Source organism: Aegilops tauschii, chromosome 2, assembly GCF_002575655.3.
Source record: "Aegilops tauschii subsp. strangulata cultivar AL8/78 chromosome 2, Aet v6.0, whole genome shotgun sequence".
NCBI classification, from domain to species: Eukaryota; Viridiplantae; Streptophyta; class Magnoliopsida; order Poales; family Poaceae; genus Aegilops; species Aegilops tauschii.
The window spans coordinates 598,874,835-598,935,782 of NC_053036.3; the positions used below are offsets into that span (position 1 = coordinate 598,874,835).

At 43.7% G+C, this 60,948-nt stretch overlaps 1 protein-coding gene and 1 long non-coding RNA gene across 4 annotated transcripts; one reads left to right on the plus strand and one right to left on the minus strand.

Annotated features, from left to right (window-relative positions):
- Window positions 1-36,326: 36,326 nt before the first annotated feature.
- Window positions 36,327-39,093, minus strand: LOC109753104 (uncharacterized). 3 transcript variants are annotated; one of them, XR_005769226.3, is made up of 4 exons: window positions 38,936-39,093; window positions 38,128-38,382; window positions 37,614-37,679; window positions 36,327-36,669 (listed from the first exon to the last, which is right to left on the minus strand). XR_005769226.3 is itself a non-coding variant. In XM_073509123.1 (3 exons), the coding sequence occupies exons 1-2, from the start codon at window positions 39,032-39,034 to the stop codon at window positions 38,155-38,157; spliced, it is 327 nt and encodes a 108-aa protein (XP_073365224.1). In that variant the 5' UTR covers window positions 39,035-39,092; the 3' UTR covers window positions 36,327-36,669; window positions 38,128-38,154. The 3 variants fall into 3 exon arrangements, 2 of the variants coding, with proteins under 2 accessions (XP_073365224.1, XP_040255889.1); XM_073509123.1 differs by lacking the exon at window positions 37,614-37,679 and having other exon boundaries at window positions 38,936-39,092; XM_040399955.3 differs by lacking the exons at window positions 36,327-36,669; window positions 37,614-37,679 and having other exon boundaries at window positions 38,017-38,382; window positions 38,936-39,092.
- Window positions 39,094-39,226: 133 nt separating this feature from the next.
- On the plus strand, window positions 39,227-41,466 carry LOC109753105 (uncharacterized). The gene is made up of 4 exons (XR_002230401.4): window positions 39,227-39,689; window positions 39,791-39,920; window positions 40,827-40,922; window positions 41,054-41,466. It is a non-coding gene; the product is annotated as an uncharacterized lncRNA (long non-coding RNA).
- The last annotated feature ends 19,482 nt before the right edge of the window (window positions 41,467-60,948 follow it).

Genomic DNA, 60,948 nt, shown 5'->3' on the forward strand with positions numbered 1-60,948 from the left:
CTCTCGGGGCCCACGGGACCGAACTTCAGTGGCTTAGTGCCCGGCCTATGAGTCAATTACATGCGGACCTTAAATGCGGCTGGCCCACATGTCATTCTCATGGTGGTGGTGTGGTTCATGACTCACTCGTTCGAGATGAACCGGCCGGTGGTGGCGTGGCTATGGCGAGGGTGCCACAGCTGGGCGTCGGGGCGTTACGAGGCGTAGAAGGCCACACCGGCGGGTACTACCTGTAGTACAGAAGTACTCCAGCTGAGGATTGATGCCCGGGACAAAATGTGTCACAGCCGCTGGATGAAAATTCGATGGTGCGGGACGTGTGGTGTCATGGGTTCATGCAGCGTCGTGGGAATCGCGTGTGGCTGTGGTAGAAACTTGATGCTCGACGCATTTAAGGTGGCCCACATGTCATGCACACAAAGGCAGAGGGGCGATGCGGCCGAGAGGGGTGAGGCGCACGTCGGGGGACGTGGTGCCATGGGTTGGAGCGGCATCGTGGGAATCGCGAGTGGCAGTGGATGAAATGTGATGGTCGCCGTAGTTGAACTTCCATGGACAAGTTGTCATGTCTACGGACACATGCATTGCATACCGATCACTGGAAGGAGTAGTAGAGAAAGCTAGGCGGATAAATAGTTCCTTATAGTCAAGCGGACCCATGCTACTACTTGTTCCAAAGACATGCACACCATTGAAATAGTCCATCTATATCAATATACATAGAGAGGGAATATTTTTTTACAAGAGTGGAAATAGTTCATCCATCCACAATGCCCTGCTGCTGGTGCAGCATCTTCTTCTTCTTCTTCTTCTTCTTCTTCTTCTTGTTCTCATTTTCTGTCGGAGACAGCTTCGCAACAAGCTCTCTGGACCTTGCAGCTATCTCAAAACTCACACGGGCATCGAGGGCAGCATATTTTATCCGCTCGTACGTCAAGGGATAATTCTCCCATCCAGACGACCTTAATGCCAGCGTCTCGTCACCCTTCTGAAGATTTGTTCCTAGCACAAAATTTGCTACGTCGAATAGGGATGGTGTCGGTTTATCACAATCTTCTACAGGAATTTTTATTCTGGTTTGTAGGTCAGCGATGCTTTTCCAATCAAGGTTGTACGGCTCCAACTTCTCTTTGTCCCCTGCGATGGCTGCCCCACAGAAGTATATGTCCTCCCGAGACAAGAAATTGTGAAGCTCACCTGGTATGGAGGGCGCGTGTATGATGTGGTACACCAAAACATCATCTTCGAGGCACAGCTGAAGGACGGTGGCGCGTTGGATCTTCCCAGTGGCACGCTCCGTGTACTCTGCGTCGAGACCGATGACATTCATCTCCACCTTTTGGAGGGAGTTGGATACATTGTTGATCCACTTCCGAACAACCCTTGGGTGGTCGGTGACTGTGGCAACTATGCTCAACGAGCCTTCGACAAGGACATGTTGGACGCCAAAAACTTGCATCTCGGTCTCTTTCGCCATTTGGAACCGCTGGACCGGAGGGCTATGGTTTGGAGAATTAGGATTAGATGGCTAGTCTAACTGAAGAAGATGATTATTTATAGGGGCTTCGGAATTACTCCAGGAGGATGTGAAGAGGTTAAAACAATGTGAATGCAGTGTGGTTTGGATGCAAATGAAGATCAAGGAGTAGTGAAGAAGCCGAGGAAAATTGGTTCCCGATGGAGAAGTAAATGGTAGAAGTGGCCTGCAGGCAGATAATTAGACGGCTAGGTAGACTAAACGAAAAGGCTACGTGGGTAGGCTGAGGAGTGGGGCCTGTCCCTGTACGTGCCCATCCTTCCAGCGCTACATGTGCCACTGGCTAGTTGAGGTCACTCTTTTGAATCACCGTGGCGAGACATTTTATGATTCCTTTTTATTTCTGCACCCCTCCTGACAGGTGGGACCTATGCAAACGGATAAAAAATGTGTCTTAGCTAGTTCGGATGGATATTGGCGCGTGCGTGGGAGACACAACATTCTCTAGTTAAGGAATATGCGGTTATCCTCAAAAAAGAAAAGTCCTTCTTCGCGCTTCCGCATGCACGAGAATTTGGTTCTGCTCGCAATATGGATGATACCTGGAGGATGGAGTGAACCCAGAGGCATGCTAGCACGGGAGTACTACTCATGTTCCTACTACTCCTACTAGTAGTAGTAGTACAACTGTGGTACACTTGATGGTCAAAATACTATTATTCATCCGGTCCTCACAGTGAAGTGACAAGACCCTGCACCCAAGGTGACACCAGTCCAGGCGGCGTGTCCGGGTTACCAAAGTCAGCCTCACCTTGTGCACTATGCAGTCAATGTCACCGCCACTGTATAGCATGCCTCGCCTCGTCTCCCTCTCCCCTAGCACCACTCCATCTCCATCTCCGTCTCGCCGGAGATCCTGAGGTCACTCTTCATTATCTCACTGTGCCACCGCATACCCTCGCCTCGCTCGCCTCCCCCAGTACCACAATTCCCTCGCTAGCCGCTCCAGCACCGACAGCCTTCTCCCCCGTAAATCAAGCCCCCCAAAACCCCACCTTCCAAACTCCACCATGGCCGAACGCGAACCGCGCAGGATCCACATGAGCCGCGATTGGAGAAATCCCCCCAGTGACGTCCTCGACCTCTGTTGTTCATGTATGGATATGTTGAGCGCCCTGCGGCTGGCTGCATGCTCGAGGGGCATGCACACGGCCATCATCGAAGCGAGGCCAAAGCTTTTCAAGACACCCTGCTTGCTGCTATCTGGTCTTGCGAGATTGGCTCACCATGATACGGAGGCGTACATGATGCCCCTCGACTTCAATCCGATCTCCATTAGCCGAAACTTCTTTGCAGGTATGTAGTGGGTCACCGTACATCATTTCCCTCGACTTCGATCCGATCACCATCGCCCGAAACTTCTTGGCAGGTATGTATTGGGTCGGCATGAACTCCCACTGGATGGCTGCCTTCAGAGAAGACGGTAAAAAGTTGGTGCTCGTGAACTTCCAGACCTCCCATGAGATTATCCTTCCTCCGTTGGATTATATAGAGTTTTACCATCGCAGTCCTAGTCATCTAGATTACCACGTCAGTTGGACGGACCTTGTTTTGCAGAAGATTGTAATCTGCCAAGTGCCCACACGACATGCGAATTACGCAGACTTCAAGCTAATTGTCTTGTTCAACCATGGACTCGCCTATCTTTACGCCGGTGCCTTCTTTAGCTGGAGACAACTCAGCTCGCAGTGGATCATCGTCAAAGCTGATACACACTTATGTGATGCTATTGAACACAATGGCATCATCTACGCAATCAACAAAGCAAATGGCACAGCGTATTGCTGGGACGGCGCGTGTAAGTTGTTTCCGTCTCATGTTAATGATGACGCCATGACACTGTTTGAACTTTTTGTGATGATTGGCATATCCCTGTTTGAGCAGAATTTGAGTAGAACTATGGCAATGTATTAGAGATGCCGTAAATCAGCTATATTTGGAATGAGTTAATTCATGCGATTGTGATCATGTCATTACAGCCAATTTGTACCCCCTGAATAATCAAACGGTTAGGAATATATGGATATTCTCCTTATTTTACAGTAATCTATATACTGCTACTAAATATGAGTGTGTATCAATGGCCATGTTACTTTCCTCATTTTCATGATGTAGAAACATGCACCACACTGTTGGTTTCATCTAACCATACATTAGGGAAGTAAATGTGCATATGGAGAACTCTATATTTGGAAGTAGTGAAATCCTGTAATGCTTACCATGTGTACATACCTATATTCGCCCTTCAGAAATCAATGGCTAGAATAATATCCTCACAAAAAATTTGCCCACAGAACACGAGTATATAACAATGCATGGTCTGTTAGTTACCTTGAAGAATTTTTTTGTGAGGACATAACATGATTCCATAACATGCATGACATGGTAGTTTCCTGTGAAGAATCGATTGTGAGATAACATGAGTATAACCATGCATGGCACTTCTATATTTTCGAACCCAGTATACATTTCCCTGTATTTTCCTCCCAGTTCCAACAGGGACATATCAATGCTATTTCTTGCATTATCCTACTCATACTCTGAACAATGCTGATCTTACATTAACAATGCCTGTCCTTTTTGATATGATGCAGTGTCCCTACAGTTACTGCCCTTTGTAATCACACCACCTTTGCCAAAAACAGGGAAGCACAACTGGTTCCTCGCTCGATCAGACGACGGCAAAAGACTGATGATCATTCGGACACATGAGCCGGAAAAGTTATATTGCAAAAAAACCCACTGTATACAAGCACCGTGAAATACGTGAGTATCTGGACAGTGGCTGTTATGTCTATGAGCAGGATACCAGCTTGTTGGGGCCTTCAGGATTTTTTTAGTTGGAGGCGGGTAAACAGCCTTGGTTCACACTCTTTGTTTCTCGGAATCAATTATCCGATTAACCAGGAGATCACCGTTGGCAAGGACCCTGATGGCAGAGAGGCTCTGTTTGCTATGGAAAACTGTGTCTACACGGCGAGCCCTAGGAGTTCGGGAGCAAACTCCCCTGATTGTCAACGATACAGCCTGCAGCCAAAAGAAGGTGAGAATGACAAAGGCATCTGGATTAACTTTGATCCTTGGATGTCTCAATTACGACAGGCATTGATGTGGTTCAAGCCTTCAGGTTGATAGGTAATTGGGTTGTTGCGTCGAAACAGTGGAGTACTGGTGTCTCTAGATCATTGGTCGCTGAAGCGGGGCTGCAAATTATGATGGTGTTGGATCATCTCTTCGAATGACTTTGTTGTCTTTGCTGCTTGTTCTGGATGGGTAGTTCTTTCTTTTGTTATGCATATTCCTTGTCATTTGGTCATCCTCGTCTATGTCACTCTTACTATGTAATAGTTGGCTCTGTTTAGAATGTCATTCTCGTCTGGATCACGAGAGTCTGAGCGCTGCAGATGGGTGCGTTTTGGTGGTGTAGCAAGACTTCTTATGAACTATCATGTCTTGCTGTTTATGTCAGTAGTAGTCACTAGTCAGTGTTTGAATGTTGTATATATCGTTGTTTCGAACTGTTTATTGTCTCGAACTACTGGTGGGCTAAATGAGGGCATCACCATTCTCCAGTGTTCAGAGTGTATCTCCTTTTTCAAGTTATATAATTTGAGCTCAGTGTCTTTTCGATGATGTACACTTGTTTGGGCCAGTGAGGTGTCGTTGAATATGGGCCGAGTAGTAACACAATGCCAAACAGGTCAATTATGACTCTCATGCCGGGCTCTCAAAAGATCCTCAAAAAAAGGCCGGGCTCTCCAAAAAAGAAAGAATAAGGACTCTTAGGTCAACATGTGGGGGCCACCGGTGTTTTCGTGCGCTTGCGCGCCGAGAGCATATTGGCGCGTGTTCGAAATTCAAGCTACCTTTTCATCCCCAATCTCCCGCCCCTCCCCCACCTCTGGAATCTCGATTCCTACTCCAGTTCCCCCAAATCCCCCTCCTGTACTCCCTGTACTCAAGCTCACTATCATTTCACCGGTCAACGCAGATCTCCGAGCCGGAGATCCTGAGGTCCGTCCTGCCTTCGGTCGCTGCGTGCTGTCGCTCAACAGTGGCATGGCGGCGCTTGACGACCAGTTTGCCGGCAAAGTGCTGACGGTAACCATCAATGGCGACCGGCCTCCCGTCTCGCCGGACGACCTTGTCAAAGCTCTTGGCATTGCACACGGAATCCAAATAAGTGACTTGCTCGTCAAAGTCTGTCCGCCACCGGCTGATTTCTTCGTCAGGTTCCGGACAACTTTCGACTGTAGTCGTGTGTTCGAATCTTCCCGGCGTTTGTTCTGCGATGGCGCGCTGGTGAGCTTTGATCGGTGGCACCCAGGATGGGGCTCGGTGCCCTCTAAGCTTGAGTTTTTAACAAAGCTTACCTTCCACGGCATGCCTCGACGTGCTTGGAACAGCGAGTCCATGAATGAGCTTATCAACGACCTTGGAGGTGAGCTCGTAAGTATGTTTGTTCCTCCAGACAGCTGGGCTCTGACGGTTATGGCATGGATGAAGAAGCCGTCCACCATACCGAAGGTGATTGGCGTTGAGATACCGGTGCAGGGACCGGGGTTGTACTATTCGTCGCCACCAAGTCCGCCGCGGACCATGTTAGGAATATACCTGTATCGAGTGTTCGTGCATGTCGAAGAAGTGGTCAATCCATCAATCGAAGTCCTGCCGCCGCCGCTGGTGCCAGGGTCCGTCGATGACGTCCATTACAGGAGTCAACGTCAGACTTTCCCCGTGTTGTTCGGAACGATGGATGGCACAGGGCCTACTCCATCGCACGGCGGAGGCCACTGCTTCTTTGGGAGAAGAGGCAGGGCTGGCTGCCTGGATGTGCTCTAATTTGAGGTAACAACTGAATCTTGTCAGATACTAGTTAAATCCGAGCTATGGGTGTGAAGCACTGATGTGCCAGTACATTTGATTGTGACCTGTTCTAATTTTGTACCTGAATTTTTTTTAGAAAGGGTTGTACGTCAACTTAATGTGCTAGCAGAACTTATTGTGTTGTCTGTCTGTTTTCTTTGCACAGCATTCAAGATATTTTCCTGTCATTGATAAAGACGATGAACCGTTATGTACGAGTTCGTTGGTTTCAACATAGCCCTACCCGTAGCGATCCACTGCTTCCATCCTGATTGTGCCGCCTGCGTGAAATTTTTGTATGCAAGTTCAGTGTGCTATGATGTTCTATATGATTGTGTCAACTATATAAGTTTTTACTGAGCATCAGCAATGCATATGGCTGAAAGATGTATTTACGAGCATCAACCGATGGGTCTCTCTCTCTCACACACACACACACGCACACATGCACACACACAAGTGGGACCCGTTGAATTATTTCTTTGCTCGTGACAGCTTTTAATTAGGTTCCACTGTAATCTAATTTTTTCTTAAGTTATTAATTGAGCTTAGTGACTTCAAAAAGTTGTACAGAAGCCTTGTTTGGGCCTTTCCGGCGTCGCTGAATGTGGGCTGAGTAGCCATGTTAGGTTGTACTGTACTACACAGGCCTTTTTTCAACATCAGCAATGCAACTGGGCCGACAGTTGTACACAATATCCGGGTCAACTTGTTATTCTCCGACCCGCTGGGCTGCAAACTTTCCTAGGAGGTATGCATTAGGCTTAACAAGAAAATGGACTTTAAGAAATAATAAATGGGATGTAATTATAATAACTGGGTTGTAACTATAAAAAATGCAACAAACATGTAATTAGTTTAAAAAATATATTATTTTCGGAATTTGAAAATTTTAATTTCATTACTTGTTGCGCGCGCAATATTTCGTTGGATTTTAACGTAATACAACTTTATTTTGAAATTATATTTAATCTCACTAGAAATTTCGGATAAAAATATTTCGGATCCCATAAAAATGTGGGATTTTTTTTTGAATTCTGTTTTGAGCGGTTGGTTGAAATTATTAATCGTTGTCCTAGCTAGAAAATGGGTTGTACTTTTAACAAACTGTAAATAGGTTGTAGTAAATTCCATTAGAATTAAAAAATGGGTTGTACATTCTTACAAATCGCAAATGGGCTATATGTTCTCTGCCACACACTTGTGGGCCTTCTAAGTTGACGCGTCCCCTAAAAAAACTAAGTTGACGCATATGCAAGGCTTTGTCAACAACACACGGTTCTGGCAGCTATGGCCGTTGGATGTCCATCCAACGGATGTCGTGCTTCTTCTTCAATCTCGGATATTCTTGCTTCAGCCGCCCAAAAAATGATTCCTTCCCCTGACATCTGGGGCGCACCGTTTCGGAGGCTGACCTGTGGGCCTACTAAGTTGACGTGTACCAAGGGCTTTGTCAACTTAGTTAATATAAACGATTCTAGCTGCAGTAACCGTACGATGTCCATCCAACGGCCGTCGTGCTTCTTCAACCTCTGGTCTTCTTGCTCCAGCCGCCCAAAGCAACGCCGGTCGTGCCGCTTGCTCCTGCCTCCCGTGGCCGGCTGTGATGCCGCGGAGGCCTCACCGCCCCCTACTACTCCCACCGCTGGCCAGGCCATCCCTCTACTCACCCACACCCCCTATTATTCTGCGGCGATGGCAGCCTCACACCGCAGCCGAACCAGTGAACCCTCGTACTCCTCTTCGCGCGGGCTTCCACTGTCGCGTCTTCCTCGGCTCTGTGTCGTCCCCTTCCTAGGCCTCGCCGTCGTCCACCGCCCTGGTGCTCTCGACACGGCGTGGTCAACATGGTCAAGGAACGACTTCCATCAGACGTGGACTGTACGTGGAGAGGCTAACAGCTGGGTCCATGATGGCGGCAAGGAAGTGCCTCCTTATTACGTGGAAAATAATGATTCCTCCACCTGACAGCAGGGACCCACCGGACGGGCCACCGTATTTCGTGAAAAAAACGTTTCCCCCTGACTGCTGGGACCCACTGGACGGGCCACCGTATTGTGCGAAATAAACATTCCCCCCGCTGTCAGCTCGGACCCACCGGAAGTGCCTCCTTATTACGCACAAAAAAATGAATACTCCCCCTGCTGATTGGGACCCACCTTGGTGGGAGGCTAACTTGTGGGCCTACTAAGTTGACGGGGACGGAGTGCTTTGTCAACTTAGTCAATATGAACGATTCTAGCTCCAGTGACCGTACGATGTCCATCCAACGGCCGTATTGCTTCTTCAACCTCTAGTCTTGTTGCTCCAGCTGCCCAAAGCAGTGTCGGTCGTGCCGCATGCTCCTGCCTCCCGTGGCTGGCTGTGCTGCCGCAGAGGCCTCACCGCCCCCTACTATTCCCACCGCTGGCCAGGCCATCCCTCTACTCACCCACACCCCCTGTTATTCTGTGGCGACGGCAGCCTCACACCGCAGCGAACCAGTGAACCCTCGTACTCCTCTACGCGTGGGCATCCACTTCCGCGTCGTCCCCTTCCTAGGCCTCGCCGTCGTCCACCGCCCTGGTGCTCTCGGCGCGGCGTGGTCAACGTGGTCAAGGAACGGCTTCCATCGGACGTGGACTATACATGGAGAGGCTGACAGCTGGGTCCACGGCCGCAGTAAGGAAGTGCCTCCTTATTACACGCAAAATAATTATTCCTCCACCTGACAGCGGGGACCCACCGGACGGGCCACCGTATTTCGTGAAAAAAACGTTTCCCCCTGACTGCTGGGATCCACCAGCTACATCTTCGCACGCAAGGAAGTGCGTCCGGGCAAAAAAAAGATTTGCCCCCCTGACTGCTGGGACCCACCAGCTACATCTTCGCACGCAAGGAAGTGCCTGACAGTCGGGACCCACCTGGTCGAAGCGTACGTAGCGTTGTCATTCTGGTCGTGAACATGTACGTATATACTGGTCGATGTAGAGGCGCGCACGTGTCGTAGCAGAGGCGCGCACGTAGCATGTACATGTATGTACAGTGACCAGGGTGCAAGAAAGTAAATACGGCCACGTACGTACATACGGGCGGGGTTTCAAACGCCTACTCACGCGTACGTACGGCCAGGGCTCGTGTACATGGCTGGGTCGGAACGGAGAAACAGCGTCGCCATCGTGTTCATGGGGAGCCAACCGGCTGGGTCGGAACAGAATGCGTCGTCGTGTTCATCGGGAGGGCTTGGACGGAACAGCCGATGGAAACGAGGTCTGGCGTACCGCAGAACGGAGGAAACGGCCTTGTGTTCGACCGGCCACGTTCGAAACGGGATCCTGTTCATCGGGTGGGGTCTGGCGTACCGCAAAACGGAGGAAACAGACCTCCTACGGTCGAAACAGGGGTCCTGTTGATCGGGAGGGGTGTGGCATACCGCAAAACGGAGGAAACAGACTTGTGTTGGCGCGCTACGGTCGAAACGGGGGTCCTGTTCATTGGGAGGGGTGTGGCGTACCGCAAAACGGGACTCCACGGGATACTGTTCATCTCCACCGCCGACCCCCTCCAGCTTCCACGGGCTACTTTTCATCCACCGTCGACCTCCTCCAGCCTCCACCTGCGACTGTTCATCCACGGGGCTCCTGTTCATCCAGCCTCCACCGCGCGCTACTCCACCGGCTACTGTTCAACCAGCCCTCTCCATGGGCTCCTGTTCAACCACCCCTCCACGGGGTAGTGTTCATCCAGCTCTCCACCGTCTAATGTTCATATAGCCCTCCACGGGGTGGTCCTGTTCATCCTGCCCTCCACGGGGTCCTGTTCATCCAGCCCCAACCGGCTCGATCGATCGGGGTCCTGTTCATCCAGAGGCAACACCACGGGGTCCTGTTCATCCACCCCCACCGGGAACTGTTCATCCAACCCCCCCCAGCAACGCTCACTGTTCATCCAGAGGCAGCATCAATCGGCTTCAGTTAGTAGCAGTAGCGAAGGAATCGCTCGATCGGGTTCAGTTAACAGCCATTGATCGATTGCTCGGGTTCAGTAACGAGTAGCCTGCAATGCAATCGCTCAGGTTCAGTTAGAGCCCAACGCCCCGCTCGGGTTCAGTTAGAGCCCAACGCCTCGCACCCACGCGCGTGCGTGTACGAGAGAAACGTGCATCGCTCGGCCCCGACCACCCACCGTAACCGGGAACACCCTGATATTTTCCTCGCCCTCGCTTCTACCATGGTTTTTTCCGTGATGGACGGCCCAAAGAATGTCATGTAGCTGCGTCTCCGGCCCGCCCAGGACGAAAATCCCATTTTCTGTCATGATTTTTTGTCATAGAAGTAGGACCCCACCACATCTATGATGATACCGTGTTTTGTCACAACTATTTTCATAGAAGTGTCATAAGTATGACAGAAAAAAATTTCGTTCGGCCCAAAATGTCACGGATGTGTCTTTTTTTGTAGTGCATATTCATTCTCATTCAGATCTTACAAAGAGCACCACTTATAGATAGATAGGAATATAGATAGATACATAGATACATAGACAAAAAAGATCAGTCATAACGCTGGAAGAAACAATCCCACTTTGCCCTAGTAGCTGGATGAGGAGCCATGACTGCTCTTCTCCTCGCCCAAGCAACTATCTGCATGAAGCTCCTTCCCCTTCCAACAGGGAAAACAAGCTCAAGTCTTCATCGTTGCACTTCTCCAGCACCTTATCGGAGAGCCGGCGGTTGTACTCCTGCTCCTGCTCATCCTGGGTGGCCACCTCTTGCGCCTCCTCCTCCTCCTCCTCCTCTGCTGTGCTGCTGGAGGCCTCACCTCCATGGCCTCTCCCTCCTCCGGTGTTACATCTCCCATATCAGTATCAGGATCCATCTCTAGGGTTTGATGTCGGTGGCGGCTGATGGAGTGGCTGGGAAGGGGTGGCCGCTGTGGGGAGGCGTTTATATTGACACTGGTGGAGGGACGCAATGACCCACTCGAGAGACGCTATTCTTAAAAGCATGGGCGTGAAGTCTCTACAACCACGGTTCTGTATCAAGTAGCCTCATGACTTGTGGACTCACGATGGCGTGGAAGTTCGTGGCTGCATGTGTTTCAATGTTAAGGGTCACGGGCATGGTGTGGAATTATATAGAGTCACGCTCGCATGTGTTTGTGTTCCGAATGATTCCGTCGACTCGATCAGATGGAGAGGCACGGGCGTTAAGCCCACAAAGGCATAGTTTGGTCATACGCACAGTCACGTTCATTTCTTTAATTGCGGAAACCCTGCGGAATGGGTTCGGATGTGAACACTCACTGTTTACTCTATGAGGCACGGAATGGCCTGTTTGAGAGACGCTGCTATGGTATATTATTCGCGCGGTCGTGAGTCCTAGGAAGTTACGGCATGGTATTGTGAAGAGTCACGTTAGTTTGTCTTCATGTTCCAGATGATTCTGTTGAACCGTTCGCAAGGACAGGCACAGCCGTGAAGCCCGGAGAGGCATGGTTATGCTTTACCCAGAGTCACATTCATGCGTTTATTGCGGAAACCCAACGGTTCGACGGGCGTCTCCTCGTATTCGGGTGTGAACACCACGTGGCGCTGCTCTGGAAACCCAATGGTCCGGCGGGGGTCTCCTCCGGTGACGCCGCTCTAGCTCGTTGCCCGAGTGGAAGCTCCGGCTATTTAAGGCGGACGGACGGAGTCTCGAAACCCTAGCCACATCCTACTCCTCCCTTTGTCCGCCGCCAGGCCTTCCATTCCTCTTACTCCTCTCTATCCTCTGACCATCTCCGCCATGGCTGGGCACAAGGAGACTACTCCGGAGTGCCGTGTCCTGTCGTGGGAGAAGATCCAAGATGGCGAGGGCCCCTAGTCTGTAAGTCCACTCTGCTTCCGCTTCTGCTTCATTCGTTTTTTCTTTCACCTAATTTGATGAGGGTGTGTCTTCCTGATACTGATTTTCAGTCAATTGGAGCTAGGGTTAGGCTCCATCACGAACTCGTTCAGAACTGCCCTGTCGCACAATTAAGGAGCAACTCAAAGTTGAGAAAAAGGAAGGGAGTGGTGTGCGGGGTGTCGTTAGGAAGATCTAACAGCTCCCGTAGCGACGGTGAACTCTTAGGACCAGTCGATGGTTCGCACAAGCAGAATCATCTCAGACGCGATCAGTCTGAGACCTACGTTTGGGTCGTAGTTAAGCAGGATAATTCGGTGGACGTCATCAACTAGTGGAAGAATCTGTACAAGCGCAAAAAGGCCAAGAATGATGAGCTGTTGAGGGTCGTCGATGGCTGCAGGGAGTTCTGTGAGGAGAGCCATTGTGAGATAGCGATGCTGGAGAAGAACCTCTACAGCCGGAAGGAGTTGTACGACGAGAGCAAAGCCAGCATCGCAGATCTTAGGAATGAGAAGGCGAAGCTCCTCATTGAGCACGACCGTCTGGTGGATGAATCAGAGGGTTTGAAAATGGAGATCAAGGAACTGCGTGCCCAGCAACCCAACGAGAAGTCTTTGGGAACTAAGTTACACAAGCAATTTCATCTCGGAGGCGATAAGCCTAAGACCTCCGTCTTTGACCAGATGAATAAGATCCTCGACGACACCATTGCCTTAATTAATAAGAATGATGTGGTTGACGTCATCAAGTCCTGGAAGAGGCATTATGAACTGGAGGCGGCTACGAATGCTGAGCTCTTGAGGGCCGTCGAGCACTGGAGGAAGCTCTATAAGGAGAACAAAGCCTTCATCGCAGTTCTTATGAATGAGAAGGCGACGCTCATCGTTGAGCGCGACCGGCTGGTGGAGCAATCAGAGGGTATGAAAAAGGGAGTCTGAGGGATTGCGCGCCCAGCAAACGAACAAGCAGTCTCTGGGGACTAGATAGATAGCAGCGGCCCTGATCGTTGTACCTGAAGCAATTAAGTAGTGGACTAGAAGTTTCTTATTTTGTGTTGTGAAATTTCGTTGTCAGTAAATATGTTAACAAATGTATTTTGGTTTCCAGTATCGTTGTAATGAGGCAATGTTGGTTCGCAGTGGATTGAAGTTTCTCTTTTTTTTCTTTCGTAATATCATTGTGTGGAAACTTTTGTAACATCATGTGAACATTATCTATTTACTTTGTGAGGAACGTAATGGCCGATTCGAGAGACGATGTTTTTTAAAGCACGGGCATGAAGTCTCTACAGCCACGGTTCTGTGTACCAACTAGAGTCATGACTTGTCCACTCATGAAGGCGTGGACGTTCCTGGCATTCTGTGTTTCAGTGTTTCGGGTCATAGGCACGGGTGGGAAGCCACAAAGGCATGGTGTGGTATTATATAGAGTCATGTTCGCTTGTGTTTGTGTTCCGAATGATTCCGTCGACTCGTTCAGACGGAGAGGCATGGACGAGCACCCTTGGAGGCACGGTTTAGTATTACATAGAGTCACATTCGTGTGTCTACTGCACAAACACAATGGAATTGGATTCAGATGTGAACCATCACTGTTTACTTTGTGAGGGAAAGAATGGCCGATTCGAGAGACACTGTTCTTAAAAGCACGGGCAAGAAGTCTCTACAACCACGGTTCTGTACCAAGGAGCCACTGTCAAAGGCATGGAAGTGAAGCAATGACGGCCACGCTTTTAGTAGTAGAAGAGGCACTTTATCAGCTAGCGTTGCTCCTTTGTTAAGCGCACAGTCGGGTGGCTGTGGAAGGCACGTTTTTCAAGCAGAGAACGAACGTCACGATGCCACGACAAGGTGAAAGCAAGGTTGTGAGTCTGCAGTGTCATGGCTTCAATCCTTGAGACGCATCTGGGTGTGGCCTGTTGAGTAGAAACTCGGTTGTGCGGTCACCAGAGGCACTACGTAAGGCCCCGGGAAACACGTTTGGTTGACCGTGGTGGTGGTTCTCTACGTTGTGTCGCAGCAGAGGCATGGTTGTATTCTTACAACATCCACCTTCATAAAGCAATGGCTGCAGAAATTTACAAGCAAACATGTCGCCCTTATAATTTTTTCTCTGTTGAGTAATAAAAATATCTAAACAAGCAAAATCTGTTCTGCTTAAATTTGTTTTGTTTCTATAACTGCACCAAATAAACTTTCAGGCTATTTTTATAACCACAATACAAGGAGCAGAAACAGTGCAAGGGCTCAACTGCAGCTGCCTCGGTGCAAGGGCTCAACTGCAGCTGCCTCAGTGCGTATGGCAGGTACATACGAGAAGCACTGCTCTACCTGCAATACAGGCATGGTTGTGCATGCATTGTGTGCATGACAGGTACATACAAGAAGCACTGTCGTACATACAACATAGGCACGGTTACACATACATCGTGCATCTCTCCACTGAAAAAATAAATCTACTTTATGTCTTTTAATTTTGGTGCCACAGCATTTTATAGTCCTTCGGCCTGTACAAAGCTGCAAAACTCCACATTTGACACAACAGTAGATAAGAGTATGAACGGTCATGCCTCTATTACCGAAAATGGAGGGGTCGCTCATTTACTACACACAAAGAGGCACACGTTTTGTCGCACATTTCCAAGGGACTGGGGACCATGACATGTTGTAGCATCAACTCAAAAGGACACAAAACTAGGTAGATTTTAGCGGTTGGGAGCTCCTTCATGGCTGCACGCAACACAAAAACAAACAAGCCTACACACGGTGCAAAGACTACAACGGTTGTCTGATAAAGTTTACATAAAACCCGAGCTCAAACGATCGCAACAACAAATAACTCCATACACCTGAACAACTAACACCAGACCTGATTTCAGCATCCACACCTGAACGGAACCGTCAAATCCAGGTACTCAACACTCATGTTTCTTAAATGCGGACGCACGTGGCTGCAACTTGATGATAATCTAAGACGAGCACGTTTAGAAGCCTTTTTATGCCACTCCAGAACCCTTTGTTGCTCTTCGTAAAATACTCTCGTGAACTCTGCGGGAGGGGAGATAAACTTAATGGTGATGGTCTCCATATCCTTTGCACTCAGAACAAAGAACATTGCAAATTCATTGTAACTCCGGAAGCGAACATAATGTTTCAGCGATACTGTCTTCAGACAAATGTCGTGATGTTTGAGAAACTGTCGGTGCTTAAGACGCCATTTGTTTTTTTCACCATGAAAAATCAACCGTCCCTAAAATATAAATGATAGGTTGAAAATACTTAGAGTCTATAAAAAGAGATACAGACCATCGAAAAACCAAATGAAACAATTAATTCTACCACCTCTGTAACAAGAAGTTTGACATAGACTTGTCTAGATATGGATGCGTATCCAACAATAAATCATGTGTAGATACGGGTGCATCAATTCCAGTCAAATTTAAGACAAGCATTTTGAAATGGAACGAGTACTACAATATGCACATTTCTGAGGATCATCACCTCGACAAACAAGTTCTCCAGTTTTGGAAAGGATTGCAACAATTCAACGACGATGTCCACTGTATAATACATGTAGATAAGCAAAGGTCTTAACAGATTGACGCATTGTTGTTAGACTGACTGCCTCCAAACCCTTCATGAAAATTAACAGAAGATGGATCACAAAACTAATAGAATAAAGGTTGGATTAAATAAAACTTGTTTCCTCACAAACAAAATGAATCTGGAAGTATCGTGAAAACTCAATACCGCAAGACAGGTGAGACCACATGGATACGGTTTAGGTGCGGTTACCTTGAAGTCCTGACTCTGCATGAAGAATAGAACATAGATCATCAAATTAATATTCTACTTGCCCTTTGTCATGCACAAAATCGAATTAACATTGCAAATTACTTTACACGAATCTGATCCTGTAATTAAATATTATTTGGTCTAAGAAATGAGATGAAGTTTGTCCCTAAAATATACAATGGACTGAAAACAAAACGCAAGATGTGGCAATTCAAAGAGTAAATTGCACAGAAGTACCACAATTGGGCATTGAAAGCAGATTGATACTAAGATTGGTAATTTTTACGTGTCAGTACCAACTTTGGGGCGAGGCGTTGCAAAAAAGGCTAAAACTGCTGTTTATACATATTGGCGGAAAACTGAGTGGTTGGGCCCGTCTGTCGGGTGCTGATGTGGCATGTTTTTTATAAAAAACTCCCTTGCTTTATATGTAATCACATCAATGTCCAATTATTTCGGGAAAAAGGCTCCTATGAGAGGCTTTTTTCCGTTCGTAATTTCCACCCCCGATTCGGACTAGTTTGAAATTTTGCGTCGGTTTGAACAAATAAATAAAGCAAACAAAAATAAAATCCCACGCAGGATTCGAACCGGCAACCTGCTGTTGAGCTGCGCCGCGCGCTAGCCACCCCGCCACGGAAGAGCTCGGGACATAAACCATGCAACAAGCTTTTTATACTAGCCCAAATAGGTTGGGCCGGCGGTTGGCCCAGTGAAGCTGCGCGCTGAGTTACTGTCTTTTTAATCATTATTATATTAATACATATGTTTTTTACGATTACATATTAGTATTATTAACGGGAATTTCCTATTGGACGCTCGTTGCGTCAAACAGTCGACGCTTAGCACAGAGCCAGCGATCCAGCGCTATACTTGGGCCAGCCCATTTAACGTGTTCCAGTGTTTCCGGTTTTGGGAACCTTCCTAAACATGTTTTTTTCTTTTTTCTTTTTTCTTTTTTATTTTCTGTTTCATTTCTTTATCCATTTCTTTTTTCTGTTTCTTTTTCTAATTTCTATTTCTTCTTTTCTTTTCTTTTTTACGTTTTTGTTTTCTTGTTCTTTTTTTCAACGTTATTTTATCTTTTTAAACTAAGTACATATTCAGATTTGTTCTTAATATTAGAAAAATGTTTTTGCTTTTAAAAAATGTTCTTTTTTTGAATTTTCGAATTTTTCTTCTTCTTTCGTTTTAAGTTATTTCTGTTTCTTATTTCTTTTCTTCTTTTTTTATTTGTTTTATTTCTTTGGTTTGTTATTTCATTTTCTTTTCTCCTGTTTTTTATAAAAATATTCAATTTTTGTTTGCGTTTCCATAAAATGTTCAGTTTTCAAAAAAAATGTTCTCAAAATTCAAAATTTGTTCTCATTACACAAAAAAGTTCAAAACTTTCGAAATTCATATAATGTACCAGATTTCAATTTTTTTGTTCACGTTTTCGAAAAATGTTCGGGCTTCCAAATTTGTTCAGGATTTTTCAAATTTGTTCTCCGTCTCAAAATTTGTGCTCAATATTCAAAAAATGTTCATGCTTGAAGAAATAGTTCGCGCTTCCAAATTTGTTCTCCGTTTCAAAATTTGTTCTCAAGATTCAAAAAAAATGTTCATGGTTTAAAAAATTGTCCGCTCTCCTAAATTTGTTCTCCGTTTCAAAATTTGTTCTCAAGATTCAAAAAATGTTCGTTCTTTAAAAAAAGTTCATATTCAAATTTTGTTCTCGGTTTCAAAATTTTGTTCTCTAAATTCAAAAAACAATATTGGGGATTTAACATCACAATTTCGAAAAATGTTCTCGTTTTCAATTTTGTTCCTTTTTTCACAACTGTTTGAGGTTCCCAAAAAATGTTCGTGTTTTCAGAAAATTTTCCGGTTTTCAAATTTTGTACACAATTTCAAAACAATATTCTTTTGTAATAAATACTCGCAAATTCCAAAAAAAATGCGGTTTTAGAAGTACTTAATTTATGAAAAATGTGCGGTTATAAATTTTCTTTCAGCTAATTTACTCGCAAAGACCAAATTTCGTCTTTTGTAATAAATACTTGCAAAGACCAAATTTTCTTTAAGTTTTGCCTTTGTCATTTACTTCTTTAAGCGTCGTGCTGCCAATCGGAGACTAGAACTTTTTCTGTTGCAGTGGCTAGCTCGGTGCGCAACCCGCTTCGAGGTCACTTGTTCGAATCCCATTTGCCCGCGCGCACATTTTTCGGTTGCAAAGAATTTGGTCTTTCTAAAAGAGAAGATTCTTTTTGCAGTGCACAGTTCTCAAAACAGTCTAGTCTAAGTTTTTAAGACTGTCCAATTTTTGTGTTAGTCGTGAAAGAAACAGTTTTACATTCAACCTGACGAAACAGTGCAGACAGTAGAAACAATCTCCTTTAGATTATCCTCCCAAATTAACATGCACGCATAGCAAAAACGAATCAATTCGTTCAAACACGTGCACGTGCACACTAGCTGTTAGTGCTCTCGGTAGTACATTACAATATAATACACACACAAAAAACACGTGAACCGCTCAGGGGGCGATCTCGTGAACGCACGCTCATTCCGCTCGTTTAAAAAAAACTCGCGCTCGCGAAACAGACGAAAGAGTAGAAACACGACTGCGGCCCAGTAAGACCACGAACTAGGCTCTCTATGCGAAACACCAGAAACTCGACGCAGAACGCGTCGGCATTTCCTAACGGGCGCCTTAAGCGCCCGTTTTTTCTGTTGCCGCAAACGGGCGCACACCCTCGCGCCGCGCTGGGCCGGCCCGTTTCCTATCTTATTTCGAATGTGAGGGCTCGAACTCGCAATCTCTCCGTACTTATTTTCGTTCTTTTATTTACGTAGGCCGCGAGAGCCCACCAAACCAGCTTTCACTGCTCGCTGATTTCTGGGCGTTCTTTTTTCTTTTATTTCTGTTTCCTTTTTTATTTTTCTTTTCTTATTTTCCTTTTTTACTTTCTTCAAATGAGAATTTTTTAAATTCGTGAAATTTTAAAAATTTAATGAACTTTTTTAAAAATTTGATGAAAATTTTAAAATTCCATATTTTTCTAAAACGTGAACAATTATTGAGAACATGAACAAAAATTTATATACGACGAGCGTTTTTCCAATATACACTGAACATTTTTTCGGTGTACGATGAACAATTTTTAACTACACAGCGAACATTTTTGTGATATACATTGAAATAATTTAAAACACATTTTTACATTTTTTTATATAAGATGAACAAATTTTATACATTGAACATTTTTGTAATATAATCTGAACAATTTTTAACTAACATTGAACAATTTTTTGATATGCGCTGAAAAACCATTTAAGTACCCATTGAACATTTTTTGATGTACACTGAACAATTTAAAATTGTGAACAAAATTTGAAAAAGTGAATAAATTTAAAACTATGAACACATTTTGGAATCACGAACAAAAAACGAAAAATACATTTTTTTTAAATTGCAGGAACTTTTTCAAATTTGATTTACTTTTTCTAGATTTCGACGAACTTCTTTCAAATTTGCTGAACCGGACGCTCGTTCTTATACTGTTGGCGCTTCAATAGTTCACTAAAGTTAAGTTGTTGTAGTGGTTAGGCATACTCGTACTAGGTTGACATGGTCTCTAGTTCGAATCCTGATAGGCGGACCTTTTTGCTGTTTTTTCGTTAATTTTCACTGCACAGCGTTCGATCCTGAGAGCGGTTAACCAGGCTCGTCGGCCTTGTTGGGCCAAGCCCAGGTAGGCAGCGCGTGGGCGCCAGTACGCGTTACGGGCGCTAAAGCCGCGGCTTAGGAGCTTCCGAACGCGTCACATAGGATCTCTCTTATTAAGTGTCAAGCACTCAAGCACCAGACTAGAACACAGGCTCGGCCCAAATTTAATGTGTCTGCACTCAGGACCACAACCATGCACAACTATTATGTATCCTAATTATATTATTCAAATACACAAGTATTAAAAAATATATGCCCAACACACAGTTTTTATTTGAGTTACTCGCATATTGATTGTATTTTTTAGAATGCACTGTTACTTCAAAAGTTGAGAACATGTATTAAAAATAAATGTGTAATCATAATAAATTTTAGAAATGCATTAAACTGTTCAACTTTTATTAAAAAAAATCGACGTTCTCTTGGAATGCAAGAATTATTTACACAATATGTTTTTAACACATGCTGAACGTTTCTTGAAATACAAATAATTCACCATGTATTAAGAAAATGTTCACCATAATGCACAAGTATTGTGTAAATAATTCACCATTTATTCAAATACACAAGTATTAAAAAATATATGCCCAACACACAGTTTTTATTTGAGTTACTCGCATATTGATTGTATTTTTTAGAATGCACTGTTACTTCAAAAGTTGAGAACATGTATTAAAAATAAATGTGTAATCATAATAAATTTTAGAAATGCATTAAACTGTTCAACTTTTATTAAAAAAAATCGACGTTCTCTTGGAATGCAAGAATTATTTACACAATATGTTTTTAACACATGCTGAACGTTTCTTGAAATACAAATAATTCACCATGTATTAAGAAAATGTTCACCATAATGCTCTTGAAACTCATTGTGTATTAAGAAAATGCTCAGCATAAATTACAAAAAAATGACTGCACATTAAGTAAACTTTTCATCATATCTTAAGAAAATATTTCAACATATATTACAAAAAAAATTAATTTGCATTCAAAATATGTTCAACGTTCATATTATTAGAAAAATGTTCACCATTTGTAAAGAAAAGTTCATCGTGCATTAAAAATGTTCACTATAAATTAAGAAATTGTGTAATCATAATATTCTTGAAACTCATCGTGTATTAAGAAAATGTTCACCATAAATTACGAAAATTTCAACGTGCAGTATGCAAAATGTCATCATATCTTAAGAAGAAAATTCAATATATATTAAAAAATGTTAAATTGGCATTGAAAACATGTTCAATTTATATTACCAAAATTTCATTACATGAAGTAAATGTTCACCGTTTGTAAAGAAAAGGTCATCGTGCATTGAAAATTGTTCACTTTAAGCGGAAAAAGTGCTCGCAGTACATTAACAAATGTTCATGCATATTTGAAAACATGTTCATCATATACTAAAACCCATCATAAAAAATGTTCAGTAAATATGTTAAAATCCAGGAGAAAAACCAACCTAGTGAATGAAAAAAGAAGAAAGAAAAACCTAAAAATAAGCCAAAACCAGAAACAAAAATAAAGCATAATAAGTAAGAGAAATGAAACGTAAAGAAATCGGGGCAACTAATGAGGCCCAACACGCGCGCCAGGTAAGTGCGAAACGAAAAAATAATGCAGGCCTCGGTGGGCCGGCCCGGCGTGCCTGAACTAGTATAAAAAGATTCTCGCCTGGTTTATGTCGCGAGCTCTGCTCTGGCGAGTTGGCTGGCGCGCGGCGCAGCTGAACAGCAGGTTGCCGGTTAGAATCCGTCGCGGGATTCGATTTTTGTTCGCTTTATTTATTATTTATTTGTTCAAACCGACGCAAGATTTCAAACTAGTCCGGATCGGTGGTGGAAATTGCGAACGGAAAAAAAAGCCTCTCATAGGAGCCTTTTTCCCCGAAATAATTGGGCATTTATGTGATTACGTACAAAGCAAGGGAGTTTTCCGTAAAAAACATGCCACGTCAGCACCCAACAGGCAGGCCCAACCAGTCAGTTTTCCTGTCAATACGTATAAACAACATTTTTAGCCTTTTTTGCAACGCCTCGCCCCAAAGTTGGTATTGACACGTAAAAATTACCAATCTTGGTACCAATCTGCTTTCAATGCCTCAATTGTGGTACTTCTGTGCAATTTACTCCAATTCAAACACCTAAAAGAAATTACTTGCATACCTTGTTGAGATGATCTTTTTAAAGTTTCTGCTTTTACCAGCTTGGTGAATGAATCACTTGAGCTCATGGTACTTGTCACACTTCTCACTCCAATTGACTTCTTACTCATGAAAGAAAACATAATTGAAGGTCACATAGTATACACAGGAATAAACACATCATTCGTCTACTTTATATTTCCTAGATTCAGTGTAGTACAAAGGTATAACCGAAAAAAGTAAATGTGCCGAGTCAAGAATAAATGCAGATAGAGAGAATAGTACAAGACAGAGCTCGCCTAAGAAGTAAGACTGCTTATGAATTGTGAGTTGTGACAGAAGAAAAACAGGTAGGTATGCAGGGATGATTTAATTACAGGTGAATAACCACATAATGAAGAATATATTTTAGTAGAGATGAAGAATGCCTACATATGTAGTATCAGTCCTTTATTTTATCCATTTTAGTAGGGATGGAGAATATACCAGGGGAAACGAGAAGCTTTTTTTTGGCACATGCCAACTTTCTAAATGCTTAGCATGCAAAACATAACAGGAAACATATAATGTCGATGTGTTCCTGCTTGTTACAGTAAGTCCAGGTGTAGAATTAATATTTATTTAGACTCTACTGGATATAATAGTACATGATTGCAATGCAACTCATGGGAGTTTTGACAGCCAACATCCCCTGCTCCTGTATTTTTAATAAGACCAACATCTACAATGTGAGCAGCATGATTTTGTTCTCTCCTTGTCTTGGCTACTGACCAGGGGATCAAAGTGCAACCATTTACTTTAATTTCCTTGTAGATAGCATGGAGTCTGGACAAGTTTGGGCACGTGTCTAGGACTGCGGAGACCACCACAGAGGCATCTGATTCCAATATGACAGTATCTTCAGAACATCCATGCAAGAATTGGCTTTAACTTCTTCAAAATCAAAATGAGGTATCTTTAGTATCTTCAGCCACAATACGACCTGCAGGAAGACCGCAGGTGGAGTGTGCTTGGACGGCAGCTTGGCCGCCGGCTGCACGCCCTTCCAGACGGCCAGGCAGAGATTCTTCGCCTCGGCAACCGCCTTGGCCTGGAGCCATGCCAGGTCGTCGTCGTCGAGGATGGACGCTGGCAACAACATCGATCTCTGTGATACCGACGGAGTTGGTTGTGGGGCGAGACCGTGGCGGGGCGGCACGTCGATCTATGTGATACCGACGGTGTTGGTTGTGGGGCAAGACCATGGCGGGGGGGCGCGAGGCCGTGGTGGGGAGAGGACATGGGCACGAGGCCATGGAGGCTGGTGGGAGAGGAGGTCGTCAAAGCAATGCCGTGGTGGGGAGAAGCGACTTGTGTGAGCGACTGTTGTGCAGTGAGGGGGGCTACCTGTACGGCGAGAGCGTTACGGTGAGGTACCTGTACATATAGGAGTGGCTACCTGTACAGCGCCAGCAGTCCTAAATACGCCAAACAAGTGATCTAGACGTACCACATGGCACATGTGGCCAACTATCCATGGCACATGTGGCCAACTATCCAAGTTAAGTTGATGATGAGTATTTGATGAAAGTGATCTAGACATGAGCCCGTGTACATAAGATCTAGATATATGGAAATCTCACAAATTCGGAGAGACCATCTAGCGTACTTCTCAATTTTGGTATTGGTGGTGCCATTGTTATTCGAGATTATTTTGATGTTAATTTTTTGTCTTTTGAATTTAAAATACTTGAATCATGATCTGGGTGCTTCTTCTTGATCTGGTCGGTAAGTGAGGATGTAAGAAACAGGGACATAGATGCACATTGGGCTTAGAATTTAGGGAGATAGAAACCATCTAAAGTCTCTACCCTAAAATAAATCGGAACCCTTATAATGAAGCTTGATGACCGTGCAGATGAATCTGAATATTTAATTATCTTATAATTGTGCATATGATGATGGAGCAGCTATTTGGGCTGATCTCCTGCTGTTCTAGCAAAGTTTGGTTTAGTATTTTGTTTTTCTCTACGAAAGATCAAGTAATTTGATACCGAGCTCCTTCTTTTATAGTAATCGAATTTTGAGTTTGCAATGATTGTTCATGCCTAATTGGCAATATATATTGGCAACAAATTATTTTTGTTGTCAGGCAAAGGGCATGACGGATGGCACCAGCGGAAAGGTGAGCGCCGGTGGAGATAAGCGAGAAAAGGAGTAGCGCGAGGCAGTAGGCACCCTTCAAGAGGATGAGAGGGTCCGCTGCTGGGGATGGTCCTAGGGATATTTGAATCAACGAGAGCAGTGTCGGCCCAGGTATCTTCTTCCATCTCTGGATCCTATAAACTATATATCTCTCTAATCTGCGTTGACACGTAGTAGTGGCGGGTACAAGTGTGTGGCTGCTCCAGTGCCGCCGCATGTCCCAGTGCCGCCCAAACATGGATGCAGGTGGATGTGGGCATCATGGCCGCCACCACGGATGTAGGGGTCCCGCCACAACCGGCGAGGACGCGGTAGGCGTGCCAAAACTGTCAAGGACACGGGAGCCGTACTGCGGCCTTAGTGTTTTTCCTAATTTCTTTAGGTATGTGAGGTCGATTTAATATTCACATATATGCTGAAATTCTGACACCAAAGAACCAGCTGGGGAGTTATATGAAATTTCTTGCTAAAGCTATACCATTCTTTTTAGTACTGACTAATCACTGGTACGCGTCGGTGCTATACAAACGGTTTTTAACCCCTTTCCACGACGGCGTTCGGAACCTTCACCTAGTGAGTGTGGGCGATAGGGGGGTCCTTCCCACACGACCCAGAAACCGTCGAGGATATGCCCTCCTAGCACACACTCGGCAAAATGAGGTCGTGTGCGACCGGCGAGCACTCAAATACAGAAATACGTACAGTAGTGCTAAAAAAATACAGTTATACAGGCGAAATCATTTTCGGTCGTAAGTACATCCCACGCAGTCAGTCACCGCTAAACGTTTCGGTTCGTATATACATCCCACACAGTCACTCCAAGGAAAACGTTTGCGCAAGGTGGCGTAACGCAAACAGTTTTGAAGAGAATGTCATGTGTGATTGTTCATTGATCGAACACGGTTTATTCCTAGAAACTGTGTGCGTTGCCTGAGGTCATAGCCCACAGTGTTTTCTCAATAACCGTTTGCAATAGGAAAACCGCTAATTGGCCAATTAGCGGGCTAATTGCCCTATTATTAATAATCCATTTACTAATCTAATTGACATTCATATTGAGCACATAATATATTCCATTTCCATATTAAGAAAGCAGGATTTCATAATTGAAATACATCGGAGTACAACATGATATAGCTTCAGCACTCAGCTAGCCCATTACACAACTGCACCAGCAGCAAGTTTCACATGCAACATCTAGAACCTTTCGAAATTAGCATCATAGACGGTAATAGAGAGATGCATCTCATCTGGAAAACTGCTGAAGCGGAAGGCAAATATTGAGCCTTCATTCATGTTGAAGGTCTTTGTAACTTTATGCTAGTGCCTGTGGATGATTGACCGTCCATCCTTCGACCTCTTCAGGAACACTTCAATATTGAACCGTGGGTGTTGTATGAAAACTTTCCTCGCCTCCTGACCACAGAGGTGGTTTGAGAGGTAATCATCAGTGAAGCCGGGAAACAAGGATGTGCATAAATATCTTCTCTATATTGGAAATGGGGCAAAGGAATAAAAAAGGCAAGGTATAATAGTTAGTACCATCTTGTAAACCTCAGTGCTTCCCATTGTTTCCCTGCAACACATATAAGGTAGTTAGTCATCAGGTTAAGTAAGGGTTCGCATGCTATCAGTAAAATATGTTGATGATAAATAAGCACATTGCAGATTCATCAGATTAATTCAAACCACATGGAAAACCCATTTATCCAAATCAAGCATGATTAAGAACTAGGAAATATAGCACTTGTATATGTTTCTCATGTATTAAGTGCAGTCAAATTCCATTTATTCCTCACATGGTATACAATAACAGAATGCAGCCACAACAATTGAACATCGCATTGCAGAATTGAACCAAGCAGTTAACTAAACACCACAACAAATGAACCAAACGTTAACTGAGCACCATATTGCACAATATAACATACTCCTAATAGAAGATCAGACAGTTAATCAAACCAAGCATGCTTCACAACTTGGAAATATAGCAATTGTATTTGTTTCTCATGTATTTAGTACAACCAAATTCGATTTATTCCTCACATGGTATACAATAACAGAATGTAGCCACAACAATTTAACATCGCATTGCAGAATTGAACCAAGCAGTTAACTAAACACCACAACAAATGAACCAAACGTTAACTGAGCACCACATTGCACAATATAACATACTGTAATAGAAGATCAGACAGTTAACCAAACCAAGCATACTTAAGAACTTGGAAATATTGCACCCTGAAGAATTGAACATCACATTTGCATAATTGAACCAAACAGTTAACTGAACACCATATTGCACGACATATAGAACATATACACTATAGCAGAAGATTGCATGGTAAAAGTAGATAGCACAATTCACTAGAATTTGTTAAGGAAAGGCGGTAGCTAGCAAACTGAACATGGGTCCTTATAGTGAGCTAATAAGACAAGCTACTCCTCATTGTCAGAGATATCGATGACGATTGGCTCCTTGGACATGGAAGAGGGCGAGGCCTCTGCATCGTGGGTGCCCTCATTGTAGTGGTGAGTTGCCTGAGCCGCTCCGGGCACCAACCTGCTGGCTCTCGAGATGAGGTAAGCATGTGCACGCTGAGAAAACATCTCGTAGTCTTCGTCGAAGGCACCGACGGTGGCCTCGATAAAACGCCACGAACTATCATTTAAATCAGCCAACCGCGTCGCGGCATCGGCGCGCGACACATCAACGGTGGCCTCGACGGCGAGGTGCTCCTCCAAGATCTGGGAGTCGGCACGAATGGTAGCCATCACGGCCTCATCCGCGCGTGCGGTCGCGATTTGCTTCTCCGCTGACAAATGCTCCTTGAGATCCTGGCTATATTGCGTGCACCATGGCTTAGGCCGGAGCTTATTTGGTGGAGGGGTCGGTGATTTGGGTGGAAGGTGTCGCGCTCGCGCCGGCGGTCGGGGCATGTGGGATGTGGAAGGAGGAGGAGGATGGGGGTCGGGTGTGGATTACCTGTCTGGATAGGCGAGGCCGAGCAGCGTGAAGGAGGGTCGCCAGCGAGGAGGCGGCGCTGCAAGCAAGGAGTGAAGGTTTCAACTTGGAAAGGAAGGAGGAAATAGGGGAAATGTGGCTTTTGGTAAGGGGGAGGGGCGGGGAGGTAGATATTCCCGCGGAAGCCGAAAATTTGGAATCGCTTCAGCGAAAAAATTGGCACGCAAAGTGTCATCAGAGACGGTCTCTTATTCAGAGCGGGCTATGGACTGTAGCCGTCGCACCTTCTCGCGTAAGCCATATGCGTACTATACTCCGACGGTGCTCCAAGATATTTTGTGCTGCATCTCACATGGTTTGTTATAATAAACTGTGTGGGATCTACTTGATTTTTCGTCTTGATTTGAATTACATAATTGGGTCACAACGGTCATGGACGGTGTTTGAATTGCTAGACCTTTTATCTGCAGTGAACATGCAACTATATGTGTGTCATAAAAGAATTGGAATTATGCAGGGTTCGTTTGGACATTTTTATGCATTAACTGAGTTTTCAATGCATTTATGTGCATAATTCAAATTTGAACTATATGCATATGCTCCAGTGCATATAAATTGGTTGAAAAATCAAATCTTTATCCTTGGGTGCATGCTTAGGTCCCATGCAAGAAATGGGAATGAATGTCAAACACCCTGCCACCGTCACTCGGCCACAAACATTGAGATACCTTGTTTTAATATTCTAGTAAATCCAAAACTCATCTGAAATTCATGAAACTTGGCATGCTATCATGGAGCGGCATCAACATGTCGTGGTAATTTTTTGTCCCATTTGGGGCAGGTTTGAGTATATGCTTCTCACAAACCAGAGCTTCTCACAACAAGCATGATGGTTTCGGTAGGAAACGCCCCACCTTTGGGGATGAAACGACATCCATTGCCTCTTATTGCTTTCAAGAATTTTCTCGTGTCAACATAGAACAACAGGAGTGTTGTGTTATTTTTTGTGATTTTTGGGGTTCGTTTGGACATTTTTATGCATTAACTGAGTTCTCAATGCAATTATGTGCATAATTCAAATGTGAAGTAAATGCACATGCTCTCTAATGCATATAAATTAGTTGAAAATTCAAATCTGTGTCCTTGGTTGCATGCTTAGGTCCAGTGCAAGAAAAGGGAATGAATGTCAAACACCCTGCCACGGTCACTCGGCCGCAAACATTGAGATACCTGGTTTTTAAATTCTAGTAAATCCAAAGCTCATCTGAAATTCATGAAACTTGGCATGCCATCATGGAGCGGCATCAACATGCTGTGGTAATTTTTTTGTCCCATTTGGGGCAGGTTTGGGGATATGCTTCTCACAAACCAGAGCTTCTCACAACAAGCCGGATGGTTTCGGTAGGGAACGTCCCACCTTTGGGGACGAAACGATATCCATTGCCTCTTATTGCTTTCAATTTTTTTCTCATGTAAACATAGAACAACAGGAGTGTTGTGTTGATTTTTGGGATTTTTGGTGTTCGTTTATTTTTATGCATTAATTGAGTTTTTAATGCATTTATGTGCATAATTCAAATTTGAACTACATGCACATGCTCTAATGCATATAAATTGGTTGAAAAATCAAATATGTGTCCTTGGGTGCATGCTTAGGTCCCATGCAAGAAATGGGAATGAATGTCAAACATCAGGGTACGGTCACTCGGCCGCAAACATTGAGATACCTGGTTTTTAAATTCTAGTAAATCCAAAACTCGTCCGAAATTCATGAAACTTGGCATGCTATCATGGGGCGGCATCAACATGCCGTGGTAATCCATTTGGGGCTGGTTTGGGGATATGCTTCTCACAAACCAGAGCTTCTCACAACAAGCGTGATGGTTTCGGTAGGGAACGTCCCACTTTTGGGGACGAAATGATATCCATTGCCTCTTATTGCTTTCAATTTTTTTCTCATGTAAACATAGAACAACAGGAGTGTTGTGTCAATTTTGGGATTTTTGGGGTTCGTTTGGACATTTTTATGCATTAATTGAGTTTTTAATGCATTTATGTGCATAATTCAAATTTGAACTACATGCACATGCTCTAATGCATATAAATTGGTTGAAAATTCAAATATGTGTCCTTGGGTGCATGCTTAGGTCCCATGTAAGAAATTGGAATGAATTTCAAACACCAGGGCAATGTTGATTGCCGGCAAAACGTTGAGATACTTTGTTTTTAAATTCTAGTAAATGCAAAACTCGTTTGAAATTCATGAAACTTGGCATGCTTTCATGGAATGCATCAACATGCTGTAGTAATTTTTTTGTCCCATTTGTGGCAGGTTTGGGTATATGCTTCTCACAAACCAGAGCTTCTCACAATAAGCATGATGGTTTTGGTAGGGAACGCCCCACCTTTGGGGACGAAACGATATCCTTTGCCTCTTATTGCTTTCAAAAATTCTCTCGTGCCAACATGGAACAACAGGAGTGTTGTGTTCTTTTTTGTGATTTTTCGGGGTTCTTTGGACATTTTTATGCATTAAGTGAGTTTTCGATGCATTTATGTGCATAATTCAAATTTGAACTACATGCTCATGCTCCAGTGCATATAAATTGGTTCAAAAATCAAATCTTTGTCCTTGGGTGCATGCTTAGGTCCCATGCAAGAAATGGGAATGAATGTCAAACACCCTACTACCGTCACTCGGCTGCAAACATTGAGATACCTAGTTTTTAGATTCTAGTAAATCGAAAACTCGTCTGAAATTCATGAAACTTGGCATGCTATCATGGAGCGGCATCAACATGCCGTGGTAAATTTTTTGTCCCATTTGGGGCAGGTTTGGGTATATGCTTCTCACAAACCATAGCTTCTCACAACAAGCATGATGGTTTCGGTAGGGAACGCCTCACCTTTTGGGACGAAACGATATCCATTGCCTCTTATTGCTTTCAAAAAAATTCTCGTGTCAACATAGAACAACAGGAGTGTTGTGTTATTTTTTGTGATTTTTCGAGGTTCATTTGGACATTTTTATGCATTAACTGATTTCTCAATGCATTTATGTGCATAATTCGAAATTGAACTACATGCACATGCTCCAGTGCATATAAATTGGTTGAAAAATCTAATTTATGTCCTTGGGTGCATGCTTAGGTCCAATGCAAGAAACGGGAATGAATTTCAAACACCAGGGCACCGTTGATTGCCGACAAAACGTTGAGATACTTTGTTTTAAATTTTAGTAAATCCAAAACTCGTCTGAAATTCATGAAACTTGGCATGCTATAATGGAATGGCACCCAACATGTTGTGGTATTTTTCGTGTCCATTTGAGAGAAGGCGCACTCGAATAACAGCCAACAAAGGCATTTTGAAAAAATAGGTGCCCACTTTAATATCTCAAACGTTTGTATAATTCAAACCGTGTGCGTTATGTTAACCATTCACGTGACGCCATGTGCCTTGGTTTTAATGGCTATAGGTTTTAATGGCTCTTGATCACATACGTTTTAGATAGAACACCCGTATGCAAAGTGAGAGCAGGATTTGTGCATCTCTTGAACACAAACGGTTCTTTTGGATGACCCGTGTGAACCACGTACAAACAATTTGGTGCAATTTGCATCTGTCATATTGGGTATGTTGCCATTTGTCAAACTAGAAAGATTGACAGTTGTTGATCTAGTAACATTGCCATTTGCCAACCTTGTAACACTGCGATTTGTCAAAATATGAAGCTAAAAATCACTAGCAGTATCCAAGTTTTGCAACTAAAATTCAGTAATTAAGCATAGATGGAGGAGAGGAGGCGTCAGCCGGGCGTGCAGCGGGCGGCGCAGTACTATTCGATTTGATAGCGGGCGACGCAGTTCCCGATACGGCTTTAATGCAGACGAGGGAGAGGGTAGCGGTTCCTGAAATGTTGAACGGCCAATGATGCATCCTCCTTCAATTAGCATCGTGTGAATGCATGAGGGAAGTAATGGGAGGAGGACCGGGAAAAGAGGCAGCACGATGTGAATGCAACGCAGTTTGCACTCATATAAAGCCGCCCCTCCATTCCAATGCATCTACCACATCGTACACACCTAAGCATTTGCCTAAGCACCTACACTAATAAGCGCAAAAGTGCTCACTCCAGACCCATGGCGGCGATGCGCGCGAGCGGCCAGCGGTTGTGCCAGATGGTCCACGACGCCGGCCTGCGGCATGGCACCGTGGATCGTCTCCACACGGTGTTGGCGACCGGCTGGTGGATGGACGCCATCGACGCCAGCTACTACTCTCAGTACGACCAGATGATCGTTTGCACCACCAACAGGTTCACCGTCGTCAAGAAGCTAGCGGACGACATCGCCGTACTCCCCCAGCACGCGCGCCCGGGCTCCTCATTGCCTGCCACCCTAATCGGCCTCCATGGTCGGAACCTCTTTCAAGCACTGGTGGCCCTGCGACTGCCCGCCGACGCCATGAAGAATGTCCACCTGGAGGTCGCGCTCGCTGCGAGGCGCCTTGCCCTGCAAGAAACCATAGACCTACACATCCATGTGTACAAGTGAATCGTGTACATAGGTATCTTCAAGGCCAATGAGGACTCTACGACGTTGGCCTTCTTCAACCGGTTGGAAGCATTGGATGCCTTAGCTGAGAAGCACCTTGACCTCGCCACAAAATTCGCCGCTCCTTAGTCACCGGACGGTGGCCCGGCCCACTGAGTTGAAGAGGAGTAGGTCATACGTTGATGGATGCATCTTTCTTCTTGCCTCCTGTAACCACCACTGCGATCGCATCATCATGGCCTTAATTCTTATTGTGCTATTGCATTCTCGTTCTAGTCAATACAAACATGTGCGATCCCTTTGCTTAATTATATGCATCATTGTAACTAGTACTCCATCCGTTAATTTATAAGTTGTGCTGCCAGTGTTTGGGGCCGGCGCACGATCACGCACATTCGTGTGGACTGAACCGTAAGTTGAACCGTTTATGTTCTCTTCCCTAATTAAAAATAGTTCATTCGACTGAACCATATGCCGTATATCACACACACCTTGATCTGGCTGACTGTTTCTGTTGCTTTCTCTAATAGAAAACAGTTCACCGGAGCGAACCTTATACCGTATATCACACACGCATTAATATGGCTGCCTGTTTCTGTTGTTCTGTCTAATCGCAAACAGTTCGTGTGGATCAACCGTATGACCTGCTTCGCACACACAACTAAAATCTGAACCGTGTTTGATGCATCCGTCATCGCAAACGTTTTGCACCTTTTTTGACGGTTTTTTTACACCACCGTTTGCGATTATGGTATTGCACATAGTTTCGTCGAAGGGTCTCTGATCGTAGTGTCGCGTTAGCAGCATCCTGTAGTAGTGAATTCCCATGAGTACCAATGGTGAAATTTTCAGGCCTAAATACTGGATTTGATTCTCATTGCCGGCATTCTTCATGAACCTATCAAGGAGAACATTTCAATGCTAATTGCTGCACATGTTTTCTCAACACCGGCTAGCAAGAAGAGAGTATGATTTTTTTAATGCTCAGTGTTGTAAGCTTGATTCACGAGGAGCTTCTCACTGTTGTACATGTAGTTTGTGAGTAACAGAAATAAATCCTATTTCTTCATTCTTCTCATGTACATCTGATTCATCTCCCACTAGTCAGTAGAGTTCAGTTATGTTCTTCCATATTAGGAAGTCAGCATCTTCTAAAACAAATTTTGTTAGCTACTCAAACTTATTTTGTTCCTACGATTCTGATAAATTTTGTATACAAACACGTGTACAATAGAACCTGCAGAACCTGCATTGGACCATGCTCATTTGCTATGTCCATTTCTTCCAAAGAGTCCTGATTCCTACACATTCATTAATACGATTTTGTGTGCTATTACATTTCCTAGAATCAGACGCTATATTTTCTGTGGGAATTCGTTGACACAGTTCCTTACAGAAGTTGTATCTTCGAAATGGGCAAACGGCTCTATGTAATTCTATCACCCATTCTGATTTTGAGACAAGTATATCAATTATCTTTTTCCTTCTAGCAAGGTACCATATACAGTACATATTATGAAATTCTCCTTTGCCTTCCAGATCAACCAAATAGGCATCTTTTTAACAAATGGAGGGAATTCGTGTGTCAATAAAAATAGATTTGTCACAGGGGATATTATCTTATTTCTTCAGTATAAGCAAATGAACAGTGCGATGAAGTTAACAGCTCTCTATCCTTATTCCTCTTATTCATTGTGTATTTTCCCATTTTATACATGTAACAATGATGAATGATAATGAACTTAGACTTGGTGTAAGGAGAGTCATTCTGTTTCTTGGAACAAAACATCCCTCTATCCTTATTTCTCCTAAAAGCTTTCAGGCGATACTCACACCATATGATTCCTTGAAGCATAGAAGTATTTTTTTTCACATCTGTTACAATCCAATATTTGTTAGTTAATCATATTCTTTATATTCGTAAGTAGTATAAAGTTGCCCCAAAATTGGTAATATGATTTTGGATTATACATTATATGCCGACAAGGAGGTTAATGGTGCTCAATAAACTAGAAGTATGAAATAACACTGCATATATTTGTTGATTTTTAATTTGAGCCTTTCAACTCAACTAAAAAAATTTATTTGTACAATATTTACTGACTTTTACCTCCTGCTTTGCAGGCTATCTGAAATGATTGCAGGTATTAATGAAGTAGTCCACGTTAGGTGGACTGGCTCAAAATGGAGAAGCATGATTGTATTAAGCATTTAAGCTCTAAGCAATTTAGAACGTCAATGTCTTGGGGCTCCCTTGCAATATTTCAGAGAACTATATTTTTTCGGACATTTTATATTGCCTCACGATGAGACTTGAAAGTTCTGGTCCGGCCTGATGTGTTTGTGAGGACATGTCCCCACATTTGTTCTATATTTGGGGGTTTGGGGATAGCTCTACATATGGCAACAATTTGGGGGATCCGATTAGGTATTGTTTCTCTATATATCTATCTATCTCTCTATTTTAGTTGCTAATAGAATAATGAATAATCGATAAGACTAATCTTATAGACTTATGTTCTCCTCAATCCGACTGTATTTTTCAAGTTTTGTGCTAAAATGGGAAAAAAACATATGTTGTAAACTTGTGACAACATATTCTCTGTGCAAATTTTAGCCTTGTTCACAATTGATGCTGCCTGTGATTCACCCTTCTATTTGAGATTAAAGTCTGAGTGTATACCGAATTAGGCTTTCCCTTCGGTCAGTTTATGTTAGAGTTCACACTACAACACACATTTCCTTTTGAGTCTTATGTGAGTTACTTTTGAATTGATACGCCAAATCAGACGTTATACCGCTCAAACAAACTAGAAGAAAATCATCAATAGATTCATCACAATATCTTTCCCTACTAATAAAGCAGCTACTGCGTCAGGTCGTACGTCGTCGGCGTTTTTGCAAGAAAGTGCCTGAAGTTTTTGCTATTCAACCCGCAGTCCTCGGCATAAGTCAGCCCGAACCGGTATGAAGGAGAGAAAAGAAAAAAAAATAGCCCAACCGCCCACACGACCCTGCCTCCTCGATCCCATCTCGAGCCCCAGCCTGCCGCCACCTCCTGCCCCACCCCGCCTCACCGCGCGCCGCCCGCCCCCGCCACCTCCAGCCCGCCCCGCCCCGCGCCGCCCTCCGCCGCCGCGCGCCGCCCGCCCCCGCCGCCGCCGCCACCTCCAGCCAGCTCCGCCCCGCGCCGCCCTCCGCCGGCGCCACCCTCCGCCGGCGCCACCTCCAGCCTGGCCCGCCCCGCGCCGCCCGCTGCGTGCCCCCGCCGCGCTGGCAAAGGACCTCGAGGCCTGCTGCCCCGCCCGGCGCACCCACCTCGCTCGAGGTTGGGCGAGCGCAGAAGCAGAGTTCGGGACGGCGGATCGGAATTCATTGACTGGTTCTCTCTTTCTCTCCTCTCCCTTCGATCCGTGGAGGTGGTGGATCAATCTTGCCTTCGTGGCGGCGGCGGAACGAGCTCCATGAGATCAGGTGGGCTTGCTTCTGGTAATCTCAGTTTTGTTAGTAGCAAGTGGTCAATTTAGTGTTCGTTGGCAACAAAAAGAAGTGAATAATATCATGCCATAATTTAGTGTTGCTTCCCGGTCCTGGATAGATGATGTATTGTACTTCTGCATAAGCTAGGAAATCTACAAATTGATTATCTGCAGACTATTTGTCCATACTTCTCCAAGATCTGAACATATACCATCTTTGCTGATTGATTTTATTACTAACTAGCAGATTCCTCCTGGTGTTTGGGACGTTTCGGCTGGTTTGATTTACTAGCTATGTCCAAGCTGGGCACTGGATTGATTTCACCAATCCAAGCTAGCTGACTTACTAGCTACATCCCAAGCAGGCCAATCCAATATGTTGATCGATTTGATTGTTCCGGCTGGAAAGTAACACATCTGGAGGTCAGGAGGTGCGTCGTTCACCGGAGTTCTACAATTAGGTATGCTTACTACTGGGAAGCTACCCTTCCTGGATAACTATTTTAGTATCTGTTTTTATTTACTGATGATGAGAACTAAATAAATTGGCTATTGTCATGTTCCTCCCTTAAAAAAAAGATTCTGGTAGATGTGCTTCACAATAATAATGGTAATACCTAAAGGAGTTCTTGCTGCAAGTTAGCGCATATATATATTCTTAGGTACCACGTACCTGCGTTACTGGTTTGCGTTAAGGATTTCGCTACTGTCGCCAAGGTATCTACAGAATTACAAATATGACGCAACATGATTTTGCTAATGTCGGTTACAAATATGATGCAACATAATTTTGCTAATGTTGGTTACAAATATGATGCAACATAATTTACTTAGGCTTAAGTATATGAGCAAATAGTTGGAGAGCTACGAACTAAAGAAATATCACACTCTACAATTCTTGTCTAACTGAACCAAGTTCAGTTTTGAGTATAGAGAAATGTAATAGAGCAACCATTTCAAAGCTGCATCTAATTTAAGAAAGTGATGAGATGAATGTAGGGCATGCTTATCGAATGTAAATGGACACAGTATTCAGCCCTTACAACAGGATTATAGAAGCCTAGACCTTACTTATTCAATTATATGGTATGTGCAACAGAGGAACTTGATGCAACAGACCACCCTCCATTTACAAACCTTTGGATGCAGCATTAGAAATTGTGCCATATGTAATGGCAATGCATTTCTTCCGTTTTGGATCACAGGATTTGCAAAACAAAGGAATAGGGAAAATGGAGGATTTGACTGCCATGACATAGCCAATCCTATGGAATGCAAATCCAGAGGAACTGGTAACAAAGTGCCTTTGGCTGCATCATAGGAGACGTACAGGAATCCTATACAATAAAGTATTATTATTTCTATTTGTAAGTCTGATGTTTTTCAAACTTCCAACGGCTAGTGCAGTCAACTGCCTGAAGTAGCCGTTAGCAGCAAGTGCCTATATAACCTGATGCTACTCTCTACAACGGATAGCTCTTTTCCCTGCCCACAGCATTTGCTGCCTGTGCTCTATTCTTTCATCTTCCCCTTGCTGCCTGTGCTCTATGCTTTCATCTTCCCCTTGCTGAAGAAACCAACAAGGTTAGTGCTTATCTCCTATAGCAAAATCATACTTCCATGCTATTCAATATATCACAATCACATATTTTTTTACTGTTTCATTCAACTCCTTTTCAGCATATTTGGCTCATTTGTTGCTGCACACCATGAATCCAAGCTACCGTCGTAGATCAGAAAGTGACTATGAATTTATTCATTTTGTACTTCCTACTTTAGAAGATGCATCACAATCTTCTTCTAGTAAGAAACCAATGCATACATCAAAACTTTCGGGGGCTTGGCGTGTTCAGGAGATTTTAACAGGGCATGAAAGCTTATGCAAAAGGACTTTCCGCATGGAAGTGGACATTTTTCAAGCACTTGTTGACAAGTTGCGTGAGAAAAAACTCCTTGCTGATTCAAAAGTACTAGCAGTAGAAGAGCAAGTGGCAATATTTTTGTATGCAGTATCCAAAAATGCAACAAATGAAACCCTACAGGATTGGTTTCAGCATAGTGCAGAACCAATAAGCCGGCGATTTGGATTAGTGCTTGATGCGATCACACGGCTCACAAATGTCTATATACGTCCACCTTCCCTCAACCCACATCCAATCTTGAGCAAACCACAATTTTACCCTTTCTTTCAGGTATGAGTATGTACAATTTAGATCAAATATTTTTTAATTAATTCAGCGCAAGGTAATAACATAGAGATATCATATTTTGTTTGTGCAGAATTGCATTGGTGCTATAGACGGAACCCATATTCCTATGTTCCTATCACCAGGCCAACAAGAACCATACCGGAACAGGAAGCAAACGCTCTCACAAAATGTCATGGTTGCTTGTGACTTCGACTTAAAATTTGTGCATGTACATGCTGGGTGGGAAGGATCAGCTTCTGATGCAAGAGTTCTACAAGATGCACTAAATCATGGTTTTCATGTACCTCATGGTAAATTTTACCTTGTTGATGCTGGTTATGCAAACACACCCCAATTTCTTGCTCCATACCGTGGTACTAGGTATCATCTAAAAGAACAAGGAGAAGCACGTCAAAGGCCACAAAATTACAAGGAATTGTTCAACCTTCGTCATGCTCAACTTCGGAATCATATAGAGAGAATTATCGGCATACTAAAAATGAGATTTCCTATCCTGAAAGTTGCTGCACATTATTCAGTTGATAAACAAATTGACATATCTGTGGCTTGTTGTGTTCTGCACAATTTCATACGCCTACACAAAGGAGATATGGAGTGGCCCAAAGATGCTCCCATGGAGATTGACCCGAACCAGATTGTTGATGTGCCAAATGGAGACCACGACTATCATGGTGATATACATGCATTTAATTATTCCAGACAAGTAGGAAATCAAATGCGAGATCATATTGCACAAGGAATGTGGAACCAGTATGTATCACGCAGAGCTTGACATGTATATGTAAAGTGAAGATATGATATGCAAGTTGTATTACCATTCATGTGCTTCTGATATTGATATTCTACTTCATTAAGTTAATATTCTCACGAGGATACTCAACAGCCCCGTGATTGTCATCAATATCACCAAGTCCTTGTGATTGCCCACGACTGCGAGCACGATCGTCATCAATAGCACCAAGTCCTTCTGACTGCACACAGCCGCGGGCACGATCAACATCCATGTGAAGAAATCCTTGTGATTGCACACGGCTGCCCGGCAGCTCAAATGAGTTAAGCTGATGGACCATCTGCATTGCAAAAAAACTTATATTACAAGATTGTACTCAGAAACCCATAGTAATACGCACAAGCATGTATGAGCAGTACACACCAAGGCATAGAAATACAGCACTTCCATCTCTCAATTCCTCACAGTTTCTCTCTTCACGGACATCAGACACGCCAGATCCATCTCTCAATGTCTCAATTCTCTCTTTGCACATAAGACATCACATCAGGCACGCACACACTCAGGCATGGGAAGCACACACCCACGGCGAACCAACTAGCACGCAGATCACTCAGGCACGGCAAGCACAAACATCAGCGGGAAGCCGGTCAAGAAATTCACTCAAGCACCACAGTCGTGGGACGCGGTCCTCTGGCAGCGGGAGGACGCCAGCGACATCCGCTTCGCCCCTGCCATCAACAGCCCTCGCCGGCCAGGTGACTGCCAACGCCACACCCGATGCCTAGTTCCGGCAGGATCTGCCGCCCCCGCGCCATATCGGGCACCCCCTCCCTCGATCTAGAAATAATTGCAAGGGAAGGAGATGGACGGACTATGTGATGCGGGCTAACCTGGATGGGGCCGGCGCTGATCTCGTCGAACTCGATGAGGAAGGAGGGTCTGAGAGCGAGGTGGTCGGCGTACGGTCGCCGGGTCGCCGCCGCTTCCATCGGGGGATCTGACCTTGTCGCCGCTTCCGCCAGTCGCGACCTCGTCACCGCTTTCGGTGCCTTTTTTTATTTCCTTCCAGAGCGATCCGAGGTGTTTTTTCTTTTTTTTTGACAGCAACGCGTGGTGTTTTCACACGAAGCAGCGCGGCTGTTTTGGCGCGAACACTCTCTTTTCGCGCCGGGAATCTTTCCAAGAGGTCGGACCTCAGGCGTAAATTCCTCTGGGTTCAGCGCCTTGGGAACCCAATCCTAAGGAATTTTGAGAACGCAATCCTGTGATCCAAATGCAATCCGTAGGATACAATCCTGAGGTTTACAATCCAGCAAAAATCCTGTGAAAATCCTTCGATCCAAAGAAGGCTTTAAATAGAATATGAAATCGAGCTTTCAGCTGCATCTTTTAGCATCCTAGCCCTCTCATCAACTTCAGAGTTACCACTGGGGTCACTTTTCTCAAGAAATCTGGAAAAAAGCGAGGATTCTCAAGTAAGATAAGTCTGCTTACAAAAATTTGCCTGCTGGAAAGTAGATAAGAGACTCATGAAGTAAGAAGACATGCCTACATATTATACATAGCAGGCTTCTGACTTCTCTGATTCTTCAAGCCTTGAGACTGTGAAACATCTATGCTAGGTCGTCACCTTCATTTGATTAGGTACATTCAGATTCAGTTTGTTTATTACTTTATGGATGCTTCTCTTCTCATTACAGTGCTGGGCAATTTGATGAGAAATTATCTTCTCTTTGATGGTCCAGGTACAGCGTTCACTGCTATGAAAGAAGAAGGCATAGATTTGCCTTGTGGAATTGCCAGTAGAATGGCAGTGAGAACGAGTAAATATCTACGACAGGCAATACATTATTTTGAAGCTACATGGAAAGCAAAGTAAGCACATGGATCCCTCCTTTCATAATTCTGATGGTATGTCGCCATAAGTATGGTCAATTTTGGAAGCCACGATGTGCCAACAGCTCAACATAGAACTGGTCAACGTACTGTGCTGCTGCTATGTGAAAATTGTTGTTGCGCTACCAAAAGAAATCGTTCCACACCATTATTTTTAAGTTTTTGCAAGTTCCAAGTGTTATGATGTTATATTAATCATGAGAGCGATTTTAAATTGCGTGGGATTTGGCCGCAATCGCTCGCGATTTTCATGCAGTACAAAATCACAGGAGATTGCGGTAGATCGCGCCGACTTAGGCTACAATTTCACTGCAAATTTGGTTGCCGTTAAATCCTTTCTCCTGCGATTTTAATCAGTGATCATGAGTAACAGTACTAAATTTTCAACTGATCTGAAGAGGTGCATGTTTCATCATTGTTATCACTCTTTCTTACTGAGTGCTTGTTCATTTGTTTTTTAATTATATTGATGCTACTTTGCTTGTGTCAAAAGAATTAATATAATTTCTGTTTTCCATATTGATAAACAACTCCCTTGACAAGCACAACTATAGTATGCTACCCACTATGTCGTTTACTTGTTTTGCTATTCAGTACATGTGATATTCATTTTTGGACTTCACAACAAGAGTAAAATTTATTGATTTAACTTCTACGCTGGTTGTATCTCGTTCGTGGGAAGATCAGAAATTGATTGAGCATGACGTGTCACCATATTTGAACTCCGTGTTGTCAGATCTTTTTCACCTGAAGCGTGATCATCTGTGAAGTACGCCAAGAATTACGAAAACATCAGGCCATTTGAGAGTGGGGATTAAACATCCCTGGAGTTCTTCTCCCTTAAATCTTACTGCAGCCTTTTTATTCACATTTCCTATTGTGTAGGTGACAACGAGGAATTGTTATCCACTTGAGAAAATAAAGATTAAATCGATGATGCTCTCAAAAGTAAAATGACTTCCTGAGCTGGATAGTGACATTGTGAGCACCAATATAGAACTTATAAACCTTTTTCCATGTTTGTTATAATGATCTTTTCATTTTCCTTTGTATATTAAACTTGAGAATATTATTCCACATTACTTCAACCGTTCCTTTTTATGTGTTTGCAGTATGACTGTATTGGTTCTCACTCAAAGTAGAGGCCCAACAAACTTTTTTGAAGTAGGAGTCTAAAACTACAAATCCATCTATTCCTAGAATGGAGCTGGTTGGAGTTGAGCCTACAATTGAGCGGGTAGTTCGGTGGCACCGACATCCAGCTGAAAGTTTATAGGAGGGTTAGTAAAGCAAATTTGTTCATGACGAAATGTGCCGGCAAAACATTGAGTCAGAGTGCAAGTCAAATGCTCTTAACAATTTTTTTGTCGCTTTTCTTTAATTACAATTCTTATTTTTTTTAGTTGGCATTGATATACAAAAGAAAATCCTGTGGCTTTTTTGCCCTCTCATCAACCATTGTATTTTTGAGTTGTATCAGTCTATGTAAAAGAATTCAGTACCTTATGTTTTGTATATTTGGAAATGTCTAAAGGCGTGCTGTTACATATAACTATATGCTATGCTTGCCTATGCCTTTCCCCGTAGCCTTAGTATGGTCATCGTTTTCTCTTTCATATCCTTAATCTTAAATTAAAAATATGAACCATTGCATTGTGCTAAAATTTACCATTATTATTTGATTTATTTATAGGCAATAGTTCTTCTAGAAAAAAAGAGTAAATTTCGTGTAACAAGCTAAAATAGAATCTTCTCCGTTGTAGTTGGTTACATGTCACATGACTACTGAGCTGGCATTATTTGCAAATTCTATTAGTTGACAATGTTGATGTGTATCTTTGACACATTCAATTTGAACCACCAAATAATAGAAGTTGTTCGATTGGTAAAATATTTTTGGGTTTCTTAGCACATGCTTATTTATTTTGTATTTGCTGTAACGCATGGTCTTCTATGCTTTTACAAAATGTCAACCACTAGAAAATCACTAAAATTTCTATGTCCCGTTGCAACGCACGGGCCCTTGTGCTAGTTATAAAAATACAAATAAATGTATAAACAATTTTTTAACAATAAATGTTATCAAAGATTGATGCATTTACCTCTCCCAAGATAGGTAACATGTTCTAGAAGATGTGTTTTGATGCAGTAGTACCTAAATGGTGAATTGCGTGTTCTAGAATATAGGCAATTGCATATTGCAATCAAGTTCTTTTTTTTATGGAATTGAGTTTCTGGTTGTAACTTGTTCGAACATTTGTTTAAAGGGAACAAAATACTCCATGTGTTTGTCTTCAATTAATGGATAATAACAATACACGTGCTTTTGTGGGAGGTATCTTAAGCATAAATAATAAAGGCATTCAAGTGTTATTATCATTTGTAATGCAGAGCACAATAAAGAGTTCAATGTTTTTGTAGCCCCTTCTTTATTTTGTGAATCGGATATGATAGTTCTTTCTATTATACGGTCGATTTTTTATCGAAATACATTGCAAGTGAAGTGGATTTTAAATTATTTTTTTGTGTTACTGGCTATCTTTTCTGTCCATGTTAAATTCGACATGCAACCAGTACAAATTTTACAAAGCCCGTGGCAACGCACGGGCAGTCTACTATTATCTTTAGAGAGGGAGTACTATCGACTACCCATATAAAAGCATGAGGTGCAGAGATCTACAACATTATCCTTTCCACCTATTGCTTTTCCTATTTGATTCAAAACGCGTGTTTAGCAACCACACTCCACTAATCTCCGGCATGGCTTGCCCACACGCCCCAAACCATTCGGTACATGTCTCTCCCTTCTCACGCCGCTGGCCACCCCGGCCGCGGCAGCCACAAAACCCCAGCACTGCCCGGGCGGGTAGTATAGTGGTTGCGCAACCCGCGCCATGGGTCACTCAGGCTCCACGCGCTCCATCGGATCCACCCGCTCCAGCTCGCGGGACAGTGAGGGATGGGGCCAGCCAGCCTTCGTCCCAGATTCGGCTAGATCCAGCGGTCTGTCAAAGGTGCCGGACTCTCTACGTCCCCCTGGCTTGTCAACGGCTCGCTCCGGCTCCCCGCCGCGAATCCTGCTTCGGGGAGGGGGGGGGGTGCTCCCGCGCTACAGCTGCCTTCTCCACTTCGGACACTGTGCGAGATCCCCTTCCTGGGCCGTAGCGCCTTAAGTCCATTGTAGTTCGCCCTACCCCCTACGCAAGCCCTTCCTCTTCAAGCCATGGCGATGGATGGACGGATGTCCATGAAGGAAATATGCCCTAGAGGCAATAACAAAGTTGTTATTTATATTTCCTTATATCATGATAAATATTTATTATTCATGCTAGAATTGTATTAACCGGAAACTTAGTACATGTGTGAATACATAGACAAACAGAATGTGCCTAGTATGCTTCTACTTGACTAGCTCGTTAATCAAAGATGGTTGAGTTTCCTAGCCATAGACATGTGTTGTCATTTGATGAACGGGATCACATCATTAGAGAATGATGTGATGGACAAGACCCATCCGTTAGCTTAGCACTATGATCGTTTAGTTTATTGCTATTGCTTTCTTCATGACTTATACATGTTCCTATGACTATGAGATTATGCAACTCCCGAATACCGGAGGAACACTTAGTGTGCTATCAAACGTCACAACGTAACTGGGTTATTATAAAGTTGCTCTACAGGTGTCTCCGATGGTGTTTGTTGAGTTGGCATAGATCGAGATTAGGATTTGTCACTCCGATTGTCGGAGAGGTATCTCTGGGCCCTCTCGGTAATGCACATCACTATAAGCCTTGCAAGCAATGTGACTAATGAGTTAGTTGCGGGATGATGCATTACAGAACGAGTAAAGAGACTTGCCGGTAACGAGATTGAACTAGGTATGATGATACCGACGATCGAATCTCGGGCAAGTAATATACCAATGACAAAGGGAACAACGTATGTTGTTATGCGGTTTGACCAATAAAGATCTTTGTAGAATATGTAGGAGCCAATATGAGCATCCAGGTTCCGCTATTGGTTATTGACCGGAGATGTGTCTCGGTCATGTCTACATAGTTCTCGAACCCGTAGGATCCGCACGCTTAACGTTCGATGACGATTGGTATTATGAGTTTATGTGATTTTATGTACCGAAGGTTGTTCGGAGTCCCGAATAAGATCACGGACATTACGAGGAGTCTCGAAATGGTCGAGAGGTAAAGATCGATATACTGGAAGGCTATATTCGGACATCGAAAAGGTTCCGAGTGATTCGGGTATTTTTCGGAGTACCAGAGGAATTCGCCGGGGAAAGTAGTGGGACTTAATGGGCCATACGGGAAAGAAGAGAAGGGCCTCAAAGGGTGGCCGCGCGCCGCTGGTCCGAATTGGACTAGGAGGGGGAGGCGCCCCCCTCCTTCCTTCTCCCCTCTTCCTCCTTCCCTTCCTTCTCCTAGTTGGAATGGGAAGGGGGGGGGCGAATCCTACTTGGACCGGGAGTCCAAGTAGGACTTCCCCCTTTGGCGCCCCCCCTTGGGCAGGCCTCCTCTTCCCCCTCCTTTATATACGTGGGAGGGGGGCACCCCAAAGACACACAAGTTGATTGTTTAGCCGTGTGCGGTGCCCCCTCCACATATTTCCACCTCGGTCATATCGTTGTAGTGCTTAGGCGAAGCCCTGCGTCGGTAACTTCATCATCACCGTCATCACGTCGTCGTGCTGACGAAACTCTCCCTCGGCCTCAGCTGGATCAAGAGTTCGAGGGATGTCACTGAGCTGAATGTGTGCAGATCGCGGAGGTGCCGTGCGTTTGGTACTTGATCGGTTGGATCGCGAAGACGTTCGACTACATCAACCGCGTTACTAAACGCTTCCGCTTTCGGTCTACGAGGGTACGTGGACACACTCTCCCAGCTCGTTGCTATGCTTCTCCTAGATAGATCTTGCGTGATCGTAGGATTTTTTTTGAAATACTACGTTCTCCAACAGTGGCATCCGAGCCAGGTCTATGCGTAGATGTTATATGCATGAGTAGAACACAAAGAGTTGTGGGCGATAATAGTCATACTTCTTACCAGCATGTCATACTTTGATTCGGCGGTATTGTTGGATTAAGCGGCCCAGACCGACATTACATGACCGCGTTCATGAGACTGGTTCTACCGCCGTGCTTCGCACACAGGTGGCTAGTGGGTGTCTGTTTCTCCAACTTTACTTGAATCGAGTTTGACTACGCCCGGTCCTTGTTGAAGGTTAAAACAACACACTTGATGAAAAATCGTTGTGGTTTTGATGCGTAGGTAAGAACGGTTCTTGCTAGAAGCCCGTAGCAGCCACGTAAAACTTGCAACAACAAAGTAGAGGACGTCTAACTTGTTTTTGCAGGGCTTGCTGTGATGTGATATGGTCAAGACATGATGAGATATAAATTGTTGTATGAGATGATCATGTTTGTTTAAAGTTATCGGCAACTGGCAGGAGCCTTATGGTTGTTTGTTTATTGCATAAGATGCAATCACCATATAATTGCTTTACTTTATCACTATGCGATAGCAATAGTTGCAAAAGCAATAGTTGGCGAGACGACCATGTCACGACACGTTGATAAAGATCAAGATGATGGAGATCATGGTGTCATGCCGGTGACGATGGAGATCATGACGGTACTTTGGAGATGGAGCTCAAAGGCACAAGATGATGATGGCCATATCATGTCACATATTTTGATTGCATATGATGTTTATCTTTTATGCATCTTATTTTGCTTAGTACGACGGTAGCATTATAAGATGATCTCTCACTAAATTTCAAGGTATAAGTGTTCTCCGTGAGTATGCACCATTGCGACAGTTCGTCGTGCCGATACACCACGTGATGATCGGGTGTGATAAGCTCTACGTTCACATACAACTGGTGCAAGCCAGTTTTGCACACGCAGAATACTCAGGTTAAACTTGACGAGCCTAGCATATGTAGATATGGCCTCGGAACACTGAGATCGAAAGGTCGAGCGTGAATCATATAGTAGATACGATCAACATAGTGATGTTCACCATTGAAAACTACTCCATCTCATGTGATGATCGGACATGGTTTAGTTGATATGGATCACGTGATCACTTATATGATTAGAGGGATGTCTATCTAAGTGGGAGTTCTTAATTAATATGATTAATTGAACTTTAATTTATCATGAACTTAGTCCTGATAGTATTTGCATATCTATGTTGTAGATCAATAGCTTGCGATGTATCTTCCAGTTTATTTTTGATATGTTCCTAGAGAAAAATATGTTGAAAGATGATAGTAGCAATGATGCGGACTAGGTCCGTGATCTGAGGATTATCCTCATTGCTGCACAGAAGAATTATGTCCTTGATGCATCGCTAGGTGACGGATCTATTGTAGGAGCAAATGCAGACGTTATGAATGTTTGGCAAGCTCGGTATGATAACTACTTGATAGTTTAGTGCGTCATGCTTTACGGCTTAGAACCGGGACTTCAAAAACGTTTTGAACGCCACGGAGCATATAAGATGTTCCAAGAGCTGAAATTGATATTTCAGACTCATGCCCGAGTCAAGAGGTATGAGACCTCTGACAAGTACTTTGCCTACAAGATGGAGGAGAATAGATCAACCAGTGAGCATGTGCTCAGAATGTCTTAGTACTACAATCGCTTGAATCAAGTGGGAGTTAATCTTCCAGATAAAATAGTGATTGACAGAGTTCTCTAGTCACTATCACCAAGTTACTGGAACTTCGTGATGAACTATAATATGCAAGGGATGACGAAAACGATTCCCGAGCTATTCGTGATGCTGAAGTCGACGAAGGTAGAAATCAAGAAAAGCATCAAATGTTGATGGTTGACAAGACCACTAGTTTCAAGTAAAAGGGAAAGAAAGGGAACTTCAAGAAGAATGGCAAGCAAGTTGCCACTCCCATGAAGAAGCCTAAAGCTAGACCCGAGCCTGAAACTGAGTGCTTATACTGCAAAGGAAATGGTCACTGGAAGTGGAACTGCCCTAGATACTTGGCAGATAAGAAGGATGGCAAAGTGAACAAAGGTATATTTGATATACATGTTATTGATGTGTACTTTACTAGTGTTCATAGTAGCCCCTGGGTATTTGATACTCGTTCAGTTGCTATGATTAGTAATTTGAAACAGGAATTACAAAATGAACAAAGACTAGTTGAGGGCAAGGTGACGATGTGTGTTGGAAGTGATTCCAAGGTTGATAAGATCACCATCGCACACTCCCTTTACCTTCGGGATTAGTGTTAAACCTAAAATAAATGTTATTTGGTGTTTGCGTTGAGCATGAATATGATTGGATCATGTTTATTGCAATACGGTTATTCATTTAAGTCAAACAATAATTGTTGTTTTTACATGAATAAAACCTTCTATGGTCATACACTCAATATAAATGGTTTACTGAATCTCGATCGTAGTGATACACATATTCATAATAGTGAAGACAAAAGATGCAAAGGTAATAATGATGGTGCAACTTATGTGTGGCACTGCCGTTTAGGTCATATTGGTGTAAAGCGCATGAAGAAACTCCATGCTGATGGGCTTTTGGAATCACTTGATTATGAATCACTTGATGCTTGCGAACCATGCCTCATGGGCAAGATGGCTAAGACTCCGTTCTCCGGAACAATGGAGCAAGCAACAGACTTGTTGGAAATAATACATACTGATGTATGCGATCCGATGAGTGTTGAGGCTCGCGGCGAGTATCGTTTTTTCTGACCTTCACAGATGATTTAAGCAGATATGGGTATATCTACTTGATGAAACATAAGCCTGAAACATTTGAAAAGTTCAAAGAATTTCAGAGTGAAGTGGAAAATCATCGTAACAAGAAAATAAAGTTTTTACGATCTGATCGTGGAGGTGAATATTTGAGTTACGAGTTTGGTCTTTATTTGAAACAATGCGAAATAGTTTCGCAACTCACGCCACCCGGAACACCACAGGGTAATGGTGTGTCTGAACTTCGTAACCGCACTTTATTAGATATGGTGCGATCTATGATGTCTCTTACTGATTTACCGCTATCATTTTGGGGTTATGCATTAGAGACAACTGCATTCACGTTAATAGGGCACCGTCTAAAAATCCGTTGAGACGACACCGTATAAACTGTGGTTTAGCAAGACACCTAAGCTGTCGTTTCTTAAAGTTTGGGGTTGCGATGCTTATGTGAAAAAGTTTCAACCTGATAAGCTCAAACCCAAATCGGAGAAGTGCGTCTTCATAGGATACCCAAAAGAAACTGTTGGGTACACCTTCTATCCCAGATCCGAAGGAAAGATCTTTGTTGCTAAGAATGGATCCTTTCTAGAGAAGGAGTTTCTCTCGAAAGAAGTGAGTGGGAGGAAAGTATAACTTGATGAGGTAATTGTACCTGCTTCCTTATTGGAAAGTTGTTCATCACAGAAATCAATTCCAGTGATTCCTACACCAGTTAGTGAGGAAGCTAATGATGATGATCATGAAAACTTCTGATCAAGTTACTACCCAACCTTGTAGGTCAACCAGAGTAAGATCCGCACCAGAGTGGTACGGTAATCCTGTTCTGGAGGTCATGTTACTTGACCATGACGAACCTACGAACTATGAGGAAGCGATGATGAGCCCAGATTCCGCGAAATGGCTTGAGGCCATGAAATCTGAGATGGGATCCATGTATGAGAACAAAGTATGGACTTTGGTTGACTTGCCCGATGATCGGCAAGCCATTGAGAATAAATGGATTTTCAAGAGGAAGGCGGACGCTGATAGTAGTGTTACTATCTACAAAGCTCGAATTGTCACAAAAAAGTTTTTGACAAGTTCAAGGTGTTGACTACGATAAGATTTTCTCACTTGTAGCGATGCATAAGTCTGTCCGAATCATGTTAGCAATTGCCACATTTTATGAAATCTAGCAAATGGATGTCAAAACTACATTCCTTAATGGATTTCTTAAAGAAGAGTTGTATATGATGCAACAAGAATGTTTTGTCAATCCTAAAGGTGCTAGCAAAGTGTCCCAGCGATCCATCTATGGACTGGTGCAAGCATCTCGGAGTTGGAATATACACTTTGATAAGTTGATCAAAGAATATAGTTTTATACAGACTTGCGGTGAAGCCTGTATTTACAAGAAAGTGAGTGGGAGCACTACAACATTTCTGATAAGTATATGTGAATGACATATTGTTGATCGGAAATAATGTAGAATTTTCTGGAAAGCATAAAGGAGTGTTTAAAAGGAGTTTTTCAAAGAAAGACCTTGGTGAAGCTGCTTACATATTGAGCATCAAGATCTATAGAGATAGATCAAGGCGCTTGATAAATATTTTCAACGAGTACATACCTTGACAAGTTTTTGAAGTAGTTCAAAATGGAACAGTCAAAGAAGGAGTTCTTGCCTGTGTTGCAAGGTGTGAAGTTGAGTAAAGACTCAAAACCCGACCACGACAGAAAATAGAAAGAGAATGAAAAGTCATTCCCTATGCCTCAGTCATAGGTTCTATAAAGTATGCTATGTTGTGTACCAGACCTATTGTATACCTCACCATGAGTTTGGCAAAAGGGTACAATAGTGATCCAGGAGTGGATCACTGAACAGCGGTCAAAATTATCCTTAGTGGAATAAGGAAATGTTTCTCGGTTATGGAGGTGACAAAGAGTTTGTCGTAAGGAGTTACGTCGATGCAAGATTTGACACTGATCTGGATGACTCTAAGTCTCGATCTAGATACATACTGAAAGTGGGAACGATTAGCTAGAGTAGCTCCGTGCAGAGCATTGTAGACATAGAAAATTTGCAAAATACATACGACTCTGAATGTGGCAGACCCGTTGACTAAACTTCTCTCACAAGAAAAACATGATCACTCTTTGAGTGTTAATCACATAGCGATGTGAACTAGATTATTGACTCTAGTAAACCCTTTGGGTATTAGTCACATGGAGATGTGAACTAATCACATAAAGATGTGAACTATTGGTGTGAAATCACATGATGATGTGAACTAGATTATTGACTCTAGTGCAAGTGGGAGACTGAAGGAAATATGCCCTAGAGGCAATAATAAAGTTGTTATTTATATTTCCTTATATCATGATAAATGTTTATTATTCATGCTAGAATTGTATTAACCGGAAACTTAGTACATGTGTGAATACATAGACAAACAGAATGTCCCTAGTATGCCTCTACTTGACTAGCTCGTTAATCAAAGATGGTTGAGTTTCCTAGCCATAGACATGTGTTGTCATTTGATGAATGGGATCACATCATTAGAGAATGATGTGATGGACAAGACCCGTCCGTTAGCTTAGCACTATGATCGTTTAGTTTATTGCTATTGCTTTCTTCATGACTTATACATGTTCCTATGACTATGAGATTATGCAACTCCCGAATACCGGAGGAACACTTAATGTGCTATCAAACATCAACAATGTAACTGGGTGATTATAAAGATGCTCTACAGGTGTGTCCGATGGTGTTTGTTGAGTTGGCATAGATCGAGATTAGGATTTGTCACTCCGATTGTCGGAGAGGTATCTCTGGGCCCTCTCGGTAATGCACATCACCATAAGCCTTGCAAGCAATGTGACTAATGAGTTAGTTGTGGGGTGATGCATTACGGAACGAGTAAAGAGACTTGCCGGTAACGATATTGAACTAGGTATGATGATACCGACGATCGAATTTCGGGCAAGTAACATACCGATGACAAAGGGAACAACGTATGTTGTTATGAGGTTTGACCGATAAAGATCTTCGTAGAATATGTAGGAGCCAATATGAGCATCCAGGTTCCGCTATTGGTTATTGACCGGAGATGTGTCTTGGTCATGTCTACATAGTTCTCGAACCCATAGGGTCCGCATGCTTAACGTTCGATGACGATTGGTATTATGAGTTTATGTGATTTGATGTACCAAAGGTTGTTCGGAGTCCCGGATGAGATCACGGACATTACGAGGAGTCTCGAAATGGTCGAGAGGTAAATATCAATATATTGGAAGGCTATATTCGGACATCGGAAAGGTTCCGAGTGATTCGGGTATTTTTCGGAGTACCGGAGAGTTACGGGAATTCGCCGGGGGAAGTAGTGGGCCTTAATGGGCCATACGGGAAAGGAGAGAAGGGCCTCAAGGGGTGGCCGCACGCCCCCCCATGGGCCGATCCGAATTGGACTAGGAGGGGGAGGCGCCCCCCCTCCTTCCTTCTCCCCTCTTCCTCCTTCCCTTCCTTCTCCTAGTTGGAATAGGAAAGGGGGGGGGCGAATCCTACTTGGACCAGGAGTCCAAGTAGGACTCCCCCTTTGGCGTGACCCCCCTTGGGCTGGCCTCCTCTGCCCCCTCCTTTATATGCGTGGGAGGGGGGCACCCCAAAGACACACAAGTTGATTGTTTAGCCGTGTGCTGTGCCCCCTCCACATATTTCCACCTCGGTCATATCGTTGTAGTGCTTAGGCGAAGCCCTGCGTCGGTAACTTCATCATCACCGTCATCACGCCATCGTGCTGACGAAACTCTCCCTCGGCCTCAGCTGGATCAAGAGTTCGAGGGACGTCACTGAGCTGAACGTGTGTAGATTGCGGAGGTGCCGTGTGTTCGGTACTTGATCGGTTGGATCACGAAGACGTTCGACTACATCAACCGCGTTACTAAACGCTTCCGCTTTCGGTCTACGAGGGTATGTGGACACACTCTCCCCGCTCGTTGCTATGCTTCTCCTAGATAGATCTTGCGTGTGAAATACAACGTTCTCCAACAGTCCAGTCGTGAAAGGATCGTCGTGCCAGCAGGCACGTTCAAGGCGACTGCGGCCGAGCTCCGCGGCAGCACCGAGGCCATCTACCATCCTTCAGTGCTGGCGTCCGGCAGGAGGCCTTCTTAAGGCGTTTGCGGGGGGTCTGCTTCAGATGCCTGAGCTCCGAGCATTGGCATGTAGACTGTAGAGATCTAGTTCATTGCGTCGAGTGCAAACTCCCTGGCCACATTGGCAAGGAGTGCCCAACAAAATCCACGGAATAGGCGAGGGGTCGGGTCTCTGAAGGAGAGGCTAGGACCTAGCATGGGACGCGGTCCGGTCAGGGAGCGCCTTCATTTCCCCATGCCGCCATCGCCCGTGCCGGCCTTGGAGATGTCCTACCATACCGACCCGTCGCGGCGCCCAAGGTCCAACCACAAGGTGGTGATCAAGACGCCTGCCATGGAGCATCAGCTGTTCCTTCGGCGACGCCATGCCGTGATGCTGGTCTGGACGGTGGAGAGGCACGCTGCCAGCCCCATGTCGGTGGGGCGTGCCTTTGACGCCCAACTTCGCACGCCGGCCCAACTGCTGTGGGTCATGAGCCACGACCCGGAGGACTTCCTAGTCCATTTCGAGCTGACGGCACACCGGGACAACGCCGGAGGACTTCCTGGTGCATTTCGAGCTGCCGGTGCACCGGGACAACGCTGTGCATTTAGGCAGGTTGGCTACACCGCCCGACAGTGCATTTGCTAGCGTCGCATTGAGTGTGTTTGGACTCAGCAATGCTCCCCTGGATGGTGGCACTTGTGTGTCTGGTGGCATGAAGTACTCATTGAACAGACTCTTCTGGCAAAGAACAACACACTGATCAGCTTGGACAACAGGAAGCACAGAGAATGCTTGGACGGGATCAGCAGGCATAGGTCCATCAAGATTGCACATGGCAGATAAGTTCTGATATTCGTCAACCAGGAAGAATCGATTGACAAGTAGTTCATCATTATTTACTTGGTCCTCAATGACATCCACATTGTTGTTATGGACAGGTTGACTCTGACCCAAAAGAGATGGTCATCGACACGTCTTGCCATTGTTCATTTGCTGCGAGCTTGTTGGGATTTGGATGTTTCCTAGTCGAATTTGATTCTTCGGCCACATCATTGGCCAACATAAGCATTATCCAAGGGTAAGTTGGCTATCCGCACCCGGAGGTTGTATCGTAGGAGGAATATCATCGTAACCATTTAAGACAACAGACAACTCAACTTTGAAGACCCCCTTAGGCATCTGCACTCCGGGCATGATGGCATCTTTGGGGCGGATGATCGAGCCAATTGCAACTTTAATCAGCTCACCATTCACATGGGCTAAGAGACTGCACGGAGTGTCTTCTGTAAGAGCATCCAGAGCAGCCATTGGCGACGGGTTGCCAATGAAAGAGACAGAAGGCTATTATCCTTGGGCGATGCTTGGATGACAATGTTTCCTAGTTCACCATTTTTTTATCCATTTCTTGACGCTCTTGATTATTGGAGGCAACATGGATTGGGCATGGGCTTGGCTTTGCGTGTTGATGCGTGCTTCAATGTCGGCAGTTGTTGTGGCTGTGGCTGCAATTATTTTCTGTTCGATGGTCTGCTTGTTGGCTCTCCTTCTCTAAGATTGCTGCTCATGGTCTTCGACATAATTGAAGGAAATATGCCCTAGAGGCAATAATAAAGTTATTATTTATTTCCTTATATCATGATATATGTTTATTATTCATGCTAGAATTGTATTAACCGGAAACATAATACTTGTGTGAATACATAGACAAACAGAGTGTCACTAGTATGCCTCTACTTGACTAGCTCGTTGATCAAAGATGGTTATGTTTCCTAGCCATTGACATGAGTTTTCATTTGATTAACAGGATCACATCATTAGGAGAATGATGTGATTGACTTGACCCATTCCGTTAGCTTAGCACACGATCGTTTAGTATGTTGCTAATGCTTTCTTCATGACTTATACATGTTCCTATGACTATGAGATTATGCAACTCCCGTTTACCGGAGGAACACTTTGTGTGCTACCAAACGTCACAACGTAACTCGGTGATTATAAAGATGCTCTACAGGTGTCTCCGAAGGTACTTGTTGGGTTGGCGTATTTCGTGATTAGGATTTGTCACTCCGATTGTCGGAGAGGTATCTCTGGCCCACTCAGTAATGCACATCACTATAAGCCTTGCAAGCATTGTAACTAATGAGTTAGTTGCGGGATGATGTATTACGGAACGATTAAAGAGACTTGCCGGTAACGAGATTGAACTAGGTATTGAGATACCGACGATCAAATCTCGGGCAAGTAACATACCGATGACAAAGGGAACAACGTATGTTGTTATGCGGTTTGACCGATAAAGATCTTCGTAGAATATGTGGGAGCCAATATGAGCATCCAGGTTCCGCTATTGGTTATTGACCGGAGACGTGTCTCGGTCATGTCTACATAGTTCTCGAACCCGTAGGGTCCGCACGCTTAAAGTTAGATGACGGTTATATTATGAGTTTATGTGTTTTGATGTACCGAAGGAGTTCGGAGTCCCGGATGAGATCAGGAACATGACGAGGAGTCTCGAAATGGTCGAGACGTAAAGATCGATATATTGGACGACTATATTTGGACATCGGAAAGGTTCCGAGTGATTCGGGTATTTTTCGGAGTACCGGAGAGTTACGGGAATTCGTATTGGGCCTTAATGGGCCATACGGGAAAGGAGAGAAAGGCCCCAAAGGGTGGCCGCACCCCTCCCCATGGACTAGTCCGAATTGGACTAGGGAGGGGGGGCGCCCCCTTCCTTCCTTCTCCTTCTCCCTTCCCTTCTCCTACTCCAACAAGGAAAGGAGGAGTCCTACTCCCGGTGGGAGTAGGACTCCCCCCTTGGCGCGCCCTCGTCCTTGGCCGGCGGCCTCCCCCTTGCTCCTTTATATACGGGGGCAGGGGGACACCCCATAGACACAACAATTGATCATTGATCTCTTAGCCGTGTGCGGTGCCCCCCTCCATCATATTACACCTCGATAATATCGTAGCGGTGCTTAGGCGAAGCCCTGCGTTGGTAGAACATCATCATTGTCACCACGCCGTCGTGCTGACGAAACTCTCCCTCAACACTCGGCTGGATCGGAGTTCGAGGGACGTCATCGAGCTGAACGTGTGCTGAACTCGGAGGTGCCGTGCGTTCGGTACTTGATCGGTCGGATTGTGAAGACATATGACTACATCAACCGCGTTGTGTTAACGCTTCCGCTATCGGTCTACGAGGGTACGTGGACAACACTCTCCCCTCTCGTTGCTATGCATCACCATGATCTTGCGTGTGCGTAGATTTTTTTTGAAATTACTACGTTCCCCAACAGTGGCATCCGAGCCTGGTTTTATGCGTTGATGCTATGCACGAGTAGAACACAAGTGAGTTGTGGGCGATATAAGTCATACTGCTTACCAGCATGTCATACTTTGGTTCGGCGGTATTGTGAGATGAAGCGGCTCGGACCGACATTACGCGTACGCTTACGCGAGACTGGTTTCACCGTTGCGAGCACTCGTTGCTTAAAGGTGACTGGCGGGTGTCTGTCTCTCTCACTTTAGTTGAACCGAGTGTGGCTACGCCTGGTCCTTGCGAAGGTTAAAACAGCACCAACTTGACAAACTATCGTTGTGGTTTTGATGCGTAGGTGAGAACGGTTCTTGCTAAGCCCGTAGCAGCCACGTAAAACTTGCAACAACAAAGTAGAGGACGTCTAACTTATTTTTGCAGGGCATGTTGTGATGTGATATGGTCAAGACATGATGCTAAATTTTATTGTATGAGATGATCATGTTTTCTAACCGAGTTATCGGCAACTGGCAGGAGCCATATGGTTGTCGCTTTATTGTATGCAATGCAATCGCCCTGTAATGATTTACTTTATCACTAAGTGGTAGCGATAGTCATAGAAGCATAAGATTGGCGAGACGACAACGATGCTACGATGAAGATCAAGGTGTCGCGCCGGTGATGATGGTGATCATGACGGTGCTTCGGAGATGGAGATCACAAGCACAAGATGATGATGGCCATATCATATCACTTATATTGATTGCATGTGATGTTTATCTTTTATGCATCTTATCTTGCTTTGATTGACGGTAGCATTATAAGATGATCCCTCACTAAATTATCAAGGTATAAGTGTTCTCCCTGAGTATGCACCGTTGCGAAAGTTCTTCATGCTGAGACACCACGTGATGATCGGGTGTGATAGGCTCTACGTTCAAATACAACGGGTGCAAAACAGTTGCACACGCGGAATACTCAGGTTAAGCTTGACGAGCCTAGCATATAACAGATATGGCCTCAGAACGCGGAGACCGAAAGGTCGAGCGTGAATCATATAGTAGATATGATCAACATAGTGATGTTCACCGTTGAAACTACTCCATCTCACGTGATGATCGGACATGGTTTAGTTGATATGGATCACGTGATCACTTAGAGGATTAGAGGGATGTCTATCTAAGTGGGAGTTCTTAAGTAATATGATTAATTGAACTTAAATTTATCATGAACTTAGTCCTGATAGTATTTTGCAAATTATGTTGTAGATCAATAGCTCGCGTTGTTGCTTCCCTGTGTTTATTTTTTGATATGTTCCTAGAGAAAAAAATATGTTGAAAGATGTTAGTAGCAAAGATGCGGATTGGATCCGTGATCTGAGGATTATCCTCATTGCTGCACAGAAGAATTATGTCCTTGATGCATCGCTAGGTGACAGATCTATTGCAGGAGCAAATGCAGACGTTATGAACGTTTGGCTAGCTCAATATGATGACTACTTGATAGTTTAGTGCACCATGCTTAACGGCTTAGAATCGGGACTTCAAAGACGTTTTGAACGTCATGGACCATATGAGATGTTCCAGGAGTTGAAGTTAATATTTCAAGCAAATACCCGAGTTGAGAGATATGAAGTCTCCAACAAGTTCTATATCTAAAAGATGGAGGAGAATAGCTCAAGCAGTGAGCATGTGCTCAGATTGTCTGGGTACTACAATCGCTTGAATCAAGTAGGAGTTAATCTTCCAGATAAAAATAGTGATTGACAGAATTCTCTAGTCACCATCACCAAGTTAGTAGAACTTTGTGATGAACTATAATATGCAAGGGATGATGAAAGTAATTCCCAAGCTCTTCGTGATGCTGAAATCGACGAAGGTAGAAATCAAGAAAAACATCAAGTGTTGATGGTTAACAAGACCACTAGTTTCAAGAAAAGGGCAAAGGGAAGAAGGGGAACTTCAAGAAGAACGGCAAGCAAGTTGCTGCTCAAGTGAAGAAGCCCAAGTCTGGACCTAAGCCTGAGACTGAGTGCTTCTACTGCAAAGGAACTGGTCACTGGAAGCGGAACTGCCCCAAGTATTTGGCGGATAAGAAGGATGGCAAAGTGAACAAAGGTATATTTGATATACATGTTATTGATGTGTACTTTACTAGTGTTTATAGCAACCCCTCAGTATTTGATACTAGTTCAGTTGCTAAGATTAGTAACTCGAAACGGGAGTTGCAGAATGAACAGAGACTAGTTAAGGGTGAAGTGACGATGTGTGTTGGAAGTGGTTCCAAGATTGATATGATCATCATCGCAGACTCCCTATACTTTCGGGATTAGTATTGAACCTAAATAAGTGTTATTTGGTGTTTGCGTTGAGCATGAATATGATTTGATCATGTATATTGCAATACGGTTATTCATTTAAGTTAGAGAACAATTGTTGTTCTGTTTACATGAATAAAAACCTTCTATGGTCATACACACCAACGAAAATGGTTTGTTGGATCTCGATCGTAGTGATACACATATTCATAACATTCAAGCCAAAAGATGCAAAGTTAATAATGATAGTGCAACTTATTTGTGGCACTGCCGTTTAGGTCATATTGGTGTAAAGCGCATGAAGAAACTCCATGCTGATGGGCTTTTGGAATCACTTGATTATGAATCACTTGATGCTTGCGAACCATGCCTTATGGGAAAGATGACTAAGACTCCGTTCTCCGGAACAATGGAGCAAGCAACTAGCTTATTGGAAATAATACATACTGATGTATGAGATCCGATGAGTGTTGAGGCTCGCGGCGGGTATCGTTATTTTCTGACCTTCACAGATGATTTGAGCAGATATGGGTATATCTTGTTGATGAAACATTTGAAAAGTTCAAAGAATTTCAGAGTGAAGTGGAAAATCATCGTGACAAGAAAATAAAGTTTCTACGATCTGATCGTGGAGACAAATATTTGAGTTACGAGTTTGGTCTTCAATTAAAACAATGTGGAATAGTTTCACAAATTCGTGCCACCTGGAACACCACGGCATAATGGTGTGTCCGAACGTCATAACCGTACTTTATTGGATATAGTGCAATCTATGATGTCTCTTACCGATTTACCACTATCTTTTTGGGGTTATGCATTAGAGACAGCTACATTCACGTTAAATAGGGCACCATCTAAATCCGTTGAGACGACACCGTATGAACTGTGGTTTGGCAAGAAACCAAAGTTGTCGTTTCTTAAAGTTTGGGGTTGCGATGCTTATGTGAAAAAGTTTCATCCTGATAAGCTCAAACCCAAATCGGAGAAATGTGTCTTCATAGGATACCCAAAGGAGACAGTTGGGTACACCTTCTATCACAGATCCGAAGGCAAGACATTCGTTGCTAAGAATGGATCCTTTCTAGAGAAGGAGTTTCTCTCGAAAGAAGTGAGTGGGAGGAAAGTAGAACTTGATGAGGTAACTGTACCTGCTCCCTTATTGGAAAGTAGTTCATCACAGAAATCTGTTCCTGTGACTACTACACCAATTAGTGAGGAAGCTAATGATGATGATCATGTAACTTCGAATCAAGTTAGTACCGAACCTCGTAGGTAAACCAGAGTGAGATTCGCACCAGAGTGGTACGGTAATCCTGTTCTGGAGGTCATGTTACTTGACCATGACGAACCTACGAACTATGAGGAAGCGATGGTGAACCCAGATTCCGCAAAATGGCTTGAGGCCATGAAATCTGAGATTGGATCCATGTATGAGAACAAAGTGTGGACTTTGGTTGACTTGCCTGATGATCGGCAAGCCATAGAAAATAAATGGATCTTCAAGAGGAAGACGGACGCTGATAGTAGTGTTACTATCTACAAAGCTAGACTTGTCGAAAAAGGTTTTTGACAAAGTTCAAGGTGTTGACTACGATGAGAGTTTCTCACTCGTATCTATGCTTAAGTTTGTCTGAATCATGTTAGCAATTGCCACATTTTATGAAATATGGCAAATGGATAAACAAAACTGCATTCCTTAATGGATTTATTAAAGAAGAGTTGTATATGATGTAACCAGGAGGTTTTGTCAATCCTAAAAGTGCTAACAAAATATGCAAGCTCCAGCGATCCATCTATGGACTGGTGTAAGCATCTCGGAGTTGGAATATACGCTTTGATAAGTTGATCAAAGGATATAGTTTTATACAGACTTGCGGTGAAGCCTGTATTTACAAGAAAGTGAGTGGAAGCACTACAAGCATTTCTGATAAGTATATGTGAATGACATATTGTTGATCGGAAATAATGTAGAATTATTCTGCAAAGCATAAAGGAGTGTTTGAAAGGAGTTTTTCAAAGAAAGACCTCGGTGAAGCTGCTTACATATTAAGCATCAAGATCTATAGAGATAGATCAAGACGCTTGATAAGTTTTTTCAATGAGTACATACCTTAACAAGATTTTGAAGTAGTTCAAAATAGAACAGTCAAAGAAAGAGTTCTTGCCTGTGTTACAAGGTGTGAAATTGAGTAAAGACTCAAAGCCCGACCACGGCAGAAGATAGAAAGAGAATGAAAGTCATTCCCTATGCCTTGGCCATAGGTTCTATAAAGTATGCCATGCTGTGTACCAGATCTATTGTATACCCTACACTGATTTTGGCAAGGGAGTACAATAGTGATCTAGGAGTAGATCACTGGACAGCGGTCAAAATTATCCTTAGTGGAATAAGGATATGTTTCTCGATTATGGAAGTGACAAAAGGTTCGTCGTAAAGGGTTACGTCGATGCAAGTTTTGACACTAATCTAGATGACTCTAAAGTCTCAATCTGGATACATATTGAAAGTGGGAGCAATTAGCTAGAGTAGCTCCGTGCAGAGTATTGTAGACATAGAATATTTGCAAAATACATACGGCTCTGAATGTGGCAGACCCGTTGACTAAACTTCTCTCACAAGCAAAACATGATCACACCTTAGTACTCTTTGGGTGTTAATCACATAGCAATGTGAACTAGATTATTGACTCTAGTAAACCCTTTGGGTGTTGGTCACATGACGATGTGAACTATGGGTGTTAATCACATGGTGATGTGAACTATTGGTGTTAAATCACATGGTGATGTGAACTAGATTATTGACTCTAGTGCAAGTGGGAGACTGAAGGAAATATGCCCTAGAGGCAATAATAAAGTTATTATTTATTTCCTTATATCATGATAAATGTTTATTATTAATGCTAGAATTGTATTAACCGGAAACATAATACTTGTGTGAATACATAGACAAACAGAGTGTCACTAGTATGCCTCTACTTGACTAGCTCGTTGATCAAAGATGGTTATGTTTCCTAGCCATTGACATGAGTTTTCATTTTATTAACGGGATCACATCATTAGAAGAATGATGTGATTGACTTGACCCATTCCTTTAGCTTAGCACACGATCGTTTAGTATGTTGCTAATGCTTTCTTCATGACTTATACATGTTCCTATGACTATGAGATTATGCAACTCCCGTTTACCGGAGGAACACTTTGTGTGCTAGCAAACGTCACAACGTAACTCGGTGATTATAAAGGTGCTCTACAGGTGTCTCCGAAGGTACTTGTTGGGTTGGCGTATTTCGTGATTAGGATTTGTCACTCCGATTGTCGGAGAGGTATCTCTGGCCCACTCAGTAATGCACATCACTATAAGCCTTGCAAGCATTGTAACTAATGAGTTAGTTGCGGGATGATGTATTACGGAATGAGTAAAGAGACTTGCCGGTAACGAGATTGAACTAGGTATTGAGATACCGACGATCGAATCTCGGGCAAGTAACATACCGATGACAAAGGGAACAACGTATGTTGTTATGCGGTTTGACCGATAAAGATCTTCGTAGAATATGTGGG

Excerpts from the sequence above, each read along its gene's own strand:
- LOC109753104 (XM_073509123.1), bottom strand. The coding sequence starts at position 39,034 with ATGGAAGCGGCGGCGACCCGGCGACCGTACGCCGACCACCTCGCTCTC. Across the intron at positions 38,383-38,935 it reads TCAGCGCCGGCCCCATCCAG|ATGGTCCATCAGCTTAACTC; the intron begins GTTAGCCCGCAT and ends TTTGCAATGCAG.